This window comes from Neovison vison, chromosome 1 (genome assembly GCF_020171115.1).
Source record: "Neovison vison isolate M4711 chromosome 1, ASM_NN_V1, whole genome shotgun sequence".
NCBI lineage: Eukaryota > Metazoa > Chordata > Mammalia > Carnivora > Mustelidae > Neogale > Neogale vison.
The window spans coordinates 165,175,945-165,241,801 of NC_058091.1; the positions used below are offsets into that span (position 1 = coordinate 165,175,945).

At 42.0% G+C, this 65,857-nt stretch overlaps 1 protein-coding gene and 1 pseudogene across 1 annotated transcript; both read left to right on the forward strand.

The window, feature by feature from the left end:
- Nucleotides 1-1,307: 1,307 nt before the first annotated feature.
- On the forward strand, nt 1,308-48,568 carry BTNL9 (butyrophilin like 9). The gene is made up of 11 exons (XM_044262127.1): nt 1,308-1,470; nt 5,667-5,800; nt 7,358-7,708; nt 9,875-10,156; nt 17,680-17,808; nt 18,012-18,044; nt 18,339-18,359; nt 43,138-43,158; nt 43,375-43,401; nt 45,955-45,981; nt 46,840-48,568. The coding sequence occupies exons 2-11, from the start codon at nt 5,689-5,691 to the stop codon at nt 47,463-47,465; spliced, it is 1,629 nt and encodes a 542-aa protein (XP_044118062.1). The 5' UTR covers nt 1,308-1,470; nt 5,667-5,688; the 3' UTR covers nt 47,466-48,568.
- Nucleotides 48,569-50,307: 1,739 nt separating this feature from the next.
- Nucleotides 50,308-50,412, forward strand: LOC122897333 (annotated as a pseudogene).
- Nucleotides 50,413-65,857: the final 15,445 nt, after the last annotated feature.

Sequence of the window (65,857 nt, forward strand, 5' to 3'; positions counted from 1 at the left end):
CTTCACCCAAGACGACGCTGGAAGAAGGAGTCTTGAGCAGGATCTTGGGGAAAGAGGACGGACTGGCAGAAAGACGAGAAGGGTAGAGTCGTGGCTGCAGGTGCTGACTGGGGAAGAACAAGGAAGGGAATAACGAAAGAGAAGGCTGGGAGGAGAGGTGGAGATGGAGGTGCCACACATTCCCCCAAGGACCTTGAAGAGGAGGGAAAACAGGTTTTTCCAAATCTGGGAGAGGAGGTAGCTCCCCAGCCTTCCCGAGCCTGCCTCTGCACTCCCAAATTCATCCTAAACCCCTTTTACTGCTGTTTTTTCTGCTCTTTTCAGAGAAGGATTAACTCATCCACTTGTGAGTTCAGCATGACTTTTTGCTTTGTCTCCTCTGGTGCCCCACGCTGTGTTTGAGGATGGTCCTTATGCTGCGGAGGGGGTTCTCTCACTCCCCCACCCCTAAGTCCCCTCCAGACAACCCCCAGTTCAAACCCATTCTTTCATGCGTAATTCTCTGCTGCAGGCCCTAGCCCGCCTGAACATGGAGGGTCACTTTCTGCTCAGTCTTCTCACTTCCCTCTTCTCACTCAAAGCCCTAGCTCACGCACAGGCCCATTCCCAAAAATCGGACAGTCCTGGGAGTCCCTGAGTGTGTCCTGCGTGTGAGTGAGCTACCCTGTGCCCCAGATCTGACCTGTCTTCTAGGAAAGATGTCAGTGTGGAGTTCAGCCAGGTGGCTGCACCATGGCCTATGACCATGGGGTGATGTGAGGTAGTGCTTGCTTCTTCTTCATGGAGTTCCACTCCATTCGAGAAATCCCAGTACAGTGCCCCATCCTATTTCCAGGTTCTATGTGAATCGCTCTTGTGGGCTTTACTTATGACAATGCTCTCAGGCTATCTTCTTTACTTCCCTTGCCATGCAGAGATGGGCAGAGCTGGTAAACAGTTGATCACCAGCCCTTTGTAGATAGTCCATTCCAGTCTCTGCATCCTTCAGTGTGACACTGAGGAGAGAGGGGCTAGCTGGGGATGGCCGTCCCGTTCCCCCAGGAGCCCCAAAGACCCCAGGCAGCCAACCGGAACATTTTCTCCCTGCTCTGATTCTCTGCAATTCATAGTCTCTGCAAAGCTTCCAACTACCTTTCCCCTCCTTCTAATACCTCAGGGGGATATTGTCCATGGAAATTCCATTCACAATTTTTCTCACAGAGACAGGATATGACAGAGACTTCCTTGTTTTGTTCTGTCCATCTTGGTTTTTATAGCAAAGGGCAGAGCATGCAGTGTGTGTCTTAAGGTAGAAAGTGGGTGGGTAATTCTGTCACAGAGGAGCTGGCCTCCTGAACTCAGCAGATAGTTCATGTCCGGGGGACCTTAGTATCTGGGACCAAGACACATTACTACAGTCATGCCTTTTGCAGGGAGTTGAGCTCACCAGGAATCATCTGCTATTTCAGACTCCTTGCTATTACTGGCCAGGTACGTGCCTCATTCTCAACACCTATTGAAACCTCCACCTTTCAGAAATGGGAAGCAGAAAATGATGGCTTTGGAGAGAGGACAAGATGGGTTGGCCTCACCTCACAGGCTGAACTTAGCTGCGGGATGTGTCGTTCCAAGTGTGGCTAAGGGGAGATACTCATTCAGGCAGGTTCACACAAGGAGGTAGGACTCTGAGCTACCCCATCCCCCCTTCTGCCTCCCTGAGGTCTCTTACTGGGGCGGTTCATCTACCTGGAGACTGGGGCTGGAAATCACCTTGTGGGGCAAATGAAATCAAACCAGAGTAGATTAGTGAGCACTGGCTGACAGCTTGTGGAGGGCAGAACATTGCAACGGATCCTGGAGGCGGAGAGCGTGGGAGAGTTCTCTGCCTCTCAAGGTGTATAGCTTAGGATGCAAGAGTGGAAGGACGACAGACACACTGCTGTTACACAGCCCAAGCTCACAGAAGTGGCAAAAGCAAAAAATAATCTTTAAAGAGACACTCAGGAGCCGAGGGACTGCAAATTAAGAGAACATCAGGTGTTGTTAGGGTTTGGAGATGCAGAAAGAGAAGACTGGGATGAGGTTAGAGTGAAGCCAGGGAGAGAATGCAAGGAAACATGATTCCCTTGGGTGGAGGGTGGAGGCTTTCCTTCATCATCAGTGTGTGCAACCCTTACTCCTCTGTGTGCCTTCAGAGGACATCCCAGAGGCTCCCGGAGAGTAGAAGGAACGTGCCCCACCTGCAAAGACTAGCTCCAGCCTGAGACCCTCTTTCTGGCTGTCTTTCTCCTCTCTGGGTCTTCCACCTTCCCCCGGACACATCCAGTGTGTCCAGACTCTCTCCCCAGCAAAACCTCTTCATGAGAAATAGCCTGAAATCCATTTACACTGTGGTGTGAACAGCTGAGTTCTGAAAATGTTTCCCTTCACAGACACTTGCACTCCAGTGAGCATCAAAGCCTTTGAGCTGGAGAGTGAGGTTAGACAGGGTGGACTTCAGGCAGTAGGTGGGCAGGAGGGGGGCCCTTTAGGGCAGAAAGGGGCATTCAGCCCCTCTGAAGTCCTTTCAGGAAATCACCAGTCTTCCTTCAAGTTAAAGGCTTTTCAATGCCTGTGCACTGGGAGCAAAGGGTCCACAAGGCATGTACCTCCTGTCCAAGAAGATGCTGTTGGAAAGGTTTGAGGGAGACTCTGGTTTTGAATTGTTTTATGAGCAGTGGAGTTTGGGATTTTTATTCACTTGTGCATTGGTTGCTCATACTTGCTTGCTTGGTCTTGTGGCTGAGACCTGGGGACTCAGTCTGCTTCTTCAGTGCATGTGAGATGTTGTCAGGGTGAGCACTTTGGTCTGTGGTCAGATGGTCCCTGACTGGAGTCATACTCTGGTGGGTAGGAAAACAGAGAGTGCTCCAGCCCCGACCCAGGACAAAGATGGTGAGGACAAAGCTTGATCTGCACAAGGGCAGAGCTTAGGAGAAACCCCCACTCCACCACCTCCTAGTTGAGTTGCCTCCCTGTGCCTCAGTTTCCTGTGGTCTGAGATTCAGACCTCTCGATGATGATGATGATGATGATGATAATTACTTTGGTATAAGTAAATGCTTGGTAGATAGTAAGTGCTCAGGTCATATTAGTTTTTATTACTTTGGGCATAAGCCCATGTATGCGTGAGTGTGTGTTTATGATCTCCTTCCCCTGCAGCCTCAGTGATGGAATTCACATGGTGTTTCACAACAGAGAGCTGAGGTTGGACTCTATCTCTCTGCCAGAAAAGGGTGTGGGTGCACCTGGGTGGCTCAGTCAGGTCAGCCTCTGCCTTCAGCTCAGGTCATGATCCCAAGCTCCAGGGATGGAGTCCTGAATCGGGCTCTCTGCCCAGCGGAGAACCTGCTTCTCCCTCTCCTTCTGCCTGCTGCTCTGCCTACTTGTGCTCTCTATCACTCTGCCAAATAAATAAATAAATAGATAAGAACTGAGGTACCACTACAAATTCCAGAGTCTGGAGCACAGGGACTGCTCCCCTCAGGTGGTGGCAGCCTCCTAGCTTAGAGAAAGTGGGGCCCCCAGCTGTGAGCCTGTCTAATGCTCTGTTACTGTGTGGTAGGAGAACCCGAGTTACTCCTTAACACAGGTCTTGACTAATTCCTCACTATCTGACTGGTATAAATGGACCCATAAGTGTCCTCTGAGCCCCTCTTGTTTTGGAAGCTTCCAGCTGGCACTGATATACCATCATGGCTTTTGGCTTCATGGGACTCTGTCTTGAGAGTCCAGAAGAGAATAGTGAGACACAAGAAAAAAGAGAAGGAACAGGAAGAGCGAGAGAACATGCAAAGCCAGCGTGACACCCTGTTCTGGGGTTCCTTTGTTACCAGTGTCTTGTCATTGGTAAAAGGGCAAGGGGCTGGACTTTCTGGCCAGAGCCTAGACCTGGGCCCATAGTCTGTGTTCATGCTGACTATTGTGTGACTAGTAATTCCAATTACTAGTGGCCATCAAAGTGGTCAAGCTCCCTCCAGGGATTCCTCTGACCTTCTCTTGCTGAGGGGTCCCCCCCTTTTTTTTGGTATTAATTTTTTAAAATTTCTTTTCAGCGTAACAGTATTCATTGTTTTTGCACCACACCCAGTGCTCCATGCAATCTGTGCCCTCTCTAATACCCACCACCTGGTTCCCCCAACCTCCCACCCCCGCCCCTTCAAAACCTGAGGGGTCCCTTTTGAAGCATTAAGGAGCTGTTCCAGCTTGCTCCTCTGCCTGCCCACCTGTGTGTGAGCTCCATGAGGGGAGGGTTCCAACCCCCTGGCCCACTGGCTTCACTGGCCATTGGCCCCTCCCTGTTGTATTCCCACTGGCTGGGTCCTTCCAGCTCAGAGACATCCCCCCACCACACACACACACACCATTAACTCACCTGCATACTTCCTCTGACCACTCTTCTGCTACATGACCCAGCAGCTTCTAAAGGCTTTCTTCTACACCCTGGTGATGCGATTACCATGTGGGTATGGCTTTGCAGCCATAGGACATCAAGAACATGTTTTCAGGAGAAGGAGAATGAAGCAAAGGGGTGAGGTGGCAGAAGAGGGGAGATGGGGAGATTGGGGGGAGCTGAAGGAATCTGTCTTCCCCTCATGGGTGCTAAGCTGAAGTGAAAGGAGAGTGTGCAGTCTAAAAGATGGAGAGCGAGATGTTTGGTAGGTGGTGGCAAAGGCTGGTGGTTCTGGCTTCTATTTACTAAAGAGCACCTAGTCCTCCCAGGGAAGGCTTAATGACCCCTTGAGTTGGCATTGGTTTCTTCCATCGTTCAGGCAAAGAAATCAAGGTTCCATCAGTTATAGAATCTGCCTAAAGTCCCACCACTAAACAGAGGAGACATGTGGAGAAGCTTGAATGTATCCCAAGATGTATGGGTTGCCCAGGCTCACTGGCTATCAGACAGTGAGATGTCATCCCAGGTCCCAAGGGGGTTTCAGGACTGAAATCCCAGGTCCCAAGGGGGTTTCAGGACTGAAACGCGACAGCCCTCACCTGTGCCAGGGCTGGATCAAGTGGGTCAAGAATAGGTGATGTCCCTAGATGAGACAAGTCTGTTAATGTGGCCTGGGAGACACAGTCTTGCAGGGGTAGGGTCAGCCACAGGTGAACTCTTGAAGCCTCCACCTGAGGTTTTGGGCCCAGAGGAAGGTGTCTCAGCTGCGGTGGGAGCTGGCAGGCTGCATCCCACTTCTGAAAGACCAGAACTCCGTGTTTGTTCCCCTGTTTGTGGACCTCATGTTCCAGGCCAAAGGGAAGTGGGGCAGGGAGAACGAAAATACCTCTGAGACCTTACAGGTTTCCCTTTGTTTGGGGAAAGGCACTTAATCCTTTCCTTTCCTTTGTGAGGAGCCCCCACACAATGTGTGGCTCTATTCCTGACTCTAAACAATGCAAAGCCAAGAAACAGCTTCCTCTGGGACCCTTTGGCCTTGTTCCCTCGCAGCTCCATGAGTTTGTGCCAAGGTCAGCAGTGACACCTGGTAAAATTAGAAGTAGCTCTCACATCCAGCCATGGTTTAAAAGAAGGCCCTGAGATTGGTAGGAACTATTATTAAAAAAAAAAAAATGAAGCTGCAATTTTTTGCAGGCCTGCTGGGCTGTGTTCCAGCTCTCCTGCTCCATTTCTGCATCTCATTGTTCCTCTCCAGGGGCCTCTGCTGCTGAGAAGAAATGGTGGATTTCCCAGTCTTCCCAGACTCCTGCCAGAGAGGGCCTCTCCCCAGCAGTGTCTTCTTCCTCACCCATCTCTTTTTTCTCCTCCAGCCCGGAAAGCTGAACTCAGGTAGTTGTCAAATCGGTGGTCCAGCCAGCCGGGCCATGAGCACCTCAGCTTCTCACCTCCCTCCCGCCAGGGGCTCCCAGGGCTGAGATCCACAGCCCCCTCGGCTGTATCAGGCCCTCCCCCACATATAAGCTGTAGCTTCTGAAGGACAGGGAGGACCTCAGGCTCAACATCTCTCGCAAAGGAAGCAGCCAACAGAGAGTATAAACTAATTAAGCGAATGCAATTCTCTGATTCCCCAAGCTGGAAACCAGAGACACCGAAATGACCAGGCACATCCCAGGCCTCAAGAAGGTCAAGCGTAGGAGATAGAACATGAAAGCTGTTCAGTGATATGGCTGTCAGAGAAACATATCCAAAGATCTGTAAGCACAGCTAAAAGAGAAATTTGTTTTTTTTCCAGAAAGCCAACAAAAACACTAGAGAGGAGGTACTGCTTGAGTAGACTCATGAAGGATACATAATTTCCAGGAAGATGACAGATGGAGGGTAAACTGAGGCAGTCTATGCTCCCAGGAAAAGGGGCCGGCATCAAGTGTGGGAGGAAGAGACAGCTTGAGAGAACCTGGAAAGGGAAGCTGGTAGAGAAGGTGTTGGGGCTGTACCCAATGGGCAAAAAAGTGTTTCAAATGGAGTGAGTAACAACAAACATCACTGCTATGGTCTATGAGCAAAGTGAAGAATGGGAGGGATCCAAGAAGGGGACACTCTGGGAATGGGTTTTAGCAGAGTTTCAAAGGAAGAAAAGGAGGTACAAGAGAAGGTGAAGCCAGAAAGAATACTGAAGGCATCCTGAGTGGCAGGAAACAGCACATGCAAAGGGACTGTGCCAGGAATAGCCACTCTCAGGGGAATTGCAGAAAACAGGGAGTAGAGGAGCCACAAGGAGGCACCATTTAAGAGGATGATCAAATTTTTTAAAAAATTCTGATAAATAAAGATCTTGAAGACCAGATTTGGCCTTTAGATAGAAAAACCAATGATGCAAGGAACCCCCATAGATTACGTTAATACTCTTTGTTATTACAGGAACTGTACACGAGCGTTATAAAAAAAATAGAAAATCAGATAAGGAAAAAACAGGAACATATCTATTCCCATCCTATGGAAATTACCACCAAGAACGATTCGGTATATGTCTTTTTGGACCTTTTTTCTGCCCATGTTTTTATGCAAACATGTCATTTTTTAATCAAATAAGAGAATAGTGTACATACTGTTTTGAAACTTGCTTTTTTTGGTCCAAGATTCCTTTTCATTTAATGTCCTGGCCATATTTATGTAACTGTCCCCAAGAAAACATTTGTAGCTGGTTGGTTCAAACCAATTACTAGTCCAGCACCGCACGTTGTACGGGGTTATAATATCCTTTGTGTATATTTTCACCTGGCATACTCATGACAATTACATGTTTAGAAAGCCAAAGCCAATTGTCTTGCAAAGTGTCTTTTGTCATTTGAATGGTTTTCTGTAGATTGCTGAGCTGCAAAGGAATGTGCTATAAACTCACCTTGGGTGAAAGCTGATTCCAGCTGTCATTCTGGCTTCTTGTCCTAGAGGAGGAGGTCAGGGTGGTAGGCCCCGGGGAGCCCATCCTGGCACTCGTCGGCGAAGAGGTGGAGTTCTCGTGCCACCTGTCACCATACCTGGATGCCGAGGATATGGAGATCCGCTGGTTCCGGAGTCAGACCTCTGACGTGGTGCACCTGTACCAGGGGCGACAAGAGCTCTACAGCCAGCAAATGGCACAGTTCCAGAACAGGACGAAACTCATCAAGGATTATATCATGGATGGAAGTGTGAACTTGCGGCTCCATGGTGTCGTTCCTGCTGATGAGGGCCTGTACGGGTGCCGTTTCCTCTCCAGCAGCTTCTCCAAGGAAGCCGTCTGGGAACTGGAGGTAGCAGGTATGTAACTTGGCCAAAGAGACAGAGCTGCTTTGCTCAAGAGTAGACAGAGAAACACAGAAAAGGGGAAAACGTATCTATTTTTAAATTTTATTTATTTTTTTAAAAGATTATTTATTTATTTATTTATTTGACAATCAGGGATCACAAGTAGGCAGAGAGGCAGGCAGAGAGAGAAGGGGAAGCAGGCTCCATGCGGGGCTCAATCCCAGGACCCTGGGACCATGACCTGAGCCAAAGGCGGAGGCTTTAACCCACTGAGCCATCCAGGTGGCCCCATATCTGTTTCTTTTTTTTATTGTCACTTTATTTATTATTATTATTTTTTTAATATCTTTTCAGTGTAACAGTATTCATTGTTTTTGCACCACACCCAGTGTTCCATGCAATACATGCCCTCCTTAATACCCACCACCTGACTCCCCCAACCTCCCACCCCCTGCCCCTTCAAAACCCTCAGGTTGTTTTTCAGAGTCCATAGTCTCTCATGGTTCACCTCCCCTTCCAATTTACCCAAATTCCCTACTCCTCTCTAACACTCCTTGTCTTCCATGCTATTTGTTATGCTCCACAAATAAGTGAAACCATATGATAATTGACTCTCTCTGCTTGACTTATTTCATTCAGCATAATCTCTTTCAGTCCCGTCCATGTTGCTACAAAAGTTGGGTATTCAGGGTGCCTGGGTGGCTCAGTGGGTTGGGCCTCTGCCTTCGGCTCAGGTCATGATCTCAGGGTCCTGGGATCGAGTCCCGCGTCGGGCTCTCTGCTCAGCAGGGAGCCTGCTTCTCTCTCTATCTCTCTCTCTGCCTGCCTCTCCATCTACTTGTCATCTCTCTCTGTCAAATAAGTAAATAAAATCTAAAAAAAAAAAAAAGTTGGGTATTCATCCTTTCTGATGGAGGCATAATATTCCATAGTGTACCCCATATCTATTTTTTAAAAAAACTATTAAAAAGGAAGATTCATTACAAATTGAACAAAATAAATGTTCACAAAAGATACACAAATGGCCCTTAAACATAAAAAAGATGATCACTCCTACCCATCATGAAAGAAAGGCAAATTAAAGATACACTGAGATGCAATTTTTACCTGTGAGATTGGCAACAACTCAGCAGTTTGACCATACACCCTTGGTGGAGCTGTGGGGAAGCAGGCCTCTGCTTTGTACCCTGGTGATGGAAAGCAAAGCAAAGCTCCAGTGCATAGGAATTTGGCAATAGCTAACAGGACTACCCATACATCCACCATTTGAACTGCAGCCCACCTCTAGGAGCTTACCCTGAAGATAAGCCTCCCACAGCTCCAACAGGAAAAGGGCGTACATATAAGTTTAATCTGTGTAGCATCCTTTGTAATGGTCATAACAGGGAGATATCTAACTATCTAAGCAAAGGTGTTGAGTATCGTCCATCACCCAATGGAGTGATCCACACTACACACTCCCCAAAAATGAGGAGGGGGTTCTAGGAAGCAAGGTGCAGAAGAGGTTCTATAGCCTGTAAAACTCTGGTGTAAGAAAAAACAAACACTGCATGAAAGGAGCACAGGAAGGCTGCACTAGGAATTCATGGAATTGGCTGCCTCAAGGAGAAGAGGGAGCAGTGGATGCAGAGGATGGAGGAAGGTCTGGGGCTTTCCTGATGTACATTTTTTTACAGTATTGCTCTTTAAACATATCAATGTTTTGTATATTCAAAATATGAAGTTAGCTCCACAGGATGGGGAGACAAAAGAGTGTGTGGAACATAGGTACCTGAACTCTGGTGGGATTCAAGAGAGACAGAGGACAATCTATGGAAATGTAGGGTGGCATTTTTCTTTACTTCAGGGGACAGTCTCTTGTGTAGTACGATGAAATGCCAGGACCCCTTCTTAGCCAAATGCCCCCCACAATATCTCCAAATGTCCCTCATGGGTACTACTATTTCCATGTCCCACCTACCCATGCCCCACCCCATGGGGCATTTACCCATGTTCCACCACAAATTTAGACTGTCATTCATAGCCCACAGCTGGGGGCTATGAGCCTGTATGTGTGTTAAGAGCAGTCACAGTTTGTGATGCCTTATGATGCCTGTAGACGTTGCATTGGTAGCATGAACTTCATGTACACCTTCTAGGAAGGAGGCTGATCTTTCCCACTCTTACTGCCTCTCCCAGGGCTGGGCTCAGACCCTCGCATCTCCCTTGAGGGCTTCAATAAGGGAGGTGTTCAGCTGAGGTGCAGCTCCAGTGGCTGGTACCCCAAACCCCAGGCTCAGTGGAAAGATCATAAAGGACAGTGCTTATCTCCAGAGACGGAAACGATTGTCCAGGATGCTCAGGGCCTGTTCAATCTGGAAACATCTGTGGTTGTCCAAGGAGAGGCCCATAACAATGTGTCTTGCTCCATCCAGAACTCTCTTCTGCTCCAGAAGAAAGAGTTCACCATCCAGATAGCAGGTGAGTAGATGCTGACTAACCCTCATCTTCCTATCCACCATATCCTCCATGCGCATTGTTCCAAAGGTCATCTAAAAGGGCACAATGGTACTGGAGCCTGGTTGTCTTGACAACCTGACACCTGAGAACTTGACACCTGAGAAGTCAGCCCTTTGGATATGAGGAACCTACTAGGAGTACAACAGCTTACCACTCTCCCAAACAGTATGCTGGGAGGCCCCACAGAATCAACATTATGCACCAAAGTCTCTGCCCTAAAACCCAGAAACTACTTGTTAGAGGTCATCACGAGAGCCCATGTGTTCCTAATTTCATCCCCCAAACGATATTTGTAAGCAATGTGCCGCAAACCCTTGCCCTCAGGTTCACATTTCTATGGGGGAAACATAAACAAGAGAGTGAATTATATCATAAGATTAGAAGATATTAGGTGCTGTAACAGAAAAATGAAGCTGGGAAGGGTGCTAAGGTGTGGTGAGGTGTGCACGTGGATTTAAAAGTGGTATGTTAGGGAAGAAGATAGTTAGGCAATGAGTTGAAGGGTGAGGCCATTATCTAGGACCCAAGTCTTCTTATGAGGCACACACTGAAGGGTTTAATGTTCCTGACTAGTTGTTTTAAGTCTTGAGGATAAACCTAACTTTTGGTCATTCTTCGCATTGGTACAAATAAATAGTTATGTTACAGTTGGCCCTTGAACAATTCGGGGGGTTAAGGTTGCTCACCACCCTCTGCCCTGAGCATTTGAAAATCCCCCTATTAACTTCTGACAGCCATAAACTCAACTACTAATAATGTACTGTTGACCATTAACATAAATAGAAAAGATTAACACAGATTTTCTATATGTATTATATGCTGTATTCTTACAATCTGGTAAGCTAGAGAAAAGAAGATGCTATTTTTAAAAGCCATAAGGGAGAGAGGATCTTGGGAAATGGTCAAGTGGGAGGACCCTGAGCTCCTCCTGTCCCACATCTACAACTAGATGCCATCCACATCCAAGTCAATAAACCAGAAACTCCACAGTTCAATATAGAGAAGAAGCTGCAGCTGAGAGGTTGGGAAGGTCAGAAAGGCAGAGGGAGGCTGCATGCACAGAGCAGGGCAGAAAAATGGGCCCTTGTACCAGGGAGTTTACCCAGGGAAGACTCTTTCCCCTAACGTTTATCTTTAAGTTTGTAAAAACAGTGGGATTTGGAGCCTGGAGCTTTAAAAGTCATCTGACCATGCACTGGCTTGCAGTGTGAGTGACAGCTGGGTCACTGCCTTCAGGGAGACAGCAGATTGCACAGAGAGGCAATATAAAAAAGGCAGTTTGCACAAAGCTGAGGTAAATGGGAGTCAGATCTGTTCATCCTGATTTCAGAGAGTGTTGGGGGACTTCTCTAAAAATAAGGGAGGTGGCAGGTGCCATCTTCCTCCCCCGACCCCAGCATAAACACAGAGCCACCTACGGGAGGTGGGGCTGCATACACAGTTATTGTCTTGATCCAGAGTTCAGGGCAAATTTTGTTAAAGATGCCCATGCGCCCTGTCCAGCCAACAGGTGCATAGCTGCCACAACAACCCCTGCCCAGCTGTGGTGCAGTGCCCACACATGCACCACCAGCCACCCTCATGTGTCAGGCTCAGCCGCATCCAGCCATCACCAAGCACTATGGCCAGCCTTGTACCCCGACCAGCCTGGCAAGATCTCCCAACCACCATAGTGCTTTAGGATTCTGGACTCAGGGCCCAATGCAAATACTGCTAACATCACCACCACACTCCTAAGTTCCCCAGTGGGCACACCCCCTCAGAGCAGGCATGCCTGGGTCTCACTGTCGTCACTGAGAGCAAACACACCCACAGCAGGAAGAGAGTGAGGGTAGACAACTACACTGAAAAGAAAAGGGGCCAGACCCAACAGCAAGGCATAAGTAGAACACATAAGATGGTTTGCTAAAGTGCTAGTTTCTCGTAAACAGGGAACATTATCTTGCAGGGCACTCCAGGACCTACTTTTCATCAAATCACTGCTTTCAAAAGCAGAAGACGTTCTTAATGTACAGAAACAGACACAGAGAGGCAGACAAAATGAAGAGATAGAGAAATTGATCACAAATGGGAGAATGAGATAAAGCCAGGGTAGAGGGCTAAATGAAACAGATGTAAGTAACATGTATGACAGAGAATTTAGAGCAATGATCATACCAGGTGTTAGGTATTAGAGAGGGCACGGATTGCATGGAGCACTGGGTGTGGTGCAAAAACAATGAAATCTGTTACGCTGAAAAGAAATTAAAAAAAAAAAAGCAATGATCATGGGGCTGCTGGGGGGGGAGGGGATAGGGTGGCTTGGGGATGGATACTGGGGAGGGTATGTGCTATGGTGAGTGCTGTGAATTGTGTAAGACTAATGATCCACAGACCTGTACCCCTGGGGCAAATAATACATTATATGTTAATTAAAAAAATCCAATATACCTTTAAGGAAACTAGGGAAAAAAAATAAAGGAATGATCATAAGCATACTCACCAGATTTGAGGAAAGACTAGAAGACATGACTGAGACACTTAACACAGAGATAAGGAAAACCATGAATGTAAACGGACCAAACGTTCCAATCAAAAGACAAAGGGTGGCAGAATGGATAAAAGACAAGACCCATCTAGATGCTGCCTACAAGAGATCCATTTTAGACCCAAAGATACCTGTAGATTGAACGTGGGGGGATGGAGAAACATCTCTCATGCACGGGGATGTCGAAAGAAAGCTGTAGTGATGATATTTATCTTGGAAAAGACAGACTTTGAAACAAAGACTGTAAAAAGAGACAAAGGACACTCTTTAATAATAAAGGGGTCTATACAAATAGAAGATAAACAATTGTAAATATTTATGTACCCAACATAGGAGCACACAAATAGATGACTGATTAATAATAAACATAAAAGAATGCATTGATAGTAATACAATAAGAGTAGGGGACAGTAACCCCACTCCCCCTGCTTACATCAAGGGACAGATCATCTAAACAGAAAATCAACAAGGAAACAATGGCTTGGAAAGACGAACGGGACCAGATGGACTTAACAGATGTATTCAGAACATTCCATCCTAAAATAGCAGAACACATATTCTTTTTAAGTACACACAGAACATTCTCCAGAATAGATCACATATTAGCAGACCAGAAAACCTCAACAAATTCAAGAAGATTGAAATCACACCATGTAACTTTTCTGACCACAATGCTGTGAAAGTTAAAGCCAAGGAGACAAAATCTGGAGAGAACACAAAAAAACACGGAGGTCAAGTAACATGCTACTAAACAAACGAATGGGTCAGCCAGGAAATCAAAGAAGAACTTAACAAGTACACAGAAACAAATGAAAATGGAACAACAATAGTCTGATAAAACGTCTGGTGGATCCACAAAAGTGGCTCTGAGAGGGACGTCTACAGCAATACAGGCCTACTCGGGGAAGCAAGAAAAAGCTCAAAGGTAATGATTTCACCCTGCACCTAAAGGAGCTAGAGAAAGAACAAACAAAATCGAAAGCCAATGGAAGGAAGGAAATAATTAAGACTAGAGCAGAAATAAATTATATGGAAACTACAAACAAAATAGAAAAGATGCTCAACATCACTCATCAATGGAGGAATGTAAATCAAAACTACAATGAGATGTCACCTCACACCTGTCAGAATGGCTAAAAGTAACAAGTCAGGAAATGACAGATGGTGCCAAGGATGTGGTGAAAGGGGAACCCTCTTGCACTGTTGCTGGGAATGCAAGCTGGTGCAGCCGCTCTGGAAAACAGTATGGAGGTTGCTGAAAAAGTTAAAAATAAAACTACCTTATGACCCTGTAAGTTCTCTACTTGGTATTTACCCAAAGGATACAAGAACACTAATTGGAAGGGGTACATGCACACTGATGCTTATAGCAACATTATTTGCAATAGCCAGAATATGGAAGCAGCCCAAGTGTCCATCGGTTGATGAACGAATAAAAGAAGAAATCACACACACACACACACACACACACACACACACACATACACACACTGGAACTGGAACATTGTTCAGTTATAAAAAGAATGAAATCTCGCTATCTTGCAAGGAAATAGTTGGATCTAGGGTATTATGCTAAGCAAAATAAGTCAGAGAAAGACAAATACCATATGATTTCATTTGTATGTGGAATTTAAGAAACAACACAAACAAGCAAAGGGATAAAATAAGAGAGAGGGGGAGAGAGAGAAACCAAGAAACAATCTCTTAACTACAGAGAACAAACTGATGGTTACCAGAGGGGAGGTCAGTCAGGGAGATAGGTTAAACAGGTGATGGGGGTTAAGGAGGGCTTGTAGTGATGAGCACTGGATGATGTATGGAAGTATTGAATCGCTATATTGTACAACTATAACTGATATTACAATATATGTTAGCTAACTGAAATTAAAATAAAAACTTTAAAAAAAGAAAATCTTAAGAAGGGGAAAATACATTTAGAGTACTGTATTGTATCTATATTAAAAAATAGATCTATGTGGACCCACGCAGTTCAAATGTGTGTTGTTCAAGGGTCGACTGTGGAATAACAAAGAGAAATCTGACCCTTCTAAATGATAACTTGTCACTGAGTAAGAGGACCCAACAACACCACAAGTCACACATAGTTTATTGAAAATGTACTGTGTCGTTGGGGTGGCTTTTCGGGTTAGCTAATTGTGTTATCCAGAGGAAAAATAGAGTGGCTTCTATCTCTATGACGAGCATATAGTCACAATTTGGAGCCAGGCACCTTAAACCCCATGAGATAGGACATAGGGACACCTTCTCCTTGATATTTACATTTCAAAGAAAAGGCTCTGAACTCCTTATATGGTTTCCCCTACTGGTGGAGCATAAGGAATAACATGGAGGACATTAGGCGAAAGAAAGAAAAGTGAGTTGGGGTAAATCAGAGGAGGAGACGAAGCATGAGAGACTGTGGACTCTGAGAAGCTGAGAGTTTTGGAGAGGAGGGGTTGGGGGGTTGGGTGAGCCTGGTGGTGCGTATATTGCATGGAGCACTTGGTGTGATGCATAAACAATGAATCTTGGAACACTGAAAAAATAAAATTTAAAATATTAAAATAAATAAATAAATAATTAAAAACATTTCTGGCTTGTAAAGCTAGCAAGAGCTTATTTAGTTTTCAAAAACATTTACATATATCTGAGAGGGAGAGAGAAAAGGTTTTTTGAGTTTTATGAGGAAATGTTCTAAGAAAAGGGAAAAGGAGGGCGTCTCTTTCCAAATCCAATTCTTTCTCTTTTTATTTGCATTTATCCTTTTCAAAAGAGGATGTGGTTCACGTGCATGTCTGTGAGGAGCACATTCAGGTAGAGGGAACAGCAAACGCAAAGTTCCAGCGGTGGGAGTGGGAACGAATGTGTATGGTCATTGGGGAAAGAGGAAGGAGGCAGGAGAAGCTTGAACAAGGGGACACAGTAGAGGTTAGCAAATCTGGGAGGCATTGAACCTGGAGCCCTTGCTCTTAACCTACAGATCAGAGCTCCATAAATCATCTGTAGTGAAGGACCAATCCTTTGTGGCCCAATACTTTTGTACAAGTCAATAAAAATGCGCTACTAGAAAAATTAAAGTGAAAAAGAAAAAAAGAACCACATAATGCTAAATGAAATGAGCTAGACACCGAAGGACAAATATTGTTTGATTCACTTAAAGGGAGGTACCTAGAGTAGTCAAATTCATAAAGACGGAAGGTAGAAGAGAAGTTGCCAGTTGCTGGCGTCCAAGGTGGATAGGGAGTAGAAAATGGGGAGTTTGTGTTTAAGGGGTAGAATTTCAGTGTGGGAGACCAAAAGAGTTCTGGATATGGACGGTGTTGATGATCCACAACAATGTGAAAGTAACTTAATGTCATTGAATTGTACCTTTAAAAATGGATAAAATAGTAAAACATATTTTACTACAATAAAAAAGGAAAAAACACATTTTTTAAAAAGACTGCTGAGATAAAACCCATCATTTTTGAAAATAATAATCTTCCAGACACCAAATTATTATGTTAAATTGTCACAGGAGTTCCTAAAGGGTTACTTTCCATTTTGCTTGTGTATTTCTTTGCCCACTGGCCCCTGTGGGAGAGGGTCTCAGTCACATGTGCCTGAGGACAAAGTCTCTCCAGTGAGCCAATTATTCCAACGCTGTGATGAGAACTAGAAGCAAGTGTTTGTAAGAAGTGGGAAAAAGATCACCTATCATAAAATTCTTCTGAAGTGTTTTAAGATTTTTTTTTCCCAATTTATTTATTTTCAGAAAAACAGTATTCATTATTTTTTCACCACACCCAGTGCTCCATGCAAGCTGTGCCCTCTATAATACCCACCACGTGGTACCCCAACCTCCCACCCCCCCGCCACTTCAAACCCCTCAGACTGTTTTTCAGAGTCCATAGTCTCTCATGGTTCACCTCCCCTTCCAATTTACCCAAATTCCCTACACCTCTCTAACGCCCCTTGTCCTCCATGCTATTGGTTATGCTCCACAAATGAGTGAAACCATATGATAATTGACTCTCTCTGCTTGACTGATTTCACTCAGCATAATCTCTTCCAGTCCCGTCCATGTTGCTACAAAAGTTGGATATTCGTCCTTTCTGATGGAGGCATAATACTCCATAGTGTATATGGACCACATCTTCCTTATCCATTCATCCGTTGAAGGGCATCTTGGTTCTTTCCATAGTTTGGCGACTGTGGCCATTGCTGCTATAAACATTGGGGTACAGATGGCCCTTCTTTTCACGACATCTGTATCTTTGGGGTAAATACCCAGGAGTGCAATTGCAGGGTCGTAGGGAAGCTCTATTTTTAGTGTTTTAAGATTTTTGATAATATGTAACTGGTAATGAGAAAAATACTACTTTTAAGTTGTTGCTAATGCAACAAACTCCAAATTGATGTTTGTATTTTGATTTTGTATCCTGAAATATTGGTAGATTTCTTTGTTCTATTCGGACACTTTTTATTTTTTAAGGATTTTCTGCATAAATATAAAGATAATTTTAATTTTTCAAAAAAAAAAAAGGCAGGGAAATTGACTTGTGGGTTTAACCGTGTGGGTACAGAGCAATAATTCTCTGGTTTTCAGATACTAACACCTTCCATTTTCATGTTCTTCAGGAGGATAATTGTGGGGAGAGGTTTAGGGTGGAGGGGTGCGGACAGGGCCAAGATCCCAGAAGTTAAAAGCTGGGGGAGTGGGTGGGATCCATCATCAGTCCTTCCATACCCTTCAGTTTGTATTTTCCTATCGTGGCTTAAGTCCACCCCTAGTCCTGGGATCCTCCTCGCGGATTGTTGCGCGGAGCGCAGGTGCGGCCGCCCTCGTGTCCGTTTTACAGATTGCCCACGAGATTTAACGCCTGCCGGCTTGGAAGGCTATTCGGCACGCTAGGCTTGTCCCTGAAGTGTTTAGTGGCGCCTAGAGCGAAACAGCTCCCTGTGAGGTGTTTTCCAGATGCCTTTTTACCCGGAGCCTCCCCTTGGAAGAGGGCTTTCCTCGGTACGCTGGTGGCACTGCCGCTCCTCCTGGCTCTACTCATGACGCTGGCGCTGTACTTCTTTCAGAAGCAACGGCGGTGCCAAGGTAAAGGGCAGACTGGACTGGGGGGTGGGGTGTGTGTGAGGGTGGTCTCCCGCCTGGCGCGCGCTTTGCTGGGAAGAAAGTGCTGGAGGCGGAAGGGGCACCCAGGAGGCTCGGTTGCGCGGCGACGCAGGGCTGGGGTGGGACTTGCAGAAGAATGGCGAGCACTGGCCCTCACCTACGCCCCCCTTCCCTCGACCTTTCAGAAAAGCTGAGAAAGCATGCTGAGAAGGACAAAGGTAAGCAGGGAGAGGGACGCACGCTGCCCGTTTCCCTAAGAAGCAGAAAGTGGTGGGAGGAGGGGGAGGACTTGGTGGGTGGGGGAGGTAAGGACTTCAGACCCCGGGGTACTTGGGAGCAGGGTGCTGGGGGTTTGCTTTGCCACTTGCCCCGCCACCAAGTCCACTCCTCCAACGCACGCAGCCGGTCCTGGTTCCCCGGAACGCACAGGGACCGAGTATGTGCGCTCTAGGGGAGTGACGCCACAGTGTTCATCCATTGAGATTTTCCTCTTTTCTTCGTTTCTTCTCCAGAGAGACTCACAGCGGAACTGGGTAAGTTCTGGGTGCCGCGCCCACAGTGCTGGCTGCGGACTAGTGGGGTAACCCGGTGCGTGCGCGGTGGAAAGTGTTCAGTAGCTTTAGGCGCTCAGTGGAGAGCGGCGGATGGCAACAATGTGATTCTAAATCCATCCTTCTGCGCCTCCCACCTCTCCACTCCCACAGGATTCACGTGCAGCTGCCACGGAGGTCTGACTTCAGACTCTCCCACAAACCGGGCCTGCTCCTTTCCTGCAAATTACACGATTTGTTTACAATTTCACCATTAAACATTTACTCCCACCGGCTCACCTTCCTAGGACATCTTTCTCTTTTTAATGCGAATGCCACTGGGAAGGAAGGCAGCTTTAATTTGCACAGAAGTGTGACTAATTTATCAGGTTCGCTTTTCTCCCCAGGGAACTTGAACCATGGTGTGGGGGTGGGGGCAGATGGGGTGGGGAAGACCTCAAGAACCACCTTGTATGCCCCAGTGAAATTCCAGACGAAATTTCGAGATTTGAGAAGCTTGTTTTGTAGTCCACCTAGTCCTTCGGAAGGCCTACCAAAAAAAGTAATTAACACCATAGTCTAAATTAGAGCACAGTGTTGACTTTCCCATGAGGGATGAGGGATTACTGTTTTTTAAGTTTTAATTTTAATTCCAGTTAATTAACATACAGTGTAATATTAGTTTTACATGTTTAATATAGAGATTCCACACTAACGTAGCTCACCCTGTGCTTATACAAATAAGTGCACTCCTTAATCCCCATCACATGTTTAACCCAAATCCCCACCCACTTCCCTTTGACAACCATCACTTTGTTCTCTATATTAAGAATCTGTTTCTTGCTTTGTCTTTTTCTATATATATTCATATATACATATATATGAATATATATATAATATTTTCTCTCTATATTTTTCCCTTTGCTTGTTTTGTTTCTTAAATTCTACATGGATGAAATTGTATGGTATTTGTCTTCCTCTGACTTCTTTTTGTTAGCATTATACTCTCTAGTCTCTAGTTCCATCCATGATATTGCAAATAGCAAGCATTCATTTTTTGTGGCTGAGTAATATTCCATTATATATACATACATGTATGTATGTATAGCACATCTTACTTTATCCATTCATCAATCGAGGTACACTTGTGCTGCTTCCATACCTTAGCTATTGTAAATAATACTGCTATAAACAGTACTGGGGTACATGTACCCCATGTATTGGGCTACATGTATCCCCTTCAGTTAGCATTCTTGTTTTCTTTGGGTAAATACCCACTGTTATTGAATCATTAGGTAGTTCTATTTTTAACATTTTGAAGAACCTCCATACTGTTTTCAAGAGGGACTTTATCAATTAACAAGGCAGGAAACAACAAATGGAGAGGATGTGGAGAAAGGGGAACCCTCTTACACTGTTCATAGGAATACAAGTTCCTATAGCCACTTAGAAAACAGTGTGGAGATTCCTCAAAAAATTAAAAGTAGAGCTACCCTATGACCCAGCAATTCCACTACTGGGTATTTACCCCAGAGATAGAGATGTAGTGAAAAGAAGGGCCGTATGTACCCCAGTGTTCATAGCAGCAATGTTCACAATATCCAAATTGTGGAAAGAGCTGAGATCCCTTTCAACAGACCAATGGATAAAGAAGATGTCCATATATACAATGGAATATTACTCAGCCATCAGAAAGGATGAATACCCAACTTTTGCATCAACATGGCCGGGTCTGGAGGAGATTATGCTGAGTGAAATAAATCAAGCAGAGAAAGTAAATTATCATATGGTTTCACTTACTTGAGGAACATAAGGAATAACAAGGAGGACATTAGGAGAAGGAAAGGAAAAGTGAAATCGGAGGGGGGGATGAACCATGAGAGACTGTGGACTCTGAAAAACAAACTGAGGGTTTTAAAGGGGAGGAGGTTAGGGGAATGGGTGAGCTTGGTAGTGGGTATTACGGAGGGCACGTATGGCATGGAGCACTGGGTGTTATACGTAAACAATGAATCTTGGAACACTACATCAAAAACAAATGACATACTGTATAGTGACTAAATAACACACACACACACACACACACACAAAACAAGAGAGTGGCTTTCACACCCACAATGAAAGAGAGTTCCTTTTCTTCCACATCCTCACCAACACCTGTTGTTTCTTATATTGTTGATTTTAGCTATTCTGACAGGTGGGAGGTGGTAATGTATTGTAGATTTGATTTGCATTTCCCTGATGTTGAATTGATGATGAGCATCTTTTCACATGTCTATTGGCCATCTGTTTGTATTCTTTGGGAGAATGTGGACTTTTTTGCATTCTGCCCATTTTTTAATTGGATTATTTGGTTTTTGGGTATTGTGTTTTTAAGTTCTTTCTAGATTTTGGATACTAACCTTTTATCAGATATGTCATTTGCAAATATCTTCTCTCATTCAGTGGGTTGCCTTTTAGTTTTGTTGATTGTCTCCTATGCTGGGCAGATGCTTTCAATTTGATGAAGTCCCAATAGTTTGTTTTTGCTTTTATTTACCTTGATACAGGAGACCTATCTAGAAGAAGTTGCTAAGGCCTATGCCAAAGAAGTTACTTGTGTTTTCTCTGCTTATGTTTTCTTCAAGCATTTATGTTGTTTCCTGACACATTCTTAGGTCTCTCATCCATTTTGAATTTATTTTTGTGTATGGTGTAAAAAGTGGTCTAGTTTTACTCTTTTGCATGTTGTTTTGTTGAAGAGACTGTCTTTTCCCCATTGGATATTCTTTAATGCTTTGTTGAAGATTAATGGACCATTTAGTTTTGGGTTCATTTCTGGGTTTTCTATTCTGTTCCTTTGATTTCTGTGCCATTACCAAGCTCTTTTGATTACTACAGCTTTGCATTATAGCTTAAAGTCCAGAATTGTGATGCCTCCAGCTTTGTTTCTCCTTTTCAAGATGGCTTTGGCTATTCAGAGTCTTTGGTGGTTTTATACAAATTTTAGAACTGTTTGTACTAGTTCTGTGAAAGATACTGTTGGTACTTTGATATGGAATGCCTTAAATTTGTAGATTGATTTGGATAGTATAGATATTTTAACAATATTTGTTCTTCCAATCCATCAGCATGAACTGTCTTTTCATTTATTTCTGTCATCTTCAATTCCTTTCATCAGTGTATTACAGTTTTCAGAGAACAGGTGTTTCACCTCTTTGATTAGATTTGTTCTTAAGTATCCTACTGTCTCGGGTGCAATTGTAAGTGGGATTGTTGCCTTAATTTCCCTTTCTGCTTTTTTATTGTTGGTGTATAGAAATACAACAGATTTCTGTACATTGATTTTATATCCTGTAACTTTGCTGAATTTGTGTATCAGTTCTAGAACTTTTTTGGTTGGGGTCTTTCAGATTTTCTGTTTAATGTATCATGTCATCTGCAAAGAGTGAAAGTTTGGCTTCTTCCTTGCCAATCTGAATTCCTTGTATTTATTTTTGTTGTCTGCTTGCTGAGGCTAGGACTTCTAATACTATGTTAAATAACAGTGGTTAGAGTGGGTAACCCTGTCTTGTTCCTGAGCATAGAGGGAAAAGCTCTCACCTTTTTTCCCCCATTCTTCATAGATGGTCTTTATTATGTTGAGGTATGTTCCCTCTAAACCTACTTGGTTGAGGGTTTTTGTCATGAATCACTGTTGTACTTTGTCTTTCTGTATTTATTGAAATGATCATGTGGTTCTTATTCTTTCTTTAATAATGTGATGTATCACATTGATTATAGAAGTTGAACCACACTTGCAGCCCAGGAATAAATCTCACTTGATCATGGTGAATGAGTTTTTTAATGTATTGTTGGATTCAGTTTGTTAAGATTTTGTTGAGGATTTTTGCATCTATGTTCATAATGGATGTTGGTGTATCGTGCTCTCTCTCTCTGTCTCTCTCTCTCTTTTGGTATCTTTATCTGGTTTTGCTGTTAGGGTAATGCTTGGCCTCAAAGTATTTCCTTTTCTATTCTAAAAATAGTTGGAGAAGAGTAAGTATTAACTCATCTTTAAATTTGTGGTAGAATTTAGCTGTGAAGCTCCCTGGTTCTGAACTTTTGTTCATTGGGAATTTTTTGAAACTTAAAATCAATTAATTAACAAATGGTGTATTATTAGTTTCAGAGGTAGAATTCAGTGATTCATCAGTTGCATAGAACACCCAGAGCTCATTCTATCAAGTGCCCTCCTTAAAACCCAATTACCCTAACATCCCTCTCCCCTCCAGCAACCCTCAGTTTGTTTCCTATATCACTTATGATTTGTCTCCCTCTCTGATTTCATCCTATTTTATTTTTCCCTCCCTTCCCCTATGTTCCCTTGTTTTGTTTCTTAAATTCCACATATGAATAAAATCATATGGTACTTGTCTTTCTCTGATACACTTATTTCACTTAGCATAATACCCTCTAGTTCCATCCACATAATTGCAAAATGGTAAGATTTCGTGCTTTTTGATGGCTGAGTAATATTCCACTATAGATATATAGACCACATCTTCTTTATTCATTCATCTATTGATGGACGTCTCAGCTCTTTCCATAGTTTGGCTACTGTAGACATTGCTGCTATAAACATTGGGGTGCATGTGCCCTTTGAATCACTATGTTTGTATCCTTTGGATAAATACCTAGTAGTGTAATTGCTGGATCATATGGTGGCTGTATTTTTAATTTTTTGAGGAGCCTCCCCCTACTGTTTTCCATATTTGTTGCACCAGCTTGCATTCCCACCAACAGTGCATTCTCTGCCTCCTTGCCAATATCTGTTATTACCCGACTTGTTAATTTTAGCCAATCTGACTGGTGTGAGGTGGTATCTCATTGTTATTTTGATCTGTTGAAAGTTTTTTGATTACTGATTCAGTTTCTTTGCTGGTTATTAGTCTGTTCAAATTTTAAAGAACTCCTGGTTTCGTTGATCTGTTCTATTGTTTTTGTAGTTTCTGTATCATTTATTTCTACTCTCATCTTAATTATTTCCTTCCTTCTGCTGGCTTTAGGTTTTGTTTGTTGTTCTTTTTCTGGATCCTCTAGGTGAAAGGTTAGGATTTTATTTTATTTTTTAGCTTTTTCTTGCTCTTTGAGGTAAGCCTGTATTTCTGTATATTTGCCTCTTAGGACCGGTTTTGACCATTTTGGTTTCATTTTCATTTGTTTCTATGTCCTTTTTAATTTCTTCTTTGACTTCTGGTTGATCCATTCATTGTTTCATAGTATTTTTTTTTTTTAACTTCCATGTGTTTCTGGTCTTTCCAGACTTTTTCTTGTGGTTGACTTCTAGTTTCATAGTATTGTGGTCAGAAAAGTTGCATGGTATGACTTAGATCTTGAATTCTTCAGGCCTGATTTGTGACCTAGTATGTGATCTACTCTGGAGAAGGTTCCCTCTTCACTTGAAAAGAATGTGTATTCTTCTGTTTTAGAATAAAATATTCTGAATGCATCTATTAAATCCATTTGTTCCATTGTGTCATTCAAAGTTGTTGTTTTCTTTTTATTTTAATTTATTTTCAGCATAACAGTATTCATTATTTTTGCACCACACCCAGTGCTCCATGTAATCCGTGCCCTCTATAATACCCACCACCTGGTACCCCAACCTTCTACCACCCCCGCCACTTCAAACCCCTCAGATTGTTTTTCAGAGAACATAGTCTCTCATGATTCACATCCCTTTCCAATTTCCCCCAACTCCCTTCTCCTCTCTAACTCCCCATGTCCTCTATGCTATTTGTTATGCTCCACAAATAAGTGAAACCATATAGTTGACTCTCTTTGCTTGACTTATTTCACTCAGCATAGTCTCTTCCAGTCCCATCCATGTTGCTACAAAAGTTGGGTATTCATCCTTTCTGATGGAGGCATAAACTCCATAGTGTATATGGACCACATCTTCCTTATCCATTCGTCCGTTGAAGGGCATCTTGGTTCTTTCCACAGTTTGGCGACTGTGGCCATTGCTGCTATAAACATTGGGGTACAGATGGTCCTTCTGTTCACGACATCTGTATCTTTGGGGTAAATACCCAGGAGTGCAATTGCAGGGTCATAGGGAAGCTCTATTTTTAATTTCTTGAAGAATTTCCACACTGTTCTCCAAAGAGGCTGCACCAACTTGCATTCCCACCAACAGTGTAAGAGGGTTCCCCTTTCTCCACATCCTCTCCAACACATGTTGTTTCCTGTCTTGTTAAATTTGGCCATTCTAACTGGTGTAAGGTGATATCTCAATGTAGTTTTAATTTGAATCTCCCTGATGGCTAGTGATGATGAATATTTTTTTATGTGTCTGATAGCCATTTGTTTGTATTCACTGGAGAAGTGACTGTTCATATCTTCTGCCTATTTTTTGATATGATTGTCTGTTTTGTGTGTGTTGAGTTTGAGGAGTTCATTATAGATCTTGGATACCAACATTTTTTTTTAAAGATTTTATTTATTTATTTGACAGAGAGAGATCACAAGCAGGCAGAGAGGCAGGCAGAGAGAGAGGAGGAAGCAGGCTCCCTGCTGAGGGGAGAGCCCGATGCGGACCTCGATCCCAGGACCCTGAGATCATGACCTGAGCCGAAGGCAGCGGCTTAACCCACTGAGCCACCCAGGCGCCTGGATATCAACCTTTTGTCTGTACTGTCATTTGCAAATATCTTCTCCCATTCCGTGGGTTGCCTCTTTGTTTTTTTGACTGTTTCCTTTGCTGTGCAGAAGCTTTTGATTTTGATGAAGTCGCAAAAGTTTATTTTCGCTTTCGTTTCCTTTGCCTTTGGAGACATATCTTGAAAGAAGTTGCTGTGGCTAATATCGAAGATACTACTGCCTATGTTCTCCTCTAGGATTCTGATGGATTCCTGTTTCACATTGAGGTCTTTTATCCATTTTAAGCTTAGCTTTGTGTACGGTGTAAGAGAATGGTCAGTTTCATTCTTTTACATATAGCTGCCCAGTTTTCCCAGCACCATTTATTGAAGAGACTGTCTTTTTTCCACTGTGTATTTTTTCCTGCTTTGTCGAAGATTAATTGACCATAGAGTTGAGGGTCCATATATGGGCTCTCTACTCTGTTCCACTGGTCTATGTGTCTGTTTTTATGCCAGTACCATACTGTCTTGGTGATCACAGCTTTTAGTAAAGCTTGAAATCAGGTACCATGATGCCCCCCATTTTATTTTTGTTTTTCAACATTTCCTTAGCGATTCGGGGTCTCTTCTGATTCCATACAAATTTTAGGATTATTTGCTCCAGCTCTTTGAAGAATGCCGGTGGAATTTTGATCAGAATGGCATTAAAAGTATAGATTGCTCTAGGCAGTATAGATATTTTAACAATGTTTATTCTTCCGATCCAAGAGCATGGAATGGTCTTCCATCTATTTGTGTCTTCTTCAATTTCTTTCATGAGTGTTCTGTAGTTCCTCAAGTACAGATCCTTTACCTCTTTAGTTAGGTTTATTCCAAGGTATCTTATGATTCTTGGTGCTATAGTAAATGGAATTGATTCTCTAATTTCCCTTTCTGTATTTTCATTGTTAGTGTATAAGAAAGCCACTGATTTCTGCACATTGACTTTGTATCCTGCCACGTTGCTGAATTGCTGTATGAATTCTAGTAGTTTGGGGGTGGAGTCTTTTGGGTTTTTCCATATAAAGAATCATGTCATCTGCGGAGAGAGAGAGTTTGACTTCTTCATTACCAATTTGGATACCTTTTATTTCTCTCTGTTGTCTGATTGCTGTTGCTAGGACTTCTAACACTATGTTGAACAAGAAGGTGAAAGTGGGCATCCTTGTCTTGTTCCTGATCTCAATGGGAAGGCTGCAAGCTTTTTCCCATTGAGGATGATATTTGCTGTGGGTCTTTCATAGATAGATTTGATGAGGTTCAGGAATGTTCCCTCTATCCCTATACTTTGAAGCGTTTTAATCAGGAACGGATGTTGGATTTTGTCAAATGCTTTTTCTGCATCAATTGAGAGGACCATGTGGTTCTTCTCTCTTCTCATATTAATTTGTTGTATCACATTGATTGATTTGCGAATGTTGAACCATCCTTGTAGCCCAGGGATGAATCCCACCTGATCATGGTGGATCATCTTTTTAATGTGTTGTTGGATCCTGTTGGCTAGGATCTTGTTGAGAATCTTAGCATCCATATTCATCAGTAATATTGGTCTGAAATTCTCCTTTTTGGTAGGGTCTTTGCCTGGTTTGGGGATCAGGGTAATGCTGGCTTCATAGAAAGAGTCTGGAAGTTTTCCTTCTGCTTCAATTTTTTGAAACAGCTTCAGGAGAATAGGTGTTATTTCTTCTTGGAAGGTTTGGTAGAATTCCCCAGGGAATCCGTCAGGTCCTGGGCTCTTGTTTTTTGGGAGGTTTTTGATCACTGCTTCAATCTCGTTACTAGATATCGGTCTATTCAGGTTGTCAGTTTCTTCCTGGTTCAATTTTGGGAGTTTATAGTTTTCCAGGAATGCATCCATTTCATCTAGGTTGCTAAGCTTATTGGCATATAACTGTTCGTAATAACTTCTGATGATTGCTTCTACTTCCTTGGTGTTAGTTGTGATCTCTCCCTTTTCATTCATAATTTTATGAATTTGGGCTTTCTCTCTTTTCTTTTGGATTAGTGTAGCCAGTGGCTTATCGATCTTATTGATTCTTTCAGAAAACTAGCTTCTAGTTTCATTGATACGTTCTACTGTATCTCTGATTTCTACCTCATCTATCTCAGCTCTAATCTTGATGATTTCCCTTCTTATGTGTGGAGTTGGTTTGATTTGTTGTTGATCCTCCCGTTCTTTAAGGTGTAGAGACAGCTGGTGTGTTCTGGATTTTTCAATTTTTTTGAGCGAGGCTTTGATGGCTATATATTTTCCCCTTAGGACCGCCTTTGCTGTATCCCATAGGTTTTGGACCGAAGTGTCTTCATTCTCATTGGTTTCCATGAATTGTTTCAGTTCTTCTTTGATCTCCTGGTTGATCCAAGCATTCTTAAGCAAGGTGGTCTTTAGCTTCCAGGTGTTTGAGTTCCTTCGGAACTTTTCCTTGTGATTGAGCTCCAGTTTCAAAGCATTGTGATCTGAGAATATGCAGGGAATAATCTCAGTCTTTTGGTATCGGTTGAGTCCTGATTTGTGACCCAGCATGTGGTCTATTCTGGAGAATGTTCCATGTGCACTTGAGAAGAATGAGTATTCTGTTGTTTTAGGGTGGAATGTTCTGTATATATCTATGAGGTCCATCTGGTCCAATGTGTCATTCAATGCTCTTGTTTCTTTATTGATTTTCTGCTTCGATGATCTGTCTAATTCTGAAAGAGGCATGTTAAGATCTCCTACGATTAGTGTATTCATATCAATATGACTCTTTATCTTGATTAACAGTTTTCTTAAGTAATTGGCTGCTCCCATATTGGGAGCATAGATATTTACAATTGTTAGATCATCTTGGTGGATAGTCCCTTTAAGGATTATGTAGTGTCCTTCTGTATCTCTGACTACAGTCTTTAGTTTGAAGTCTAATTTATCTGATATGAGAATCGCTACCCCAGTCTTCTTTAGAGGCACATTGGCATGAAAAATGCTTCTCCATCCCTTCACTTTCAGTCTGCGTGTATCTTTAGGTTCAAAATGCGTCTCTTGTAGACAGCTTGTGGATGGGTCCTGTCGTTTTTTCTAATCTGCAACCCTGTGCCGTTTTATGGGTGCATTTAAGCCATTCACATTGAGAGTGATTATTGATAGGTACGTTTTTATTGACATCGTGTTACCTCTGAAGTCTTTCTTTCTGTAGATTGTCTCTATATTTCTGTTCAATGCTATTCTTGGGATTTTTCCTCTTTTATAGAAACCCCCTTAATATTTCATGCACTGTCGTCTTGGTGGTTGTGTAGTCTTTTAAGCCTTGCCGGTCTTGGAAGCTCTTTATCTCTCCATCCATTTTGAATGTCAGCCTTGCTGGGTAAAGTATTCTTGGCTGCATGTTCTTCTCATTTAGTGCCCTGAATATATCTTGCCAGCCTCTTCTGGCTTGCCAGGTCTCTGTGGACAGGTCTGACGTTATTCTGATGGGCTTTCCTCTGTACGTAAGGACCCTCTTTGTCCTAGCGGCTCTCAAGAGATTATACCTACAGTTTTGATTCCTCAATTTGACTATCAGGTGCCTTGATGTTTTTCGGAATCTATAATCTTGGGTGGAGACCGTTTGGCCTCTATTACATCATCACTGGTTCCATTCGCAAGATTGGGAAAATTTCATGAAGAACTTGGTCCACTATATCTTCTAGACTTCTTTCTTTCTCCTCCCCTTCAGGGATTCCAATAATTCTGACATTGGAACATTTCATGGCATCATTTTTTTCCCTGATTCTGTTTTCGTGGTTTCTAAGCTGTTTGTTTCAGGCTTCCTCCTGATCTTTTCTCTCTATCTGTTTGTCCTCCAGATCACTAATTCTATCTTCTGTCTCAGTTACCCTAGCTTTGAGAGAATTTAGATTAGATTGGAACTCATTGAGAGCATTGTGAACCTCAGCCCTGGTAGCTTTAAGCTCTGCCCTAACATTGTGAACATCATTTCTCGTCGCTTTCAGTTCAGCCCTAATCAATTCCGTTTGGTCATCCATGGCTATCTCCAACCTAGCTATTGCCTGGATAATTGTTAGCCTGAATTCTCTTTCCGACATTTTTCTGTTGATAGCTGTTAGCTCTGTTGCAGAAGGTCCATCCTCTGTATTTTTCTTATGTTGGGCATTCCTCCTCCTAGTCATTTTGGTGAGAGATGACTGAACAGATGTAGTGGATGTATTGACTGTGGTGCAGTCAAGGTGCACCCTGGAACACTTCTGAGTAATCAGGATTCCCCACCCAAACGAGAGACAGAAGAAAAGAAAAAGAAAAAAAAAAGGGAGAGAGAGAGAGATAGGAAAGAAAGGGAAGATGAAAGAGAAAGTTCAGCCCAAATGGACCCCAAGGTAAGATTTATGGAGTAGACAAAAAAAGACAAACAAAAAGACTGATAAAATTTATGACAAGAGAAAAAAATATATATGTGCAAATAAAGGAAGAACCTCATCAAAAAGAACCCCTAGTGTAAGATTTATATACTATCAGGACAAACACAGAAACACAGAAACACTGGTGGAAGAAAAAGATGGGAGAGTGGTTATAAATTCTCAGTGTGGGCGAGGAAGGTTGTTTTGATTCTTCCTGGATGTATCTTGATATCTTTGTTAACGGACTCAACTTTCGTAAGATAAAGGGGGATTAAAAATTGGTTTACCTCTAGGGGTAGTATTGACTGGGGAAAGGGGATTACATTGAAGTTTAACTCTATATGAATATTAGAAAATAAAAATAAAAGGAATAAACTAGACTAAACTAAACTAAAATAAAAAAAAGAAATTAAAAAAATAGAAATGCAAAAGAAAAATATAGGTGCATGTATCAAAAAGTTCAGGTTAGAAGGTTATTATGGAATTTGATGTACTGGACAGCTCACTGTGGTGGTAAATAGGTTAAAAAAATTATCTATATATGTAAAAAAAAAAAAAAAAGAACCAGAGTAGTGGGAACAAGTAAATAATAAAAGTTTTCCTATGAAGCAGTGGTGTTTGTTCTCTTGTAGTCCTTTTTTTTTTTTTTTTTTTCTTTCTTGGTTTGTTTTCTGGGAGAGGGGCCTGCCACGTGGGTTTTCAGTCAATGTTGTTCCCTGATTTAAGTCCTCCCGCCCCCCTCAAGGGGGTGGGATCTGAGGAAACTGGTTTTTTTCAGGCTTTTGTTCTCTGGCAGTTTTTATGTTTGTTCACTTTTTTTTCCTCTCACCTTGACTGCTTATGATGGTTTTTGTAGTTTTAGAGGAAAACAAACTGGACCCTGACCTCCCTCTCAAAGAGAAACCTCAGTCTGGCTGCAGAGCCCAAATAAGTTCCCCCTTGGCCGCTGGCAGAGCAGATTCCGAGTTGCGGTCCCTGGGGTCGCAGGATCTTTTGCTTGAACCCAAAGCCATGGCAGTGACGGCTGTCTGGGGAGCTCCAGACCGCCAGAGAGGTTCCAAGCAGCAATCGCACACTGAGATTTTCCTGCTGGCCTGGGGTGGGAGTGCCTGGTCTTTCTGGGGCTAAGAGCGCCTGGCTTGCCTGCACCTCTTTCTGGGGTGGCTGTGGGTTGCGTGCGGGTCTCAGGCTCTGAGAACAGGGCGCAGGTCCGAAAGTACCAGGCTGGGCCTTCGTGCACCTCTCTCAGGGGAGAGTTTGGTGCAAGTTTCTTAGGCTCTGAAACAATGGCGTGTATCAAAGGGCGCTGGCTGGGCCTTTGTACCTCTCTCAGGGGAGGATGAGGGGCACACGCATCTCAGGCTCTATTGCAGGCTTGCGCGTTCTGCCATCTGGCATGTCTCCCAGCCCCTCACAGGAGCCGGACCCCACGCGTTCTCGGGCGCACTGGCGGCTTAGGGACAAAGACCTGGTTTCTCTGCTGCACTCTCTCTGGCTCAGAGCCAGGGGAGGCTGTCCTGGGACCCGGGACTTAAGCCCCTGTCCCTAGCCAAACCGATTCCCACAATCTCTCCCCCCCACCCCCGCCGTGATCCTTTACTCTTTTGGAATGCTTTCAACCAGACTCCAAGTTAATGCTGGTCCCCAGATGCAGGGCACTCTGGCTCGTATTGGGGGTATTACTTTCCAACCAGTAGCCTCTGGTGGCTCCCTCCCCCTGTTGTTTATCTTCTGATATCAGTCCGCCGTTCCCACCCCGCTTTACCTGCCCACTGGCGTCTTCTGCTCCTGTAGAGATCCAGACGTGTATAATTCTTTTTTTTTTTCCAATTTATTTATTTTCAGAAAAACAGTATTCATTATTTTTTCACCACACCCAGTGCTCCATGCAAGCTGTGCCCTCTATAATACCCACCACCTGGTACCCCAACCTCCCACCCCCCCCGCCACTTCAAACCCCTCAGACTGTTTTTCAGAGTCCATAGTCTCTCATGGTTCATCTCCCCTTCCAATTTACCCAAAAGCACATACCCTCCCCAATGTCCATAACCTTCCCTCCTTCTCCCAACCCCCCTCCCCCCAGCAACCCACAGTTTGTTTCGTGAGATTAAGAGTCACTTATGGTTTGTCTCCCTCCCTATCCCATCTTGTTTCATGGATTCTTCTCCTACCCACTTAAGCCCCCATGTTGCATCACCACTCCCTCATATCAGGGAGATCATATGATAGTTGTCTTTCTCCGCTTGACTTATTTCGCTAAGCATGATACGCTCTAGTTCCATCCATGTTGTCGCAAATGGCAAGATTTCGTTTCTTTTGATGGCTGCATAGTATTCCATTGTGTATATATACCACATCTTCTTGATCCATTCATCTGTTGATGGATATCTAGGTTCTTTCCATAGTTTGGCTATTGTGGACATTGTTGCTATAAACATTCGGGTGCACGTGCCCCTTTGGATCACTACATTTGTATCTTTAGGGTAAATTCCCAGTAGTGCAGTTGCTGGGTCATAGGGCAGTTCTATTTTCAACATTTTGAGGAATCTCCATGCTGTTTTCCAGAGTGGTTGCACCAGCTTGCATTCCCACCAACAGTGTAGGAGGGTTCCCCTTTCTCCGCATCCTCGCCAGCATCTGTCATTTCCTGACTTGTTGATTTTAGCCATTCTGACTGGTGTGAGGTGATATCTCATTGTGGTTTTGATTTGTATTTCCCTGATGCCGAGTGATATGGAGCACTTTTTCATGTGTCTGTTGGCCATCTGGATGTCTTCTTTGCAGAAACGTCTGTTCATGTCCTCTGTCCATTTCTTGATTGGATTATTTGTTCTTTGGGTGTTGAGTTTGTTAAGTTCTTTATAGATTTTGGACACTAGTCCTTTATCTGATATGTCGTTTGCAAATATCTTCTCCCATTCTGTCAGTTGTCTTTTGGTTTTGTTAACTGTTTCCTTTGCTGTGCAAAAGCTTTTGATTTTGATGAAATCCCAAAAGTTCATTTTTGCCCTTGCTTCCCTTGCCTTTGGCGATGTTCCTAGGAAGATGTTGCTGCGGCTGAGGTCGAAGAGGTTGCTGCCTGTGTTCTCCTCAAGGATTTTGATGGATTCCTTTCTCACATTGAGGTCCTTAATCCATTTTGAATCTATTTTGTGTGTGGTGTAAGGAAATGGTCCAATTTCATTTTTCTGCACGTGGCTGTCCAATTTTCCCAACACCATTTATTGAAGAGGCTGTCTTTTTTCCATTGGACATTCTATCCTGCTTTGTCGAAGATTAGTTGACCATAGAGTTGAGGGTCTATTTCTGGGCTCTCTATTCTGTTCCATTGGTCTATGTGTCTGTTTTTGTGCCAGTACCATGCTGTCTTGATGATGACAGCTTTGTAATAAAGCCTGAAGTCCGGAATTGTGATGCCACCAACTTTGGCTTTGTTTTTCAATATCCCTTTGGCTATTCGAGGTCTTTTCTGGTTCCATATAAATTTTAAAATTATTTGTTCCATTTCTTTGAAAAAGATGGATGGTACTTTGATAGGAATTGCATTAAATGTGTAGATTGCTTTAGGTAGCATAGACATTTTCACAATATTTATTCTTCCAATCCAGGAGCATGGAACATTTTTCCATTTCTTTGTGTCTTCCTCAATTTCTTTCATGAGTACTTTATAGTTTTCTGAGTATAGATTCTTAGCCTCTTTGGTTAGGTTTATTCCTAGGTATCTTATGGTTTGGGGTGCAATTGTAAATGGGATTGACTCCTTAATTTCTCTTCCTTCTGTCTTGTTGTTGGTGTAGAGAAGTGCAACTGATTTCTGTGCATTGATCCTATATCCTGACACTTTACTGAATTCCTGTACAAGTTCTAGCAGTTTTGGAGTGGAGTCTTTTGGGTTTTCCACATAGAGTATCATATCGTCTGCGAAGAGTGATAATTTGACTTCTTCTTTGCCGATTTGGATGCCTTTAATTTCCTTTTGTTGTCTGATTGCTGAGGCTAGGACTTCTAGTACTATGTTGAATAGCAGTGGTGATAATGGACATCCCTGCCGTGTTCCTGACCTTAGTGGAAAAGCTTTCAGTTTTTCTCCATTGAGAATGATATTTGCAGTGGGTTTTTCATAGATGGCTTTGATGATATTGAGGTATGCGCCCTCTATCCCTACACTTTGAAGGGTTTTGATCAGGAAGGGATGCTGTACTTTGTCAAATGCTTTTTCAGCATCTATTGAGAGTATCATATGGTTCTTGTTCTTTCTTTTATTGATGTGTTGTATCACATTGACTGATTTGCGGATGTTGAACCAACCTTGCAGCCCTGGAATAAATCCCACTTGGTCGTGGTGAATAATCCTTTTAATGTACTGTTGAATCCTATTGGCTAGTATTTTGGTGAGAATTTTTGCATCTGTGTTCATCAAGGATATTGGTCTATAGCTCTCTTTTTTGATGGGATCCTTGTCTGGTTTTGGGATCAAGGTGATGCTGGCCTCATAAAATGAGTTTGGGAGTTTTCCTTCCATTTCTATTTTTTGGAACAGTTTCAGGAGAATAGGAATTAGTTCCTCTTTAAATGTTTGGTAGAATTCCCCCGGGAAGCCATCTGGCCCTGGGCTTTTGTTTGTTTGGAGATTTTTAATGACTGTTTCAATCTCCTTACTGGTTATGGGTCTGTTCAGGCTTTCTATTTCTTCCTGGTTCAATTTTGGTAGTTTATATGTTTCTAGGAATGCATCCATTTCTTCCAGATTGTCAAATTTGTTGGCGTAGAGTTGCTCATAGTATGTTCTTATAATAGTTTGTATTTCTTTGGTGTTAGTTGTGATCTCTCCTCTTTCATTCATGATTTTATTTATTTGGGTCCTTTCTCTTTTCTTTTTGATAAGTCTGGCCAAGGGTTTATCAATTTTATTAATTCTTTCAAAGAACCAGCTCCTAGTTTGGTTGATTTGTTCTATTGTTTTTTGGGTTTCTATTTCATTGATTTCTGCTCTGATCTTTATGATTTCTCTTCTCCTGCTGGGCTTAGGGTTTCTTTCTTGTTCTTTCTCCAGCTCCTTTAGGTGTAGGGTTAGGTTGTGTACCTGAGACCTTTCTTGTTTCTTGAGAAAAGCTTGTACCGCTATATATTTTCCTCTCAGGACTGCCTTTGTTGTGTCCCACAGATTTTGAACCGTTGTATTTTCATTATCATTTGTTTCCATGATTTTTTTCAATTCTTCTTTAATTTCCCGGTTGACCCATTCATTCTTTAGAAGGATGCTGTTTAGTCTCCATGTATTTGTGTTCTTTCCAAACTTCCTCTTGTGGTTGAGTTCTAGCTTCAGAGCATTGTGGTCTGAAAATATGCAGGGAATGATCCCAATCTTTTGATACCGGTTGAGTCCTGATTTAGGACCGAGGATGTGATCTATTCTGGAGAATGTTCCATGTGCACTAGAGAAGAATGTGTATTCTGTTGCTTTGGGATGAAATGTTCTGAATATATCTGTGATGCCCATCTCATCCAGTGTATCATTTAAGGCCTTTATTTCCCTGTTGATCTTTTGCTTGGATGATCTGTCCATTTCAGTGAGGGGAGTGTTAAAGTCCCCTACTATTATTGTATTATTGTTGATGTGTTTCTTTGATTTTGTTATTAATTGGTTTATATAGTTGGCTGCGCCCACGTTGGGGGCATAGATATTTAAAATTGTTAGATCTTCTTGTTGGACAGACCCTTTGAGTATGATATAGTGTCCTTCCTCATCTCTTATTATAGTCTTTGGCTTAAAATCTAATTGATCTGATATAAGGATTGCCACTCCTGCTTTCTTCTGATGTCCATTAGCATGGTAAATTCTTTTCCACCCCCTCACTTTAAGTCTGGAGGTGTCTTCGGGTTTAAAATGAGTTTCTTGGAGGCAACATATAGATGGGTTTTGTTTTTTTATCCATTCTGATACCCTGTGTCTTTTGATTGGGGCATTTAGCCCATTAACATTCAGGGTAACTATTGAGAGATATGATTTTAGTGCCATTGTATTGCCTGTAAGGTGACTGTTACTGTATATTGTCTCTGTTCCTTTCTGATCTACCACTTGTAGGCTCTCTCTTTGCTTAGAGGACCCCTTTCAGTATTTCCTGTAGAGCTGGTTTGGTGTTTGCAAATTCTTTCAGTTTTTGTTTGTCCTGGAAGCTTTTAATCTCTCCTTCTATTTTCAATGATAGCCTAGCTGGATATAGTATTCTTGGCTGCATGTTTTTCTCGTTTAGTGCTCTGAAAATGTCATGCCAGCTCTTTCTGGCCTGCCAGGTCTCTGTGGATAAGTCAGCTGCCAATCGAATACTTTTACCATTGTATGTTACAGACTTCTTTTCCCGGGCTGCTTTCAGGATTTTCTCTTTGTCACTAAGGCTTGTAAATTTTACTATTAGGTGACGGGGTGTGGGCCTATTCTTATTGATTTTGAGGGGCGTTCTCTGAACCTCCTGAATTTTGATACTCGTTCCCTTTGCCATATTGGGGAAATTCTCCCCAATAATTCTTTCCAGTATACCTTCTGCTCCCCTCTCTCTTTCTTCTTCTTCTGGAATCCCAATTATTCTAATGTTGTTTCGTCTTATGGTGTCACTTATCTCTCGAATTCTCCCCTCATGGTCCAGTAGCTGTTTGTCCCTCTTTTGCTCAGCTTCTTTATTCTCTGTCATTTGGTCTTCTATATCGCTAATTCTTTCTTCTGCCTCATTTATCCTAGCAGTGAGAGCCTCCATTTTTGATTGAACTTCATTAATAGCTTTTTTGATTTCAACTTGGTTAGATTTTAGTTCTTTTATTTCTCCAGAAAGGGCTTTTATATCTCTGGTGAGGGTTTCTCTAATATCTTCCATGCCTTTTTCAAGCCCAGCTATAACCTTGAGAATTGTCATTTTGAACTCTAGATCTGACATATTACCAATGTCTGTATTGATTAGGTCCCTAGCCTTCAGTACTGCCTCTTGTTCTTTTTTTTGTTGTGAATTTTTCCGCCTTGTCATTTTGTCCAGCTAAGAGTATATGAAGGAGCAAGTAAAATACTAAAAGGGTGGCAACAATCCCAGGAAAATATGCTTTAACCAAATCAGAAGAGATCCCAAATCGTGAGGGGATTGGGTGAGGGATCTCCTCTGATTGGGATCTCCTTTGATTGGGATCTCCCAATCTCTTCTGATTGGGATCTCCCAATCTCTTCTGATTGGGATCTCTTCTGATTTGGGGATAAAAAGAGGTTCAAAAAGAAAGAAAGAAAAAAAAGAAAAAAAGAATTAAAAAAAAGAGATTGAATTAAAAATTCAATCAAGAATTTAAAAAAGAATTAAGAAAAAAAAGATTGAAGAGATTAGGATCTCTTCTGATTTGGGGATAAAAAAAGGTTCAAAAAGAAAGAAAGAAAAAAAAGAAAAAAAAAGAATTAAATAAAAAAGGAAAATGAATAAACAAAAGTATAAAAAAGAAAAATATATATATTAGATAATCCAGTTAAAAAACGTTAAAAGAGAAAAGGGTAAAAGTTATAAAAAATTTTAGCAGAAGAAGAGAAAAAAAATGAAAAAGAAAAAAATTAAATTAACTGCAAGACTGAAAAATCACAGGCAGAAAGCCATGAGTTCCGTGGTTTGTTTTCTCCTCCTCTGGAATTCTGCTGCTCTCTCCTTGGTATTGAAACTGCACTCCTTGGTAGGTGAACTTGGTCTTGCCTGGATTTCTTGTTGATCTTCTGGGGGAGGGGCCTGTTGTAGTGATTCTCAAGTATCTTTGCCCCAGGCGGAATTACACCGCCCTTACCAGGGGCCGGGCTGAGTGATTTGCTCGGCTTTGCTTTCAGGAGCTTTTGTTCCCTGAGTACTTTCCATAGAGTTCTGGAGGACGGGAATACAAATGGCGGCCTCCTGGTCTCCAGCCCGGAGGAGCCGAGAGCCCGGGGCCCCGCTCCCCTGTGCGCCCTCAGCGAACAGCTTCCAGTAACTCGCGTCTTCCCAACCTCCGGCCGCGCTCCGAGCTCACCGAGCTTGTGGCCGGTTCAAGGCAACTCCGAGCTGCGAGCTCACTGTCGGCTCTGTCTCTGCAGCCGGCTTTCCCGTTCCAATATCCGCAAGCTCTGCGACACTCGGACACCCCCGATCCTTCTGTGACCACGCAGGACCTGAGGTCACGCCGACCCTGTGTGGGCTTCGCCCCGGTTTAGCCTCCGGAGCGATGTCCCTCAGCGGAACAGACTTTTAAAAGTCCTGATTTTGTGCTCCGTTGCTCCGCCGCCTGCCGGGAGCCGGCCCCTCCCCCCGGGGTCTATCTTCCCGTCTCTTTGGATTCACTTCTCCGCCAGTCCTACCTTTCAGAAAGTGGTTGTTTTTCTGTTTCTAGAATTGCTGTTCTTCTTCTCCTCGATCTGCCGATGGATTTGCAGGTGTTTGCATCTTTAGATAAGCTCTCTAGCTGATCTCCTGCTAGCTGAGGTAGTCTCAGCCTGCTACTTCTCCGCCATCTTGACTCCCAGACGTGTATAATTCTGATCTCAGGCTGATTTCCTGGGTGATTGGAGTTCTTTGGTAGGTAATCAGCTCACTTTAGGTTACAGGTTGAAAAGGCGCCTCCTCCTATTTCCCCGCCATCTTTTCCTCCCTCAAAGTTGTTGTTTTCTTATTGATTTTCTGTTTTGATGATCTGTCCATCACTGTAAGTAGGGTAGTAAAGTCCCCTACTATTATTGTATTATTACTGATTACTTCTTTTGTTCGTTATCAAACTGTTTTATGTATTTGGGTGCTCCCATTTGGGGTATACAAGTATTTACAATTGTTACATTTTCTTGTTGGATCATTCCCTTTATTATCATATAGTGTCCTTCTAAATAAATTTTTACAGTCTTTCTTTTAAATCTGTCTCACTCAATATAATTGCTACTCTAGCTCTCTTTTGACATCCATTTGAATGACACATGTTTCTCTATCCTCTCACTTTCAATCTCAGGTGTGTTATATCTAAAATGGGTCTCTCTTTTTTTTAAAAAAAGAGAGGAATGAGCGAGAGAGAGCATGGGTGGGCAGAGGGAGAAGGAAAGGCAGGCTCCCCACTGAGCAGGGACCCCAGTGCAGGGCTCCATCCCAGGATCCTGGGATCATGACCTGAGCCAAAGGCAGATGCTTAATGGACTGAGCCATGCTGGCGCCCCTAAGATGGGTCTCTTGTGGCAGCATATAGATGGTCTTATTTTTTTTAACCCATTTTGTCACCCTGTGTCTTTGTTGTTGTTGTTTTTATTGGCATTCGAGTCAGTTAACATACACTGGAATGTTAGTTTCAGGTGAACAACATAGTGATTCAACAATTCCATATACCTCCCAGTGCTCGTCACAACAAATGCCCTCCTCAATCCTAATCATGTATAACCCATCTCCCACCCACTTCCCCTCTGGTAGCCATAGTTTTTTCTCTGTAGTTAAGACCTGTTTCTTGGTTTGCCTCTCCCTCCTTATCCCCCTCTACTCCTTTGTTTTCTTTCTTGAATTCCACAGATGAGTGAGATCATATGGTATTTGTCTTTCTCTGGCTGACTTACTTTGCTTCACATAATACTCTCTAGCTCCATTGATGTCCATCTGTATCTTGCAAATGGCAAGATTTCATTCTTTTTATGCCTGAGTAATATTCCATTATATACATACCACTTCCTCAAGAGTCTATTTTATTTTTTTTCTGATTTAAAATACTTCATTATTGCAAAAAAAAAGCTCTTCTAAAGGTGTTGTTCTTAAGTTCTTTTTAAAAATTTTCATTTTATTTTTTCAGTGTTCCAAGATTCATTTTTTTGTTTGTTTTGTTTTGTTTTCATTTATTTATTTTCAGCATAACAGTATTCATTATTTTTGCACCACACCCAGTGCTCCATGCAATCTGTGCCCTCTATAATACCCACCACCTGGTACCCCGACCTCCCACCCCCCCGCCACTTCAAACCCCTCAGATTGTTTTTCAGAGTCCATAGTCTCTCATAATTCACCTCCCCTTCCAATTTACCCCAACCCCCTTCTCTCTAACTCCCCATGTCCTCCATGCTATTTGTTATGCTCCACAAATAAGTGAAACCATATGATAATTGACTCTCTCTGCTTGACTCTCAGCATAATCTCTTCCAGTCCCGTCCATGCTGATACGAAAGTTGGGTATTCGTCCTTTCTGATGGAGGCATAATACTCCATAGTGTATATGGACCACATCTTCCTTATCCATTCATCCGTTGAAGGGCATCTTGGTTCTTTCCATAGTTTGGCGACCATGGCCATTGCTGCTATAAACATTGGGGTACAGATGGCCCTTCTTTTCACGACATCTGTATCTTTGGGGTAAATACCCAGGAGTGCAATGGCAGGGTCATAGGGAAGTTCATTTTTAATTTCTTGAGGAATCTCCACACTGTTCTCCAAAGAGGCTGCACCAACTTGCATTCCCACCAACAGTGGAAGAGGGTTCCCCTTTTCTCCACATCCTCTCCAACACATGTTGTTTCCTGTTTTGTTAATTTTGGCCATTCTAACTGGTGTAAGGTGATATCTCAATGTAGTTTTAATTTGAATCTCCCTGATGGCTAGTGATGATGAATATTTTTTCATGTGTCTGATAGCCATTTGTATGTCTTGATTGGAGAAGTGTCTGTTCATATCTTCTGCCCATTTTTTGATATGATTGTCTGTTTTGTGTGTGTTGAGTTTGAGGAGTTCATTATAGATCCTGGATATCAACCTTTTGTCTGTACTGTCATTTGCAAATATCTTCTCCCATTCCGTGGGTTGCCTCCCAAGATTCATTGTTTGAGAGTCTATTTTAATAATTCTTGCAGAACTTGTTTAGTGATCATGACATCCTTTAATTTTCATTTTTCTTGGTAGGTCTTTTTCTCTCCTTCTGTTCTGAATGATAGTCTTGCTGGATAGGGTATTCTTGGCTGCAGATCTTTTCCACTTAGCACTTTGAGTATATCATGGCTTGCAACACTTCTGTTGAAAAATGCCCTGATAGTCTTATTGATTTTCTCTTCTAAGTTGTTGGCTTCTTTTGTCTTGCTGCTTTGAAAATTTTTTCTTTATAATATATTTTGTGAATTTAATTACTGTATGTCTTGGTTGGGTCTGCTCTTACTGATTTTGAAGGGAGTTCTCTGTATCTCCTGGACTGCATATCTGTTCTCATCCCCAGATTAGGGAAGTTTTCAGCTATTATTTCTTTAAATAAATTTTCTGCCCCCTTTTCTCTCTCTTTCTGTTCTGGGACTCCTATAATATGAATGTTACTACATTCGATGCTGTCACTGAGTTCCCTAAGTCTGTTTTCATTTTGCACAATACTTTTCTCTCTCTTTTTTTCAGCTTATTAGCTTTCCATTACTCTATCTTCTAGGTCACTAATTCATTCTTTGGAATCTTTCAGTCTGCTGTTCATTCCATAAACATGTTTTCATTTCATTTATTATACCCTTTATCTCTGCTATGTTTTTCCTTATCTCTGTGTTAAAGGTATCATTCATGACTTTCAGTCTTTTCTCAGTCTTTTCAGTCTTTTCTCAAGTCCAGTGAGTTCCTTAGAATCATTGCTTTAAATGTTTGGTCAGATATGTTACTTTTATCTGTTTTGCTTAGATCTCTGCCTTGGCCTTGGCCTGTTCTTTCATTTGTGATAAATTTCTCTGTCTCCTCATTTTGTCTGCCTCTCTGTGTGTGTTTCTGTCTGCTATGAAAGTCAGGAGAATATCTTATGTGTGTTGCTTACACCCTGCTGTTGTGTTTGAATCACTTTTCCTTTTAGTGTGGTCATTTGCAGTGGCCCTCTGCCTATTGGCTGTTGTGGGCTGTGCTTGCTCTCTGTGGTGTTAGTAGGACCCAGGAAGGCCAGCTCTGATGGAGTGTGCCTGCTGGGGAACTTAGGAGCGGGGCTGTAGTATTAGTAAAACTTGCAGTGGGCCACTGGTCCTATGTTGGACCCCCTGAAGCACTGCAGTAGCTGGTGGTTGTTTGCTGGAGTTGCTGGGGCCATGAGACTGGCTGCAGAACATGAGAATGGCTGGGTGCAGCTGGGGCCGGTGCATGGTGCTGCTTGGGGGTGCATGGCTGGGGGTCATGTGGCTTTAACAATATTCCCCCTTGGGGCACCTGGGTGGCTCAGTTGTTAAGCGTCTGCCTTCAGTTCAGGTCATGATCCCAGGACCCTGGGATTGAGCCCTGCATCAGGCTCCCTACTCAGTCAGAAGCCTGCTTCTCCCTCTCCCACTCCCCCTGCTTGTGTTCCCTCTCTCACTGTGTCTCCGTCAAATAAATAAATAAAATCTTTTTTTTTTAATTAAAAAAATATATTTCCTCTGAGCCCATGGTCAAAGTTAGCAGGCTTATTGTGGGCTAGTCCTCAGAAGAACTTGTAGGCATGGCACACTGCTAATGGGTTAGGTAGGAAGTGTCTATGCAGCCCCAATCTCCCACAGTCGGCTCTGTGTTCATGCTGGAGGCTCAGGAGAGGGAAATAGTGCCTGCCAACTCCCTCATTTTTGAAGTCCCCTAACATGCTCCAAAATCATTATGAACAAATTTCCCATTTGCTCCCAGTGTTGTGTATATTGCCATTTTTGTGTTCCCTTTCTGTGTGGGCTGCTGTCTCCTTAAAGCCAGCTATCACTTGCCCTCTGGGCTCACCCAGTGCTATGTCAGCTGACTTTTAAAGCACCAGACTTCAAGTCCCACTGGTATTATAAACTCACAGAATCCAGCCCCTCTGGTTTTTAAGTCGAAGTGTTATGGAGATCAGTCTTTCCTGTGTGAGCTCCTGGTGTGAGGGCCCATTTCCCTGCTCTCTCCACTTTTCTGAACATCATCACCTTTCAGATGCAGTCTTGTCTCTATATTTAGTTGTGGAATTTTTTTCTGCCAATCTTCAGATCTCTCTGCCAGTCTTGGATCTGGGTGTTAGCTAGTTGAAAACAATGGAGGAGGTGAACTCAGGGTCCTCCTACTTCACTATCTTCCCAAGTCTCTAGTCAGAATGATTTACTTTTAAAACAAGACATAAGAGGGGCACCTGGGTGGCTCAGCTGGTTAAACATCTGACTTGGGCTCAGGTCATGATCCCAGGGTCTTGGGATTGAATCCCACATCAGGCTCCCTGCTCAGTGGGGAGGGTGCTTCTCCCTCTCTCTCCTCGTTGTGCTCTCTCATTATCTCTCTCTCTCTCTTTCAAATAAATAATCATCAAAAAATAAAAAATAAATTTAAAAAGACAGAAAGTGATGATTCAAAGCAATGCATTCCTAGTGGCAAAATATCAAAGTTTTAACATCTGGCCAGGAAATAACTGAGTGTGATGAGGTAATAATTGAGTGTGATGTCCTCCCAGTCCTTTAAATAATGTGCCCAGTCAGTGACCCTGAGGTTTACATAGGTTCAGTGCCTGGATTCATGAAGGACCTCCTCCTCAGGAAAAGTTTCTGATTTCAGGGCAGATGAACAGTAGCCTTTCAAACTAGACTTGAGCCCCGGGAAGAGAACTCTCAGTACCATGACCTGTTTTCCTTTTCTAGCCCTGTGCAGATTTCTGTCTTAGAGCAAAGAATAGAATGAGGCATAAGAATCATGCAGATGGGTGGTACAGAGACTAAGATGGGACTGGGGTGAACAGTGGTTGAAGAGTAAGGAACCTCCTCCCAGGGACCTAACTACCTTGGGATGGTGGTTCCCCTCCCCCAAACACTGATGTTTTCTGTGTTTTGCTTACAGGGAAGCTTCAGACAGAACTTGGTAAGTGACCCCTCTTCAGGTTATTTCTTCTTGTCCACCTTTTAGCATCTGATTTCTCATTTCCCAACAAGGTATGATGCCCAAGATGGAACCCTGCCAGCATGTGGGTGTCAGGAGAAAGGGGAGAAGGGCAAGGGTGGGTGCAAAATGCAATGTGGGAGTAGGGAAGCAGCACTGACCTTCTGTTTTAATTCTGTTTTTCCATGGATGCTTCAGACTGGAGAAGAGCTGAAGGCCAGGCTGGTGAGTGAAGCTCATCTCCCTCCCATTATCCACTTTACATTTCAACATCAGAGTCACTCATTCTGACTAATGAACCATACTTCATTCTGACTTCTTCCACAGGAAAATGGCATGTATTAATGTATGTCACTTACTAGAGGTTATATTCAAGTTTTTCTTTCTATTTACTTTTATATTGTTTTGAGGTATAAGCATATTATAAACCATTGGTGCAAATTCTGGTTGCATATCAGAATCACCTAGATCCTTGTGGGTCTAGAATGGGCATGTTACTCTATATGAAAATATTTTTCCCTATCCCTTCCCCCACTCCCTACATAAAGCAAACAGTCTGATGTGTAGTTTACTTTGTATGGATTCTTACAAAAGGTGAATTTCAGCTTTGTGCACAAGCATTTTTATTTCTGTAAATGACGTGTACAGTCATGTGCTGTTCCTTGCTTTTCTCACTCATCTCTGTGTTTTGGTATCCATCCCTGCTACCATATCTGGTCTCGGTCTCCTTGCTGCAGTGTACTCCATGTTAACCAGCCACTTTCTTCAAATAGATATCCAGCCTGCCTCTAACTCCACACCACCACACACAACACTGGATGAACAGCCTCAAATCTGTACCTTCAGGCTTTATGTGGAGATTTCTCTGGGATGTATACCCAGGGAGGGAGTTGCTGGCCTGTAGGGGATATGTCAGTAAGCGGGAGAGAGGGGTCCCCCAGAGGCAGTGCCATCATCCTGCCATTGGCAGTGCATGGAGACTCCATGTGCCCACATGCCATATAAACCACTTACTGAGTTAGCCACTCGATGGGGATGAGTGATTGTTCATTGTTCTTTCAGTCTGTTCTTCTCTGAACACTCAGTTAGGGCATCTCTTCATATGCCAGATGACTTTTGGGGCTTCCTCTCTTAAATATTGCCAATTCTTGTCCTTTGGCCATTTTTTTTTAAAAAGCAGACTCCATGCCCCCATGTGGAGCCCAGTGCAGGGCTCAAACTATGACCCTGAGATCAAGATCTGAGCTGAGATCAAGAGTCAGAAGCTTAACTAAGTGAGCCACCCAGGTTCCCCTTTTGGCTGTTTTTAATATGAGGTTGCTATCTTTCTTTTATTGATTCAAGGGGACATGACATATATATGTACATAATGACAATATATAGTGGTCATATATGTCATATATATTGACAGATATATAGATATACATAAATACACACCAACAAAGTCTCAAAAACACAAGTCATTAGGTAAAAATTTAATGAATTCAATTTTATCAAAATTAATGGTTTCTTTTCAGTGGGAAACCAAGGACGTAGCTAATAGCAGGTGACAGACTAGAAGAAGGAATTCACAGTGTTTAATACCAATGAGGGATTAATATCCTTCTACAGATACATATGCATCAAATTTGTACCTTATGGCATATGTTTTTGAAGTTCTGTTGAAGAAAACCTTCCTAACACATAGGTCGTAAAGATATTCTCTTCCACTTTCTTCTGTTCACTTTACATGTCTTTTGTGTATGTCTTTAGACCATCTGAAATTTGCCATCTTATTTGGTGCCAGGTGAGAATACAGCTGTTTTTCTTCATATAGCGAGTCAGTTTTCCCAGTGCCATCTACTACACCAACCATGATTTCCCCATCGATGTGGGTATTGCCTTTAGTTCATATTTGGTTCTCATGTGTAGATGGGTCTATCCGTGGACCACCTATTACTTCATTGTTTTCACTGTTAGGGCTTTTATAGTACCCAAAAGTACAAGTTTTCCTGCATTTCTGCTTCCTTTTAAAAATGAATGGATTTTTTAAGGTCCATTTTAAATTTTAGAATACGTTTACAAAATTCCTTTTAAAAAATCCAAAAGCAGTTTTGCATGGGATTCCTTTGAATTTACAGATGAATTTAGAAAGAATCAACATCTTTATAGAATTGAGTTATTCTATGCAAGAGCTATATGTTTTTAAAAGTTCTACTAGTTATTCTGATGTAGACCCAGGGTTTAAGGGCTCTGCTGTAAATTTACAGAGCTCTGAAAACTTCTTTTACTTTTGCTATTTTGTGACTTGTTGATCTCTTTGTTATAAAGTTGAATAAGATAAAATAAAACAGAACTCCATCCAGAATGGTTTATGTTAAGAAAGGAGGCAAAACAGGGTACCTAAAGGACATTTTAGTACAGGAGCCATGCTCAGTCAGGCTTCCTCAGACTGAACCTGCCGGTCAGAGATTAAAACTTCTTGTGCAATCTTAAAGGCATCCCAATAACTTGCCTTGGCTCTCTGCCCACATGCTTTGTTCTCCTGCCTTTTTCAGTACAAGGTTAGATTGCATGCAGATTTAGTATCACCCAGCACTGACACTAGCCCTTACCTAATCCTGAATTCCCAGAGAAATGCCATTGTGAGCCCAGACCATTCCGGACTCCAACTAGCTGTCATGGGGGGAATGAGATCATTGGGTTTGTAGCATCCTTCATGCATTTTGAACCTCCCTCAATTTTGCAGAGTTACTGACCCAGATCTTTCTCTCTTTTTTTCTTTCTGTTTGGTTTCAGAGTGGAGAGCAGCCCAGCAATATGCAGGTAACTGAAGTCAAGGAACTGTGACCTTGTGACTGGGGTTTGTTGGATCTTTAACAGAAGGGAGGTGGAAAGATCTGAGATTGGAGGAAGGATCTGTCCAGGAGTCAAGTATGGAGCCTACACACACAAACACAGAAGCCTACTTTTACACATATACAACACAACATGTATGCCTACATGTATACACATACATACTTGCATGCACACATCTGATTATACTCACACATGCGCTTTTTTTGTACACACATCTCCTAAAAGCACATTATTTTCTGGGTTTTACTAGGTTTGTTTCCATCTGGTAGGAAGACTGTTAGGGCTAGTTTGTAGGAACCTCTCATTGGACAGAAAAGATGCTTGGGGTTCTTGTCTATCAAGTGGGTGTGCTTTGAGGGGTGGGGTATTGGAGAGCAGGGCACTGGACTGGATGATCTCAGAGGTCCCTTTCAGTTTTAAAATCCTAACATTGCTATAAAACTGAGGCTCAGAGCTCACATGATGATCTCAAGGCCACATAGGGTGGTGCCATTAGTGAGGAGTTGAAGCCTGGAGCCCCTTCCCCTTGGCCAGGAACTGGGGGGAAAGGAGCCCACCTCCATCCCCACGAATCTACCTTGTTTTCTATGTCTGCTCTCCATGGCACCTAGTATGGCAGTTAGGAAACTTCCAGTTCAGGAAGGAAATAGGATTCTTCCAATGGCTTTGAAGTGCTCAGAAGCACCTTGTGAGCTGCTTTGGTACACAGGGGTGGTTTCAGGGGTGGGAGTGACCAGCAGGAGCGCTAGAGGTTTACCTGTCCGGAAGGCGCAAGCAGGGCCCAGAACCGCCCTTCTTAGGTACTAATTCTGCGCCCCTGCACAGTGAACATAACCCTTGATCCGGCCTCCGCGCACCGCAGCCTGGAAGTCTCCCAGGATGGCAAGAGCGTGTCCTCCTGCAAAGCAGAGCTCGGCCCCGTGGTGGGGGACCCCCAGCGGTTCTCTGAGCAGACGTGTGTGCTGAGCTATGAGCGCTTCTCTGCTGGGCGCCACTACTGGGAAGTGCACGTGGGCAGGCGCAGCCGCTGGTTCCTGGGTGTGTGTCTGGCCTCCGTGCCGCGCACAGGGCAGGTGCACCTAAGCCCAGCCAACGGCTACTGGGTGCTGGGGCTGTGGAACCGCTGCGAGTACTTCATCCTGGACCCACATCGCATTGCGCTCACCCTGCGTGTGCCGCCGCGGCGTGTGGGCATCTTCCTGGATTGGGAGGCAGGAAAACTGTCCTTCTTCAACGTGTCAGACGGCTCCCACATCTTCACCTTCACAGACACCTTCTCAGAGACGCTCTGTGCGTATTTCAGACCCAGATCTCACGACGGTAGTGAACACCCAGATCCCCTCACCATCTGCCCATTGCCTGTCAGAAGGACACGCATCCTTGAAGAGGATGAGCTTGATACCTGGTTACAGCCCTATGAGCCCTCGGATCCCACCCTAGGCCTGTGGTGAGGCACTCTCTTGCCTGCTCTGGCAAGGTTCTTTGGCAGCTTCCCGGATCCCTGGCTGGGATTTGCTCTCCCACTTCCTCTAGAGTGGAGGAAACATCACCAAAATGTCAGCAAAAGCTAAAGACTGCACAGAAGAGGCAAAAAAAAAAAAGAAAGAAGGAAACTTTGCCTATAGGTGTATGCATATATATTATATGATTTTCTTTAATGAGTAGAGGGAATTCCAAAGCTCATTTGTGTGTATGGTAGGAGTAAGCAAAGGAGGAACAATAAGTTCATGTTGTTGGGAGCTACAGTGTGTACTGTGGGAGACCAGAAAGAAACTAGAATAGGGGAGAGATGGTGGGAAACCTTACCGGACTGGATAAGAGGTATCAGTTAACCTGTGTTTTTAAATACTTTTTTTTTTAATCTGTTTTTTTTTCTTTTTTTAAATTTAATTTTATTTTCAGTGTTCCAAGATTCATTGTTTATGCACCACACCCAGTGCTCCATGCAATATTTATACGTATTCTAGCTCCAAAATGTCTGGAAGCAATGACACCTTATTGCTTAGGGCTTAGATCCCAGTTTTAAATGTCATTTCCCACTGAGATGAACTTGGAGAAATGACTGATTACAGGGCTGGGGCAGAGAAGTTCCAGGGTTGGAACATCTTGTGTTCAGATGTGCTCCGAAACTGATGGGGCTACAGCAACCAGGTGAACTTTAAAATGAATCATGACAAGGATGAATAATGACAAGAATTGATTAACAAGGGATTGGGCAAATAAGAAAATTCCCTATGTCTGCCAAGAGGTTTTTCAGTCAGAAATGAAATACAGAACTACAGGAAGTGGAAAGAAGAAAATGAAAGAGTAACTCTGTGAACTCATGGTTTTTACAATGTATGGGTAGATGGAGCACATGCACACACCTGAAAAATAGGTAGATAGATTTATGTGTGCACATATAAGGTTCCTGACTCTGTCAGTTTTGACAGCATAAGAACAATAACACTCCAGTACCAATGAACACAATTAGCATCCAAAACTGAGGTTTTTTTTTCAAAGATTTTATTTATTTATTTGAGAGACAGGGATCACAAGTAGGCAGAGAGGCAGGCAGAGAGAGAGAGAGAGAGGAAGCAGGCCTCCTGAGCAGAGAGTCGGATGAAATGCGGGGCTGCGATGTGGGGCTCGATCACAGGACCCTGAGATCATGACCTGAGCGGAAGGCAGAGGCTTTAACCCCCTGAGTCACCCAGGCACCCTCAGAACTGAGTTTTTATCACTATTTTCCACTAAAAGGAACCAAGCCTCCTTTGAGAAGTGGCTGACTCCAGGACTGAGTCAGGAAAAATACAAGATAGGTGTGATATTATGATTAATGCAAAGTATATGGTCATCCACCTAGATTCTGGCACAGAACTCTAAAAACCCTTAAAATTTCCTAAGTGATAAGAGCTATCAGGATGTCTTTTGATATTCATAACAAGCCCCTTTCAACCACACCTCATTTATGTTAATGAAATGACTTCTGGAAAGCCCCCTATAGGGAGCTGGTTTTCTGGGGAACCAAGTATGTGATTAAAAGGTTAAAGTTTAGCCCCTGTCCATCTACCCTTGAACTCAGAGAGTGAAGAGAGGCTGGAGATTAAGTTCAGTCACCAATTGCTGACCCACACCTATGTGGTCAATTAATCTTCCACAAAGCAGGAAAGAATATCAGGAAAGAGAGTCTCTTTAACACATGGTGTTGGAAAACTGGACTATTTTCTTAAACCACACACGAAAATGAACTCAAAATGGATGAAAAACCTAAATTTGAGACAGAAAGCCATCAAAATCCTAGAGGGGAACACACGCAGTACCTTCTTTGACATCGACCACAACAACTTCTTAGTAGACATGTTTCTGGAGGCAAGGGAAACAAAAGCAAAAATAAACTACTGGGACTTCATCCTGATAAGAACCTTCTTATCAGAAGGAAATAATCAACAAAACTAAAAGGCAATCTACTGAATGGGAGAAGGTATTTGCAAATGACATATCTGATAAAAGGTTAGTATCCAAAATCTATCAAGAACTTATAAAACTCAACACCCCAAAAAACAAATAATCCCATTAAAAAATGGTTAGAAGATACGAAGAGACATTTTTCCAAAGGGGACATACAGATGGCTAACAGACATATGAAAAAATGCTCCACATGAGTCATCATCCGTGAAATGCAAGTCAAAACTACAGGGAGATACTACTTCACAACAGTCAGAATGGCTGAAATGAACAACACAGGAAAGAACAGGTGTTGGCAAGGGTGCAGAGAAAGGGGAGACCTCTTACACTGTTGGTGGGAATGCAAACTTGTACACCTTGTACACAGAGGAAACTCACGCCTTGTGTGTGTGCTGTGTTAAGTGGAACTTAGGCAGCCTGTCTACACTCCGGAAAACAGTATGGAGGTTCCTTAAAAACTTAAAAATAGAGCTACCCTATGACCCAGCATTCGCATTACTGAGTACTGAGCTGAAGAATACAAGAAGACTAAGTCAAAGGGATACATGCACTGCCATGTTTATTGCAGCATTATTTACGATAGCCAAGATATGGAAGCAGCTGATGAATGGATAAAGAAGAGGTGGTATATATGTAAAATGGAATATTACTCAGCCATAAAAGATGAACTCTTGCCATTTGCAATGACATGGATGGAGCTAGAGAGTATAATGCTAAGGGAATTATTTCAGACTTATGTCAGTCAGAGAAAGACAAACATCATACGATTTCACTCATATGAGGAATTTAAGAAACGAAACAAGTGAGCAAAGAGAAAAAAAAGACAAACTAAAAAACACTCTTAAAAGCTTTGCACAGTGGCAGTATTGTAGCCAATGAGGTTTATCCGAGGCGCGATTATTGCTAATTGAAAAACACTCTGAATTCTAGAGAATAAACTGGTGGTTACCAAAGGGGGGTGTGATGGGGGAATGAGTTAAACAGGTGATGGGGATGAAGAAGGTCACTTGCTGTGATGAGCACCTACTACTGTTGTATGGAAGTATTGAATCACTATATTGTATGCGTAAAACTAATATTACCCTCTATGTTAACTAACTAGACTTTAAATAAAAACTTTAAAATTTTTTTTAAATAACACAACAAAAACTTTTAAAAATGCTAAGTGAAATAGGTCAGTCAGAGAAAGACAAATATCATATGATTTCACTTGTATGTGGAATTAAAGAAACAAATGAGCAAAGGGGGAATAAAGAGAGAAAAACCAAAAGAGACACCTTAATTATAGAGAACAAATTGATGGTTATCAGAGGGGAGAGGGTTGATGGGATGGGCGAAAAGGTGATGGGGACTAAGGAGAGCACTTGTGATGAGTACCTGGTGATGTATGAATTGTTCAATCACTGTATTGTACACCTGAAAGTAATACAACATTATATTAACAAGCAGAATTAAAGTAAAAACTTTTTAAAAATTATAGTCTTGTTAACATACCATGTATGATATTCAGAAAAAGTTAGTTTTCTGTAATCATTTGCATTAGTGTGCTAATATTTTGGGGTCCTACTCACAAATATTATATGATAACATTAAAAATTTATTCCTTGACTGTATACAATGATTATCTGTTCCTTTTATTGTTTTTTTACATTAAATGAGAAAGACATACAGCTGATACAAAAGGCAAGTTAAAGTATTTTAAAATAACTGATCCTCTACCAGTGCATTTTAAATAATGGGGAAGTCCAGGGATCCTAGACTTTCAGCTAGATGTTTTGTGAATCATAGAGGCCACGCTGGAGGCCACCCAAGAGGCCAGAATATTCAGAGTAGAAACCCAAGCCTCCTTCCGGACAAACCCCATGACTCTCTTGAAAATTTCTAAAAAATAGGACATGGTATGTTCAGTTCTCCCCACTGTTTACATTCTCCATGGATCTGTTCCTCAAAACTGGGAGATGGTGACACAGCAATTATGTGTGGATCCCAGTCCATTGCACAAAATAAAACCGTGAAGTGAGGCTACTTTGGCTTGAGGCAGACCAGGTCTGGCTAACTCACAGGGGTGGGCAGTGCTGAGAGAGACCTTAACTTCAACAGTGGGTGGGAGTCAAGTTGTCCTTGGCTCCATGGGAATCTTCCATTCCCATGGATTGAGCACTTCCATATGTCTTTAATGGGATTATAAATTGACACATTTTGGGGTCAATTTTGCTGATTTCTAAAGGTGAGCATCCTCTGGCCTGATAGTTCCAAATCCGGGAATCTAATCTATAGAAATATTCACATCAGCACCTGAAAATATAAGAGGATATTCATTGCAGCAGTGAAAGCAGGGATGGAGTACCACATACTTGCTATTAGGAGGACAGACAAAATACAGTCTATTTATACTATGGATACAGTGGCACCATAAATTTTTACAGGGAATGTGTGTGATTGCTTTTGTTACTAAAAAAGTAAGCCAGTGTTTTTTTTTTCCTTTTGCCTCATGCCAATGGAAAACAAAGAAGAAGATATCTTAAAAATGTATAATTGAAAATCAAAACCATCTGATTGAATAATCTTAACACTACAAGGTAGTGACATGACATGTTTTCATGTCTTTCATAGTTTTTAAATCCCAGCCTTCAGTTGTCTCCCTAGAGTCCTTCTTTCTTGTTCTTCAATAACACAGTTCAAAATGTTCATACAACTTTAATTATTAAGATCACTCTAGTGTTCAAACTCTGGTATCATATCAAGTTCTGGCATCTGGCATGCTGATTGCCTGCTCTAGGGAGGGGGGCTGTTCTTCCCCTAGACACCCCTACTTTCTCCCTCTGACAGACTTTTGCTGTTCTCTCAATACTGAAGCAAGGAGAGATGAAGGAAACAGTGCAGCCACAAGCTCCCCAGCGTCCTCCTCATTCCTCAGTTTCCCCAGCTTGAGCTAATCCCCTAACCTCTGTTCCATTTGTTCATGCCAAAACACTCCAATGTTTCTGTGATGTTGGGTCCCCTCACTTGGCAGACTACATGCTTGGGAAGGATGGTGCAGCAAAGTATCTCAATTTAGATAGCTTTCCAGATATTCTTTTAACAGAGGAAACTCACGCCTTGTGTGTGTGCTGTGTTAAGTGGAACTTAGGCAGCCTGTCTACAAGAACCACACCCTTTAGTTTCTCTTTCTCTGGGAAGATCAACATCATATCAAATAAGATGCCAAACATTTTGGGGTTGACTTAGGAGAGTGGCAAGTCCCCCCACCCTCCTCTCCATGGAGGACAGGGACTTGATTCTCACCACTCCACTCCCAAGGCCTTGGTGACCCAGCGACCTCACCCAATGTCTTTCCATCCTCTGCTGCCGAAAACAAATGAGCTCCTCTTTTACCCACCTACTTATTTCACACTTTTTTGTTTACTGTTTATGATCAATGCAAATCAATTCTATAAGAAATTATGAAGAATCAAAGCATAATTTTGAAAATTTAAAATAGATATTCAACACAAAAAAGACAAGTATAAAAGAAGACTCCTTCATGCACACATGAGATCCAGTAGGTGTTGTTTCAAAGGATAGCAAAGCTTGGTTTTCCTCTTAAGGACTGAAGCCACATCAGAAGAAGAAAGCTTCAGCTTATGAGTATACGTTCACACACAAGTCAAAATTTGTTTTTTAAAATGCTTTTTGCATCAAAACTGTGGTAAAAGATAAATTTTACAGAATTAAGCCTCCTTTCAGGTAAGCTAGTTTCTAACATCTAAAACTGACTGATACAGAAAGTATTCCAGATAGAGTCATCTGTTAAAAAAAAAAAAGTTCTTTAAAAAAATTGTTTAAAGGGATTATTGGAAACTTGCTAATGTTGGTATTCTTCCAGCCTTACTCCAGCATGGGCATCATTGGTTTGGCATCCACAACACTGGGCCTGGCCTTCATTCCACTTGCTTCCTTCTTCTACTGACTCCTCCATCCTGGCTCCAGGCAATACTGTGGCTGGTTACTGTGCCTGTTTCTAAAGTTCTGCCTTGGAACTTGTTTCCCCATTGGCCAAGGCTCAGAACCCCACACCACACATACACACTGATGAGACTTGGAAGGCTCTTCCTCCAACCAGCAGACCTCTGTGTACTGACAGACACAGTTGGCATCAGGCTAAGAACCTCTCATTGTATTCCTCTTTTCTAGCAATAATTTGCAGATGACTTTGTAGACCAAGGTCCAAAACCATGTCACTGCTGGGCTTTGTGTATCTGTCACTGCTACCTGCCTCGCTGGGATGCTCTCCAAGCCTCTCCTGAAAGGTGACCTTGAAGAGTTGGTCAACAGGAGACTCAGGTGAGCCCTAAGCCTGAGAAACAAAAAAGTGAGTGAGTTGGTTAGCATGGGGGCACTAGCCAGAGTCTTTTTTTGGCCTGAAGCTTGTTCTGGAAGGGTCCACATCACACAAATTGAGGCCCACCTGTCAGCTGCCTTCTACTAATCCCATAACCTCATTGTAGGGCCAGGTACTGACCATATTGATCACATTTTTTAAACTGTCAACTTATTAATGGACAAATTCCTCTTGATAGGCCAAAGAGAAAGAAAAGGGATGACAGCATTTAACTAAGCAAGATCAGTGCAAAGACATGGGTCATTTAAGGTGAATTAAGTTCCTTTGCTGGCAACCATTGGAGGGAACCTCAGGCACAATATAGCCTAGACTTCAGGTTTCTGCTCTGCAATATAAAGACCTTTGAAGCATCATTCCATACTTACAACAAGAAAACAACTGAATAAACTGAAAAACAATAATTGTTCTTAGATCCATCAGAGAATTTAGGTCACAGGGCAAACTTTTGCCCTAAAAAATGGAGAGAGAGCAACCATACACCAGAGCATTCTGTCCTTCCCCCATTTCTCTATAATAAAAGCCAGCACTGGGGCGCCTGGGTGGCTCAGTGGATTAAGCCGCTGCCTTCGGCTCAGGTCATGATCTCAGTGTCCTGGGATCGAGCCCCGCATCGGGCTCTTTGCTTGGCGGGAGCCTGCTTCTCTCTCTCTCTCTCTGCCTGACTCTCCGCCTGCTTGTGATCTCTCTCTCTGTCAAATAAATAAATAAAATCTTTAAAAGCCAGCACTTATGGGAAACTGCTTTATTTTACCTAGGGAAGGGCAACTAGCCAACTCCAGCCCCCTCTAACCTTCCTGTCACACCTAAGGTGGGGGAGCTGAGAAGTATTTGTGAAGGTCATATCTCAAGGGTACAAGCCTACAAAAGACTAAGAACTAATTATAGGACTATAGAATACTACCCCTTCCTAATATCTTATCATCACAGCAACAAGACCTCTGCACAATTATAGTTGAAAAAACTGTAAAGGTCAGACTCTATTTAAGACTTTCCAGGGGAGACAAAATCAATGACACCAGAGAAAATTGATGTCTCAGAAAATTAGAAGTATAGCAAACACAGTATAAGTCCTAGCCAGATCAGCATGAACTATCACACTAAATCTTAGATAATCACAAAGGTTTGACAGATGACAAAGAGCCAGAGCAGGGCTGAATGATTAAGTTTATCTCATACACAAGCCCACTCCATCAAGACCAGCTGTTTCTTTCCCTTAATACATGGAAAGAAACACAGAGAGTCAAGTAAAATGAGGGAAGAGAGGAATATGTTTCAAATGATGGAACAAGGTAAAATGTCAGAAAGAACTTCAGGAAACGAAGGTAAGTAGTTTATCTGACAAAGAATGAAAAGTAATAGTAATAAAGATGTTCAGCGAACTTCAGAGAAGAATGGAAGAATACAGTGAGAACTTAAAGATATAGAATGTGTAATAAATATGACACTGAAGAATACAATAACTAAACTTAAAAATACATGAGAATGTTTTCACAACAGACTAGATAAGCAGAAGAAATGACTAGTGATCTAGAAGACAGGGAAGATATAAAAGGGCAGTAGAACTCAACCAAACAGAGCAGCAAAGGGAAAAAAATAATTTTAAAAGTGAAGAGACAACATCAAGTGGGATAACATTCACATTATAGGGATTCCAAAAGAAGAAAAGATGGATAAAGTGGCAGAAAAATAATCTGAAGAAATAATGGCTAAAAACACCCCTCACATGGGGAGGAAAACTGACATGCGGGTCCAAGAATCTTAGTGAGTTCAAATAAGATGAGCTGAAAAAGATCCACAGCAAGACACATTATGTTTAAAATATCAAAATTTACAGAGAAAGAGAAAATCTTAAAAACAGCAACAGAAAAACAACTTGTTATGTACAAAAGAACCCTCATAAGATTATAAGCATGTTTTTCAGCAGAAACTTTGCAGGCCAGAAGACAGTGGCATGATATATTCAAAGTGGTCAGAAGAAAAAACTTCAAACAGGAGTACTCTACCAGGCAAGACCATCATTCAGAATTAAAGGAGAGATAGTTTTTCAGACAAGCAAAACTGATAGGACTTTATCACCACTAAACTAGCCTCACAAGAATGGTTAAAAGGATTTATTTAAGCTGGAAATAAAGATCATCAATTAGTAACAAGAAAACATATGAAATTATAAGTCTCATAGGGAGAGGAAATATATAGTAAAGGTAATGGACTTATAAAGTTAGTATAGAGGTTAAAAATCAGAAGTAGTAAAAATTGCTACAACTGCATTAATCATCAATTAAGTGATACAAAAACAGATGTGCAAGTGATACCAAAAACATAAAAATGGGGGGATAAAAAATATTGTTTTAGAATGCATCTAAACTTAATTTGCTATCGATTTAAAAGAGACTATGTATGTATACACACACTAGTATATGTTAGCCTTATGTTATCCATAAAGCAAACACCTATAGTAGTACACAAAAGATAAAGGAATCTAGGCATGACACTAAAGAAAATCACCAAACCACAAAGAAAGAATAAGAAGAAAGGAACAGAGAAGAATTACAAAACAACCAGAAAGCAATTAACAAAATGGCAATAAGTACCTATGTATAAATTATTACTTTCAATGCAAATGAACTAAATTCTCCAATCAAAACATATAGGATCATTGAATGGATTAAAAAAAAGATCCATCCACACATTTACCCCAACATTTATAGCAGCAGAGCCCAGATATCCATCAATGGATGAATGGATACCCAGCTCCATGGGGAGTCTGCTTCGCTCTCTGACCTTCTCCTCGCTCGTGCTCTCTCTCACTGTCTCTCTCTCTCAAATAAATAAATAAAAAAAATCTAAAAAAAAAAAAAAAAGAAGACGTGGTATGGAACATTACTCAGATGTACAATGGAATATTACTCAGCCATCAAAAAGAATGAAATATTGCCATTTGCAATGACATAGATGAAATGAGTGTATTATGCTAAGTGAAATAAGTCAGTCAGAGAAAGAAATACACTATATGATTTCACTTATACACAGAATTTAAGAAAAACAGATGAACATGGGGAAAGGAAGGAAAAAAGATAAAAACAGAGAGACAAACCACAGAGACTTTTTTAAAAAGATTTATTATTTATTTTAGAGAGAGAGGAGGAGGAAAGAGAGAGTACGTGTCAGGAGAGTGGAGGAGCAGAGGGCGAGGGAGAGAGAAACCATGATGAGCATGGAACCTTATACGGGGCTCGATTTCAGGATGCTGAGATCACGACCTGAGCCAAAACCAAGAATTATATGCTTAACTGACTATGCCACACAGGTGCCCCACCATGAGACCCTTAACTATAGAGAATAAACTGAAGGTTGCTACAGATGAAGTGGGTGGGGGATGGAGTAATTGGGTGATGGGTATTAAGGAAGGCACTTGTGATGCACCCTGGGTACTGTATGTAACTGATGAATCACTAAATCTTACACCTGAAACTAATGTTACACTGTATGTTAACTAACTAGAATTTAAATAAAACTTGAAAAAAATGGCAAGGGACATTTTTCCAAAGAAGTTATACAGATGGTCAAGACACATGAAAACATGCTCAGTATCACTAATAATTAAGGAAATGCAAATTAAAACCACAATCAGGTATCAACTTACACCTGTCAGAATGGCCAGAATGAAAAAGACAAGAAATAACAAGGGTTGGTGAGGATGTGAAGAAAAAGGAATCCTTGTGCACAGTTGGTGGGAATGCAGCCTTGTATAGCCACTGTGATAAACAGATCAAAATTACCCTATGATCCAATAATTCCACTACTTGTTATTATCCCAAAGAAAACAAAAACACTAGTTAAATGAGATATTTGCACCCCTGTGTTTATTTCAGAATTATTTACCATAGCCAAGATATGGAAGATACATATGGCTATTTATATGTTTATATAAAATATAAAAAAGAATTAAATCTTGCCATTTGCAACATCACTGAGAGATTTAGTGGATATAATGTGAAGCAAAGTAAGTCAGTGAATGAAATACCGTATGTTTTCATTCATATGTGGAATTTAAGAAAAACAAAACAAAACAAAAACAAACAAAAAAACCCTCACTCTTTTTTTTTTCAATTTATTTATTTTCAGAAAAACAGTATTCATTATTTTTTCACCACACCCAGTGCTCCATGCAAGCTGTGCCCTCTATAATACCCACCACCTGGTACCCCAACCTCCCACCCCCCCGCCACTTCAAACCCCTCAGACTGTTTTTCAGAGTCCATAGTCTCTCATGGCTCACCTCCCCTTCCAATTCACCCAAATTCCCTACTCCTCTCTAACGCCCCTTGTCCTCCATGCTATTGGTTATGCTGCACAAATAAGTGAAACCATATGATAATTGACTTTCTCTGCTTGACTTATTTCACTCAGCATAATCTCTTCCAGTCCCGTCCATGTTGCTACAAAAGTTGGGTATTCATCCTTTCTGATGGAGGCATAATACTCCATAGTGTATATGGACCACATCTTCCTTATCCATTCATCCGTTGAAGGGCATCTTGGTTCTTTCCATAGTTTGGCGACTGTGGCCATTGCTGCTATAAACATTGGGGTACAGATGGCCCTTCTTTTCATGACATCTGTATCTTTGAAAACCCTCACTCTTAACTGTTTAACTATAGGAAACAAATCAAGGGTTGCTAGGGGATAGGTTTGGGGACAATGGGTAACTGGGTGATGGGCAATAAGTAAGGCACTTGAAGTAATGAGCACTGGGTGTTGTATATAATTGATGAATCACTGAATTTTATCCCTGACACTAGTAATACAGTATGTAAATTAAATTGAATTTAAATTTTAAAATTTACAAAACAGACTCTTAAATATAGAGAATAAACCATTGGTTTCCAGAAGGGAGTTGTGTGTGTGTGGCTGGGGGGTGAGACAGGTGAAAGGGATTAAGAGTATTACTGTGGATGGGACTGGAAGAGATTATGCTGAGTGAAATAAGTCAAGCAGAGAGAGTCAATTATCATATGGTTTCACTTATTTGTGGAGCATAACAAATACTATGGAGGACAAGGGGAGTTAGAGAGGAGAAGAGAGTTGAGGGAAATTGGAAGGGGAGGTGAACCATGAGAGACTATGGACTCTGAAAAACAATCTGAGGGTTTTGAAGGGGTGGGGGGGTTGGGAGGTTGAACCAGGTGGTGGGTATTGGAGAGGGCATGGATTGCATGGAGTACTGGATGTGGTGCAAAAACAATGAATATTGTTACGCTGAAAATAAATTTAAAAAATTTAAAAAACATAATAAAAAAATTTTTTTAAAAGAGTATTACTGTGATGAATACTGAGTAATGTATAGAATTGCTAGATATTGTACACCTGAAACTAATATAACTCTCTATGTTAATTACACTTGAATTAAAAAAAAGAATACAGACACAATAGGGACTCATATCCAAGTATACAAGAACTCCTAAGACTTGGCAATAAAAAAAGCTCAAAATAAAATGGGCAAAGATCTGAACAGGCACCTCACCAAAGATGAACAGATGGGAAATAAGCACATGAAAAAGATGTGGTTCATATAAACAACGGAATATTACTCAGCCATCAGAAAGAATGAATACTTATTTACATCGATGTGGGTGGAACAGGAGGGTATTATGCTAAGTGAAATAAATCTATCAGAGAAAGATAATTATATGATTTCACTCATATGTGGGATATAAGAAATAGCACAGAGGATCATAGGGGAAGGGAAGGAAGCCTGGATGGGAAGAAATCAGAGAGGGAGATAAACCATGAGAGACCCTTGACTCTGGGAAACAAACCAATGGTTGCAGAAGGGGAGGTGAGTGGGTGATGGGCATTAAAGAGGGGACATTATGTGATGAGCACTGGGTGTTACACACAACTAATGAAACTTTGAACACTACATCAAAAACTAATGATGTACTATATGTTGGCTAATTGAACATAATAATAAAAAATAAAGAGAATTGTCAAGAAAAAATAAATTAATTTTTTAAAAAGAAAAAATATGCTATATACCACATTCCATTTGAGAACTGCAAATTGAAACAGTGAAATATCACTACACACTTTTTAGAATGTCTAAAATCCAAAACACTGATGAACACAAGTATTGACAAGGATATGGAACAACAGGACCCTTCATTCATTGCTGGTTGGAAATGCAAAATGATAGAGTCATCTTGAAAGACAGTTTGGCAATTTCATACACGGCCAAATATAATCCTATGACTATGGGACAGTCTTAATGTATGATCCAGAATTTACCTAAATGAGTTGAAAACTCACATCCACATAAAAATCTGAATATCAAAAACTGTAAGCAACAAGAAGTCCTTCCAAAGGTGAACACATAAACAGACTGGTACATTTATACAGTGGAAAATTATTTGCAACAATAAAAGAGGTGATCTATTAAGCCATAAAAGGTGGAAAAACCTTAGATGCATACTACTAAGTGAAAGAAACCAGTCTAAAAGGCTGTATGATTCCAACTATATGACATTCTGGAGGAAGCATAACAACTCAGTAAAAGGATCAAGTGCCAGGGTTTTGGAGGGAGACAGGGAGGGAAGAATAGATGAACAGGAAGATTTTTATGGCAGTGACACTATTCTGTACAATAAGGTAATGGTGTATACATGTTATTATTTATAGAGTAGAAATATATGCACCAAAACATAGAATAAACACCACCAAGAATGAACCTCAATGTAAACTATGGACTTTAGTTAATAACACTGTATTAGTATAGGTTTGTCAGTTGTAACAGATTTACCACACAAATACAAGATGCTAAACATTAGGGAAACTGTGATGGGTGGCAGAAGGGTTGGAGAGGAGTGGTATATAGGAGCACTCTATACTTTCTGCTCAATTTTCTGTAAAACTAAAGCTTCTCTAAAAAATAAAGTCTAGGGGTGCCTGGGGGGCTCAGTGGGTTAAAGCCTCTGCCTTCAGCTCAGGTCATGATCCCAGGGTCTTGGGATCGAGCCCCGCATCAGACTCTCTGCTCAGCAGGGAGCCTGCTTCCCCCCCTTCTCTCTTCCTGCCTCTCTGCCAGTTTGTGATCTCTGTCTGTCAAATAAATAAATAAAATCTTTAAAAATAAAGAAATAAAATAAAGTCTATGAGGCACCTTGGTAGCTCAGTTGGTTAAGCATCCAATTCTTGATTTTGGCTCGGGTAATAACGTCAGGGTCATAAGATCAGGCTTGAATCAGGATGTGGACAGTGAATATCATTCTCAATGCAGGAAAACTGAGTTTTGCCCCCAAGGTCAGGAACATGACAGGGATGCCCACTCTCACTATTACTGTTCAACATGGTACTAGAAATCCTAGCCTCAGCAATCAGAAAACAAAAAATAAATAAATAAAGGGCATTCAAATTGGCAAAGAAGAAGTCCAACTCTCACTCTGCAAGATGACAGGATACTTTATGTGGAAAACCCCAAAGACTCCACCCCCAAATTACTAGAACTCATACAGGAATTCAGTGATGTGGCAGGATACAAAATCAATGCACAGAAATCAGTTGCATTTTGATACACTAACAGTGTGTGTGAAGAAAAAGAAATTAAGGAGTTGATTCCATTGAAAATTGCACCAAAAATCATAAGATACCTAGGAAGAAACCTAACCAAGGAGATAAAAGATCCGTTCTGTAGAAACTACAGAGCACTTATGAAAGAAATTAAGGAAGACACAGGGAAATGGAAAGACATTCTATGCTAATGGGTTGGAAGAAAAAATATTGTTAAAATGTCTATGCTACCCAAAGCAATCTACACTTCCGATGCAATCCTTATCAAAATACCATTGACATTTTTCACAGAGCTGGAACAAAGAATCCTAAAATTTGTATCGAACCAGAGAAGACCCCAAATAACCAGAAGAATGTTGAAAAAGAAAACCAAAGCTGGTGGCATCACAATGCTGGACTTCAATCTATATTACAAAGCTGTGATCACAAAGACAATATGGTACTGGCACAAAAACAGATACATAAATCAATGGAACAGAATAGAGAGCCCAGAAATGGACCTCAACTCTTCAACTAATCTTCAACAAGGCAGGAAAGAATATCCAAAGGAAAAAAAATAGTCTCCTCAATAAATGGTGCCGGGGAAATTGGACAGCCACATGCAGAAGAATGAAACTAAACCATTCTCATACACCGTACAAAAAGATAAACTCTAAATGGATGAAAGACCTCAGTGTGAGACAGGAAGCCATCAAAATCCTACAGGAGAACACAGGCAGCAACCTCTTTGACCTCGACTGCAGCAGCTTCTTACTAGACACATCTCCAAAAATAAGGGAAACAAAAGCAAAAATGCACTCTTGAGACTTTATCAAGATAAAAAGCTTCTGTATAGAAAAGGATATAATGAAAAAAACTAAAGGGCAACCTATGGAATGGGGGATGATATTTGCAAATGACATTACAGATAAGGGGCTGGTATCCAAGTTCTATAAAGAACCTCTCAAACTCAACACCAAAAAACACAAATAATCCCATCAAGAAATGGGCAGAAAACATGAACAGACATTTCTCCAAAGAAGACATCCAAATGCCAACAGATACACGAAAAAATGTTTAGCATCACTCAGTATCAGGGAAATAAATACAAATCAAAACAACAATGAGATACCACCTCACACCAGTCAGAATGGCTAAAATTGACATGTCAGGAAACAATGAATGTTGGATGTGGAGAATAACGGGTAATAATGTTGGATGTGGAGAATAATGGAGAATAAATGAAAATGTGGAGAAAGGGGAACCTTTAGTTCTGTTTAGAACTGTTAGTGGGAATGCAAGCTGGGGCAGCAACTCTGGAAAACAATATGGAGTTTTCACAAGAAGTTAAAAATACAAAAAAAAAAAAAATACAGCTACCTGGGGCGCCTGGGTGGCACAGTGGGTTGAAACCTCTGCCTTCGGCTCAGGTCATGATCCCAGGGTCCTGGGATCGAGCCCCGTGTTGGGCTATCTGCTCACCAGGGAGCCTGCTTCCCTCTCTCTCTGTCTCTGCCTACCTCTCTGCCTACTTGTGGCCTCTGTCTGTCAAATAAATAAATAAATAATCTTTAAAAAAATACAGCTACCTTGTGACCGAGCAATTGCACTACTAGGTATTACAAATGCAGTGATCTGAAGGGGCACCTGCACCCCAATATTCATAGCAACAATGTTCACAACAGAAAAACTATCCAAGGAGCTGAGATGTCCTTTGATGGATGAATGGATAAAGATAATCTGAGATACACACACACACACACACACACACACACACACACACGCACACAATGGAATATTACTCAGCCAGCAAAAAGGATGAATACTTCTCTTTTATACCAACATGGATGCAACTGGAGGATATTCTGCTGAGTTTATTATGCCAATCAGAGAAAGACAATTCTATGATTTCACTCATATGTGGAATACAAGAAACAGCTCAGAGGATTATAGGGGAAAGGAGGGAAAACTGAATGGGAAGTCGTGAGAGGAGGAGAAAAACCACGAGAGACTCTGACCTACAGAAAACAAACAGAGTTGCTGGAGGCTAAAGGGGTGGGCTGAAGGGGTAACTGGGTAATGACATTAAGGAGGGCACTTGATGTGATGAGCACTGGGTGTTATATGCAACTGAGGAATAACTGAACACTACATCTGAAACTCATGATGTACTATATGTTTGCTAATTGAATTAAAAATATTCTAAAGGGTGTAGTAGAAAATATATAAAACACGCAAGAGGAAATGGATAATATACACAGAGATGGAAATTCTAAGAACAAGAAATCTAGAGTTCAAACACTAACAGGAAAAATGCCTTCAGTGGTCTCATTGGTAGACTGGACACAGATGGAGAACGAACCTCTGAACTTGAGGATATGACAACAGAAACTCTGAAAACTGAAAAGTAAAGAGAAAAAAATAGGGGGGCAGGGGAAAGGAACAAAATCTCCAAGGATCGTGAGACAACTGCAAAGGTGTAACAAGTGTGTAAGGTGAATACTAGCAGAAGAGAGACTAGAATAGAAGAACCATCTGTGGCAGAAATGAAGGGAGAATTTCCCCCAAATTAGTGTCAGACACCAAAACAAGCAGCCATCATGGAGAATCAGAGAGCACCACACAGAATAATTGCAAACAACCAAAACCACCACCACCACCAACAACAACAACAAAAAAACCCCCCCCAAAAAAAACAAAAAACAAAACACCCAGGTATATGATATTCAAACTGCAAAACCACCAAAGATAATAGAAGAATGGGGTCGAGGGGTCTGCTTGGAAAACCAGGAGGAAAGGAAACAGGGGATAGGAGAAAACTGTAACTCATGCCACTCCTGTGCCCTGGTCATCAGTTCTCCCCAGCTGAGACAGATGCCACAGCAGGTAGACCAAGGATATTGGGGGAGTTTCCTGTGGTACCTGGCACCTGGAAGCCACTTGTTGCACTAATCACCCCTAATCTCCCACAGATAAATACAGAAACCTCTCTTCCTCTGGGGCTACCACACTTTGGCAAAGCTGTAGCCTCAGTTCCAGTAGAGGACAGCAGAGCTTGAAGCCCCCAGACCCTTACACACAGTGCTGAGCTCTGGCCCCATGGAAAAGATACCATGAACCTTTCCTGGGTCCTAACCCTGCCCTGGATTGACCTTCACATTCACACAGGAGGGAACCTCCTGCTGGAAGAATTCCTACCCATGCATGGCTGTGGCATTAGAGAAGTTGTTCCTGAGCTTCCAGGCAACCGCCAAGCTCCAACTACTTCACTCCTATTTACCATCTCTCTGGTGGGCACGCTGCAGGTCTGATCTTGGCCGTGAGGTACCTGGTGGTGTCTATCTGCCTACCTCTTGCCCTGAAACCCCTAAGGATGTGAGAGTTAAACTGGATGGGTGTGTCCCAGTGCCCCAGAAGACTTACAGCTCTGAATAGCAGGGAGGATGGAGAAGCTCAGCCTGCACAAACTTGGGTCCTGAGGAGGGGGCTGTGGGGCTGCAGTGTTCCAACTTCTTGAAAATGAGAATGATGTTGAAACTCAGGGTGAACCCGGAAGGGTGGGCAGTGTGCCACATGGAGCTGGGCTGAGATGTCCCCAATCTAAACAGGACCCAGGGAAGGTGCAGGAACAAATGCTGGGCAACACATTTATAATATAATACATCCACTCTAAAGTGGCTGCATTCCCACCAACAGTGTAAGAGGGTTCCACTTTCTCCTCAACCTCTCCAACACCTGTTGTTTTTTGCCTTGTCAGTTTTTGCCATTCTAATTGGAATGTAAAAACAACAACAACAACCCACATCCACTCTGTAATGCACTGAAATCAGACAACTACTTGAAAATTTGCTTCCATAAAATGGCATACAGTTGCATGTCATTTTTAAGAAAAGGATTAATTACTGAAGCATAGGTGCATTTTATTTTTTTAAGATTTTACTTATATATTTTCGTGAGAGAGAAAGGGAGAAAGAGAGAAAGAGGAAAGCAGGAACAGAGGAATGGGCAGAGGGAGAAGCAGACTCTTCAGAACAGGGAGCCCAATATAGGACTCCATCCCAAGATCCTGGAATATGGACCTGAGTAGAAGGCAGACAGTTAACCAACTAAACCACCCAGGTGTCCACATGTGCATTTTAATAAAAGAAGCTAACAAAGTGCTCAGAGCACAAACAAGGTAAATGTAATTTCTCATTTATCCCTCATAAAACCTTGTGAACTAACAATATCTTCAACCCCAGTAAGGCAGAAAATTCTGTGGGCTTCACCTTCAAATTACATCAGAAACCTGTCAACTTCTGCCACCTCCTATTTCTACCCTGGTCCAAGTACCATCATTTCTCACCTGTTTCATGATAGGAGCATCACTATGGATCTTACACAATGGTCACAGTGGTTCTATGAAGCTTATGGTGGATCATATCTCCCCTCTGTTCAAAGTCTGATCATCTTACAATGACCTACCATGCC

Excerpts from the sequence above, each read along its gene's own strand:
- BTNL9 (XM_044262127.1), top strand. The coding sequence starts at position 5,689 with ATGGTGGATTTCCCAGTCTTCCCAGACTCCTGCCAGAGAGGGCCTCTC. Across the intron at positions 5,801-7,357 it reads GCCCGGAAAGCTGAACTCAG|AGGAGGAGGTCAGGGTGGTA; the intron begins GTAGTTGTCAAA and ends TTCTTGTCCTAG. Across the intron at positions 43,402-45,954 it reads AAGAGCTGAAGGCCAGGCTG|AGTGGAGAGCAGCCCAGCAA; the intron begins GTGAGTGAAGCT and ends GTTTGGTTTCAG.